Below are 72,089 nucleotides of genomic sequence, written 5' to 3'. Positions count from 1 at the left end.
TTGGAACTAGTCTGTTGTTCCATGTCCAGTTCTAACTGTTGCTTCCTGACCTGCATACAGATTTCTCAAGAGTCAGGTCAGGTGGTCTGGTATTCCCATCTCTTTAAGAATTTTCCACAGTTTGTGGTGATACACACAGTCAAAGGCTTTGGCATAGTCAATAAAGCAGAAATGGATGTTTTTATGGAACTCTCTTGCTTTTTCAGTGATCCAATGGATGTTGGCAATTTGATCTCTGATTCCTCTGCATTTTCTAAATCCAGCTTGAACATCTGGAAGTTCACGGTTCACATACTGTTGAAGCCTGACTTGGAGAATTTTGAGCATTACTTTACCAGTGTGTGAGATGAGTGCAATTGTGCGGTAGTTTGAGCATTCTTTGGCATTGCCTTTCTTTGGGATTGGAATGAAAACTAACCTTTTCCAGTCCTGTGGCTACTGCTGAGTTTTCCAAATTTACATGGTGGTACAGACTCTAAAATTAGTAGATCTTTGATTTGTCTTGTCCTCTTGAGAAAGAGAAAGGAAAGATGATAGAGAGAGACGTGCAGGAGTATTGGGAACCATTGGTACTTAAGGTGTTCCCATCTTCTCCAGCCTTCAGAATTTACCAATGCCTGCATCTGGGGATGGGGGGAGATGCTGGGAAGGGAGCTGTGGGCACTGTCCCTCAGGGAAGCTATGAAAAAGAATTTTCTCCATCTCTTTTTTTTTATTGGGTTGTAATTGCTTTACAATATTGTGTTAGTTTCTGCTGTACAGCAAAGTGAATCAGCCACATGTATACGTGTATCCCCTCCCTCTTGGACCTCCTTTCCATCCTCCCACCATCCTACCCATCTGAAAAAAAAAGTTATCAATGCCCAAATAACAACCATCTAAGTCTCCATTCCATTCCATTGCCATCAAAGAGGTCAGTATTTCCTTAGGTTTTCCTCTTCAAGTAATTTTTGGGAACCCTTAAGGAAATGATCCCCAAGCCCTCCCATTCCAGGCAGACAGTCAGATGGTCTCTGGCTCTGAGGCAGGGCTCCACTTCTGCTGGTCACTCCTTGCCCTCTTGTTGCTTCTCCAGACTGTTGTCTTTCTGCTTTTTCCCATGGACAAATTAAATGTTTCTTTACAAGACAGCTTAAATCTAGTTTTAGAAAAAAATATCTAATGCTACCGATCAATAATTCTGTCGTGTACGACTCTGTGAGACCTTATGGACCGTAGCCTGCCAGGCTCCTCTGTCCACGGGATTCTCCAGGCAAGAATACTAGAGTGGGTTGTCATGCCTTTCTTCTCCAGGGAATCTTCCTGACCCAGGGATTGAACCTGAGTCTCTTATGTCCTTGCATTGGCAGGTGGTTCTTTACCACCAGTGCCACCTGGGAAGCCCAATAATTCTTAGAGTTATGCTCAATTTATATGCCCAAACAGAATATTTAATATCTCAACATCTCAGCCTAAAGCATGGGCTTCCCTAGTGGCTCAGACAGTAAAAAAATCTGCCTGCAATGTAGGAGATGCAGGTTCAATCCCTGGGTCAGGAAGATCCCCTGGAGAAGGAAATGGCAACCCACTCCAGTATTCTTGCCTGGGAAAGACAGAAGAGCCTGCTGAGCTGCAGTCCATGGGGTCGCAAAGAGTCGGACACAACTTATTACCTAAACAACAGCAACAGATGACCAGTGAGTGAGGAGGTGCCCCAGGGAGGAAAGTGAGCCCTACCTATTACTGTCAAGTTCAGCCTGCATTCCTCTCTGAACTATCCCATGTATCTATCATGTCGCTTTCAGCCAAGAGTAGCTTGTCCGTCTGAGGCTCAGTTGCTTGTTAAAGCAGTGGGCTGCCTGATTAAAGCACAGATAATATGCAGAGTAAACTAAAACTTGAGCAAATGAGATGGTTTTTGTCCATGGCTGCACCCCCTGCTCCCCCCTTTTATTTTTTTTTTTGGCTGCTATTTGTTTAGTACCTTTGTGTTCCAGATGCTGCATCGGGGTCTTCACAAGGATCACCTGTCTGGTTTGATGCTAGTGAGGTAGACACCATTTCTCTTCCCTTTGGAGCGTTAGTTGTGGATCTGCTCTCTCAATGCCTCCTCGTTTATCATCGAAGAGCAAGAGGCTTTGACAAACATGAAGACAAAGTGACTATTACTTTCTTTTCTTAAAAACAGACAATTATCTTTTTATTTGGCTGGGTTGGGTCTTGGTTGTGACCTGTGGGATCTTTTGTTGCAGCACATGAGCTTAGTTGCTCCACAGCACATGGGATCTTAGTTCCCTGACCAGGGATCAAACCCATGTCCCCTGCATTGGAAGGCAGATTCTTAACCACAGAACTACCAGGGAAGTCCACAAGTGACTGTTTTCATTAAGGCTTGGGAAAGGCTTAGCCAACCAACTCCCTATCACTCTGTTCCAAGACTCTGCTTTATTTTCTACTAAGCATATTATTTACTGGTTTATCTCTTTGTTTATTGTTGCTTTTCCACCACTGGAATGTCACCTCTATTGGACTGAGGGTTTTTTAATATCTTTTTTGTTAGTACAGCTGCTGGAACACAATCGGTAGTCAATACATACTTACTCTTGAATGGAAAAGGAAACAGGAGCTCACATCAGTGTGGGAGCATGAAGTTCAGCCTGTATGAGACCTTTTTGTTAGAAAGGGGGTTAACATGGGACAGGTAAGAGGTGAGTTGCAAAGTCTCAGGGAGCAGGTAGAGATCTCGACTGGAAATCCATAGAATGTGGAGTTGGCAATGAGGACAATGGAAAAAGAACAAAGAACCTAAAAGGAAAAGATGAGAAGGCATCATTCACAGTCACCCCATTTATCAATATGTATTGGGTGTTAGCTGTCTCAGTACATAATAGAAGAGATGGTGGTTGGATATGATGTGATAAAAATGTAGGGAAGAGAGCAAAGGGGTGGGGGCATCAGAAACTGGAGAGATTTAGAGCAGGAAAGAGGCCTGCAGAGGCTCCCTGTGAAATACTTGCAAGGCCTGGCCTTCCCTTGGCAGTGTCTGTGTGGGGCTGTGGTGTGTGGCAGGGAGAGGAGTACAAGGAGTCTCACGCTGGAGGGATCTGCAGAGAACTTGACTTTGTGGCCTGGTTTTCAGAGTCAGAGGGCAAAGCTAATGTTTTCTACTGATTCAGGTCGTGAGATGTCATCCAGAAACGGAAGGAGAGCAGCTTTCGTCAAGAAAAAGCCAGAATAAACTAACAATTACGGTAAAAGCAGTTCCCTGAGGGTGAAAGTGGCAAGGTTTAGAAAGCTGGAGAGGTGAAAGCCACAAGCTCCATCATCTTGTAGGGGGTGTGGATGGTGGGATGGGCACTGGGTATTCAGCCCGGAGCTGAACTCTCTGTCCTGTGAATTTGTTTTCCTCCTCAAAGATGACTTTGTCAGATGGACTTTCAAAGGGTTTGAGGCTCCCAAAGGTCCCAGGAGGCATGACTGCCTTTCCTTCTTTGTCTCAAAGCCCCTCTTGCACTGTCGTCAGGCCGAGTTTCCTGTCTGTGGGGACAGGGCAGGGGCAAAGGCTGGAATCAGAAACATTTCTGACTCCCACACAGCCCTCCCTTGCTCCTCTGTCCATGTCTGAACTCGAGGGGGCCACAGTCCAGGCTGGCATCCTTGGCCTTTCCTGACACCCTCTGTGCTGCTCTAACACATGATATCACTGTTATGTAAGTGACTTAAAGTAAGCCAGGAACCTGCGGCCGAGGAAGAAGTAAATTTTGTCTTGATGTCTTTTTTTTAGGGGGGCAAAAACTTGTTGCTCCCATCCCTGAAGGGGCAGAAATCAAGTCGACTTGGTGTGGAAGAGGAGAGGGCCGTCTGCTTGACCACATTAGAATCTGCCCCCACCCCCCGCCCCACCATGTGGCACTGTTTTGGAAGTGCTGAGGGTTGCAGAAAGACCTCCATGGGAAGATGGGATGTGGGGCACCCTGGGCTCTCCCGGGAGAAGCCCCAGCTCCCACGTGGGCTCCCACAGACGTCAGCCAGGGCCAGGTCCCTTTGGTGACCCGGGCTGTAGATTTGACCAGACCCCTGGATCACACAGAGCACAGAGACCCGTCTGAGTTAGGGGTGAGTCTCAACGGAGGGAGTGCGTTTTGTCCAGTGGAAGTTACAGGTCTTATTAAGCAGATTGCGGAACTGGTATCACTTGTGGGATCATCTTTCTACCAGCTGCCCAGGCTGAAGAATCTGGGGTTACTTACAGCAGGGAATGGTGGTGGGACACAGTCCCAGAGTTCTAGCCCAATCAGTAGGCTCCTGGAGAGTGGTGAGACCTCGTTAGCAGAACTGGGAGAAGGTGGGAGTTCAAAAAAATTGTCTTTATCGAGATATAATTTCATACCATACAATTCACCTAAACTGTATGATTTATTGATTTTTAGAATATTCATAAGAGTTGTACAACCATGGAGGAGATGGGACTTTGAATGTCCACTGACGTTATCTCCAACATCCTTTGCCAAGAGTTGTGAATATTCACATCTGTCTATCCACTGAGATATTTGTCTCAGGATGGAAATAGTGTAGGGGGCTGGTGTTTGTGTATATATATGTGTGTGTGTGTGTGTGTGTGTGTGTGTGTGTGTGTGTGTGTGTGCATGTTTGTAAGTAATGAACAAATACAAGTATTTAAAAATACTTGTTTTCTTTTTTGCATGTGATACAATGTTTGTGATACGTAATACTTGGTAAGACCAGAAAAAAAATTAAAACTATTGGATAGTTGAATATATAACTTTAAGAACTTTGAGATGGAGATTAAGAGGGTGTCAGAACACCAACATAGACAATGAGATGTTTTTTGAGCACATTACAGATTTTGTCACTGTTTCACACACATCATTTCATCTGATTCTGTGACCACCCTGTGGGTAGACATGGGTACAATACTGTGGTCTCATCTTACAGACAAGTAAACCCTGGAGGGTGAAGGGATTGTCCACATGAGAATTGTGTGAGGAATTGAACCCAGGTCTTTAGACTCAAAATCTGTTGCTTCTGCACCAAGAGTAGCAAGCTTTTGCACATCATCTGTCATTTATACCTTTTATATAAAATATTTTATATCATATATATATATTGCATATCTTAGATCTCACCAAACATTTTATCAAAAAGTCTTGGTGTTATTCTGATGGAAATAGAAAGTCCACTTTTCTGGAGAATGGCATTCCTATGTTCATATATGATTTCCAAGAAAGTTTATGGATATACAGTTTTTCAAGAATGTTACTGAAAATACACTGAAGATGATATCTTAGTTGTTATCTTTTTGTAAGGATTTTTTTTATGTGGACTATTTTTAAAGCCTTTATTGAATGTTACAATATTGCTTCTGTTTATGTTTTGGTTTTATGGCCATGAGGAATGTGGGACCTTACTCTTCAGCTAGGATGGAACACACATCCCCCAGCATTGGAAGGTGAAGTCTTAAGCTCTGGAGTACCAGAGAAGTCCCTTCGTCATTCGGAAAGCGGAGAGTCCGCTTGGACCTTGGTGTCACTGAGGATGCACCACATCCTTGGGGGGTTCAAATGACTCAGTGATGTTGAGGTGGATGCGTGGTAGGAAGGTGGTGAGGGAAAGCGTAGAGTATGGCCAGCACAGAATGCAGTGCCAGGTCCCCATGAGGGAGGACTTGTTACCCGGGCATGGGCGTGTTGTCAGCAGACAGCCCGCAGCACTCAGCCCCTTAGGGAGCTGCCTTGCCTGGCGTCATGCCCTTCTGGGGTGGCCCGATTCCAATGACTGATCAAGGCAGAGTGTAAAAGCAGAGCTATTTTGGCCAGTTCAGGACCCCTCTGAAGGGCTGTTTGCTCCAGGATTCCCTGTAGAGCCGGCCGAGGCTGAGGGACTTGCGTTGCCATCTGACCCCTCGCTGTGCCCTCTTCTGCTTCCTTCCTCTCCTTCCAGAGGCCAGGGTCCCAGACACGTTCCCTGTTTAACATCCTGAACTCTACATTCTTCTCAGAGTCCACATCTTGGCAAGCTCAAACCGCAACTGTTGGCTTTCAGTGGAGCAGGGGTTGGTAAACTTGGTAAAGGGCCAGATAATGAATATTTTAGTCTTTGCAGTCCAGCTCTGCTTTGTAGCGTGAAAGCAACCATAGATAATGTGTGGATGAATGAGCATGGCTGTGTTCCAATAAAACTTTATTTACACAAACAGGCCCTTGGCTGGATTGGTCCCGTGTGTTTGTAGTTTGCCAGAGAATTAGTGATTACCAAGAATTACTGATTAATTTGAAAGAGGAGAGTGAAAATGTTGGCTTAAAGCTCAACATTCAGAAAACTAAGATCATGGCATCTGGTCCCATCACTTCATGGGAAATAGATGGGGAAACAGTGGAAACAGTGCCAGACTTTATTTTTTGGGGCTCCAAAATCATTGCAGATGGTGATTGCAGCCATGAAATTAAAAGACACTTACTCCTTGGAAGGAAGGTTATGACCAACCTAGATAGCATATTTAAAAACAGAGACATTACTTTGCCACAAAGGTCCATCTAGTCAAGGCTATGGTTTTTCCAGTAGTCATGTATGGATGTGAGAGTTGGACGGTGAAGAAAGCTGAACGCCGAAGAATTGATGCTCTTGAACTGTGGTGTTGGAGAAGACACTTGAGAGTCCCTTGGACTGCAAGGAGATCCAACTAGTCCATCCTAAAGGAGATCAGTCCTGGGTGCTCATTGGAAGGACTGATGTTGAAGCTGAAACTCCAATACTTTGGCCACCTAATGCGAAGAGTTGACTCATTGGAAAAGACCCTAATGCTGGGAAGGATTGGGGACAGGAGGAGAAGGGGATGACAGAGGATGAGATGGCTGGATGGCATCACCGGCTCGATGGACATGGGTTTGGGTAGGCTGTAGGAGTTGGTGATGGACAGGGAGGCCTGGCGTGCTGCGATTCATGGGGTCACAAAGAGTCGGACACGACTGAGCGACTGAACTGAACTGGGTGATTCTGGAGAATTCCTGATGAATTTCTTCCTACCCTGTGTTTCATAAGTCATATGAGGGCTTGTTCAGTCATATCTGACTCTTTGCGAACCCATGGACTGTAGCCGATCAGGCTTCTTTGTTCATGGCGTTGCTCCAGGCAAGAATACTGGAATGGGTATTCCCTTCTTCAGGGGATCTTCCCAACTCAGGGATTGAATCCGTGTCTTCTGCATTGCAGGCAAATTCTTTACCACTGAGCCACCTGGGAAGGCCAAGTCATACAGCTGTTCATTACTGTTCATGTTGAGTGCTGAACACTGGGTAAAAGCCCCTCCTGACAGCCCACAAATACAGTTTCAACCTAACGCAGACTTATGATCTAATTCAAGAAGGGACTTGTAGAAGCTGTCCTCTGCCCTGGGCAGAGTTTACCCTGGTTCATTGGCAGCTCTGGCATCCCCTTCCTGGAAGCCATGGAGATGGAGTGAGAGGATTTCCCCCGGGAAGGATTGAGGAAGGGAGGGGCCGGGCCTCTGCTGGGACCTCTGCATGTGTTATTTCACTTAGTCCTGACCACCAGTGTCGTCCCTGCTTCGCATGGGAAGAGACGGTCTCAGAGAAGGTGAGGAATGTGGTTTGCAGTGCTTGTCAACAGGAGCATCAATTTCAAACGCTGTGCAGGCTCCAAAGCCATGCCCTTGCCACTCCCCCTGCCGACCTGTCACCTTGGCCTGGGATGGCAGCTGGTTTCTCTTTAAACCCTGATCGCTTCTGCCCAAGGGGGTTTGGCACAAGAAGTTGGATCCTGGACTGGCGCTTGTGGCTCTGTTCCTAGGGCTCATTGGAGGCTGAGTTTCTGCATCCTCGCCACTGGCCAGCTCGGGGCCGTGGCATCTGATGAGAGGAGGCTTCGGCTCCTGGGGGCTGATGGGGGTGGGTGCCAGCTGTGATGGTCACTTTCTGCCCCTCAGGTGTGAGTATGCATGGGCGCCCGCAAATGACCCTCCATCTTTCTTCTGTCAGGCAGCTGTCATCACCCCTTTTGTTCCCAGCCTGCTTCAGGAGGCTGGCCAACTCCTTGGGAAGGTGAGAGGGGAGGTTGGGAGCCTGAGGGCTGGAGGACTCATGTTACCGTTGTGCTCTCTTATCTGGGCTGATGGAAACAGCACTGCTCTGGACCCTGGAGACCTGGCGGTAGCACAGGCTCCATTGAACCTCAGCAGGTGGCCCTGGGTGAGCCCTAGAGGAGCTACTCATCTCCCACATGAGAAGGGTCAGGTTCAGGTGGTCTGTGCACTGCATGATGCGGCTGTGAGGATGCTGTGAGTGACAGGAGATAGAAAGCAGCTGGAGAAGGGGAGGGCCAAGTCCAGCGGTTCTCACCTGCTGGCGCACATCAGCACCACCTGTTCAGGAAGGCCTGTTGGAGCAAGAGTGTCTAACTCAGTAGATCTGGGGTGGGGCCTTGGAGTGCACCTTTCCCACAGGTGTCTCACTCATCCTGCAGGGCCCTTTTCAAGCTTGTTTTCTGTTGTGTGTGGGCTTAGTCGCTCAGTCGTGTCCAAATCTTTGTGACCCCGTGGACTGTAGCCCGCCAGGCTCCTCTGTCCATGGGGCTTCTCCTGGCAACAAGACTGAAGTAGGTTGTCATGCTCTCCTCCAGGGAATCTTCCCAATCCAGGGACTGAACCCAGGTCTCTCGCATTGCAGGCGGATCCTTTACCAGCTGAGCCACTTCCTTAAGTACTGTGGTTCCAGATGATCTCTGTCCTGAACTTTTGAGCTGAGATGTCCTGCAGTTTGCACTCCTGTGTGATGTCACCATGGGAAGCACAGCGGCGGCTGCCTGCCTGCTCTGCTGGACAGGATGCTGGAGCCTCATGTTGGCTGTGGGCAGAGAGGCGTGGATGGGGAGGTGGTGGCATGCACACAGGTGTCTGTCATCCCCGACTTACTCTGCTGTACTTTCTGTATACGGGGGTTGTTACAGGTAAGTGATGCACTTCCTGCTGACAGCTGCAGTGTCTTTTACCACTGCATCTCCTCTGATACTTAGCCTTGAGCACATTGCTCTGTGCACGGGACTGAGTTTGATTCATTTTGACTTCTTGGGACAATCACAGTGGTGCCAGGCAATGTCAGCAGCAGTAAATATTCTTTTTTAAAAAATATTTATTTGGCCGTGCCAGGTCTTAGTTGTGGCATGCAGGATCTAGTTCCCTGACCAGGGATTGAACCCAGCCCCCTGCACTGGGAATGCTGAGTTTTAACCACTGGACCACCAGGGAAGTCCCCACAAATATTCTTCCCCATAAATATTCTTTGCTTAGTCAAATAATGATTTTCAAATACTTGAAGAATATTTCCTCCTGGAGTTTGCTCAAAATCATATCCAATGAGTTGGTGATGCCATCCAACCATCTCATCCTCTGTCATCCCCTTCTGCCCTCAATCTTTCCCAGAATCAGGATCTTTTCCAATGAGTTGGCTCTTTGCATCAAGTGGACAAAATATTGGAGCTTCAGCTTTAGCATCAGTCCTTGAATATTCAGCGTTGATTTCCTTTAGGTTCCTAGAGGTTCTCTATTATGGACGAAATTGCCCCCCACCCCAACTCATATGTTGAAGCATGAACCCCCAATATGATGATATTTGGGGATGGGGGCCTTTGGGAAATAAAGTCTAGATGAGGTGATGAGGGTGAGTGGGGCCCTGGTGATGAGATTACTGCCCTTAAAAGAAGAGTCCATAGAGCTCCCCCTTTCTTTCTGCCTGGTGAGGACATGATGAGAAGGTGGCCATCTGCAAGGCTGGAGGAGAGCCCTCACTGGGAACCAACTTGCCCAGCACTTTCATCTTGGACATCCCAGCCTCTAAAACTGTAAAAAGTAAATTCCTATCACTGTGGCCACTTCATCTGTGGTATCTTGTCATGGAACCCTGAGCTGACTAAGACACTTTCCTTGGCCACCCTGGCAGCTAGGGTGGAGTCAGTTTCACCCTGGACTGAAAGTGGAGAGGGAATTTCCTTAGAGGAAATTCTGGGTAAAGTTGCTAGAAGGGTGATTGGAAGCAGACAGCAAAGCAAAAGTCCATGGTAAGACCTTCCTTTGGACAGAAAGAATGGTTTCCTGGCTCAGAGGGTTCAGGGGACCAGGGCAGCCTTTCTGGGCATGGGATTGGATCACTCCTTCTGTGGATAAAAGGGGAAGAGAGGAGGAGAAAGGATGGAAAGCTAGGGGCCAGCAGTGTCCAAGTAGCTTCATGATCTGGGGCCTTGCCTTCCCCTTGGGACACTTGGCAAGATGTTTCTGACACAAAAGACTGCTGAGAATTTTGTTCCCCAAGTCCCGGGTTTCAACATTTAGTTGCTTGAGTGAGAAGCTTTTGCCTAAGAGTGGGAGCTCTAAGAAGGAGTATCTTTGCTGGGGAGTACCTGCTGGGATTTGGTGTGAGTTCTGGACTGGCCACCTGTCACATTACTCCTTAAGACCCATCGCCCACCCTTAGGCCAAATAACAGCCCATTGCACTTGGTGGATGAGGAGTTATGAAGTGTCCAGGAAAATGAACTGCAGACGGGAGGGTCACAGACAAGTATCTCCATTAGAAAATTCTGAAAGAAAAGGAACTGGGGTGAGCAGTGGGCAAGTATGGATGTGACATTTTGTTTTACCTTTTAAGGAGGTGAAAAGGAGAGAAACTTTGAGTAGAACCAGATGTGGTTTATTTGTTCCAGACCAATGGCCGGTTCCTTGGGGTCAGCCAGGGCCATGGGTACGGGAGGGAATGCCAGGCTTCCTGGCCAGCAGCAATGCCAAAATTCAAAATTCCCTGTCCTCAGAGGTTGACACGATGCTGACCTGGTGTCAGCCGTGCACTCTGGGGTTTATATGCAGGGACGTGGTGCTGGGAAGAGCCAGCCATGAGCATGTAGAATATGCAATAAGGTGAGATTCTCCCATGTATGCTGGGCACTGAGCCCCATGTGGGCACACATATCCTCGCTGGATGCCCTCAACTGCTCTCCATGGTGGTCACCTTTCCTCATTTACAGAAAAGGATGCTGACGCTGACCCCATGGTTGGACAGCTAGTAGGTGGCATTGCCACTCTCTAGCCCAGAACTTTCTGACATCCATGGCCCCATTGATTTCCTTCACGTGTGAGCTGCAGGTTCAGCAGGCACCGGTCAGTCCTGTTCACACGTGAAACTCTCCTCTTAGCTGTTCTCCAGGGCTGAGGTGTGTCTTGTTGGCAATCACACCCTCAGTGGCTGGTGGTGAGAATTGATAAAATGCAGATAACATTTATTTTTCTTAAAAACCCTCTGCATGCTGAGCTGTGTGCCTGCATGCTCAGCCAGGTCTGACTCTTCGTGACCTTTGGACTGTATAGCCAGCCAGGCTCCTCTGTCCATGAAATTCTCCAGGCAAGAATTACTGGAGTGGGTTGCCATGCCCTTCTCCAGAGGATCTTTCTGACCCAGGGATTGAACCCACATCTCTTGCCTCTCCTGCATTGGCAGGAGGATTCTTTACTACTATGCCACCTGGGAAGCTCCTACAATCCTCTGAGTAGGCATTTAAAAAATCCTGCTGCAGAAATGAGAGAGTTGAACCTCAGGGTCCAGAGATACTTCCTAAGCTTGCATAAATTGTTATTCAGACTCAGGTCTGTGTGGACTCAGAGCTGGTGATCTATTTGGGATACCTTCCTCCCGACCTGCCCTGGGGGTACTCTGCTCATGTCCCCACTGAGTGGAGAGGGGCTGTATGAGGATGGGGACAGGTAGGATTTGCATGCAGGGTCGAGAGAGGAGCCAAGAGGTAGACCAGTAAGCTGGATGCAGGTGATACCCCCCTTTTCAATTAGAATATCTGCTTTACTCACTGCAATTTCTTTCTTAACATTTTATCTTTTTCCCCAAATGGAAGGTTTCCTCCAGTCACAAACAGATTTTATAAATAGAAAATGTTCTTCAGAGGGTTCTTTGTTTTTTTTTAAATTAATATCTAACTTATTAATGTTACATAGCTACAATATGGGCTTCCCTGGTAGCTCAGTTGGTACAGAATCCACCTGCAATGCAGGAGACCCCAGTTCGATTCCTGGGTTGGGATGATCCCCTGGAGAAGGAATAGGCTACTCACTCCAGTATTCCTGGGCTTCCCTGTGGCTCAGCTGGTGAAGAATCTGCCTGCAATGCGGGGAGACCTGAGTTCAATCCCTGGGTCAGGAAGATCCCCTGGAGGAGGGCATGGCAACCCACTCCAGTATTCTTGCCTGGAGAATCCTCATGGACAGAGGAACCTGGTGGGCTACAGTCCATGGGGTCTCAAAGAGTTGGACACGGCAATGACTAAGCACAGCACAGCTACTACATCATTTATAAAGTCATATACTTAGTTTTATATTAAAGTTAAATTTACAAATCTTATATATTTATAAAGTTATCAAATACTGTCAATTACTCTTAAGGAGGCATTAGATTAATAATTGGGCCCAGTTGTAGACATAAATGCCTCTAAGCTTTTAAAGCTGCATGTATACATTGGATATTTTAAATTCATTTTGAAGTCCTTCAGTATCTTAACAAAATAAACTTTCTAAAATTCTAAGTAATTCTTATAAATTTATAAAACAAACTTACACATATGGGGATCCGTAAGTACTCTAACTGTTCCAAAACTGTATATAAACTTAGAAAAGTTAAATATATGTCTAAATCAATTAACCATACACTGAAAACTGGAACTTTCAGTGTAGATACACTTTATAATTGTTCAAGCAAATTCTCTTGAATATTGCAAATACTTATTCTACCAAATAGGCATAGATATTTTCTTAATGCATAAATATGAATGTTCTAAGCTTGCCTCTCTTAAATATTTCTATTCTTAATTCTTAATCTTCCCAGAGTTAAAAGATGCTTGTGTGTGTGTGTGTGTGTGTGTGTGTGTGAGTGTCTGTGTGTATTAGTTGCTCAGCTGTGTCTGACTCTTTGCAACCCCGTGGACTGTAACCCACCAGGCTTCTCTGTCCGTAGAGTTCTCCAGACAAGAATACTGGAGTGGTTAGCCATTCCCTCTCCAGGGAATCTTCTCAGGAATCGAACCCAGGTCTCCCACATTTCAAGCAGATTCTTTACCATCTGAGCCACCAGGGAAACTCTCAAATATGCTTACCTACTAAGGAAATAATAATGCCACTCCAAAGAATTATATGGGAGGCCCAGATTTGATCCCTGGGTCGGGAAGATGTCCTGAAAAAGGGAATGGCTACCTACTCCAGTATTCTTGCCTGGAGAATTCTATGGACAGAGGAGCCTGGTGGGCTACAGTCCATGAGGTCACAAGGAGTCAGACATGACTGAGTGACTAACCCACTCTTTGGAGATTTTAGCTTGAATTTTAGCCTGGATTCTTGCCAGCCCCACCTGTAGCCCACACCAGGAACTTTATAATACTACAAGATATTGGTCCTATAAATAGACTAGTACAGACTAGTATGGCCATATGACTACTTACCACTGGCACCTACCCTGTTTTTTGGGACCTGCCATGTCCAGGATATTAAGAGTTTGCATTCATTTTACTCCACTGAAGTCTCATCTATTTGTGGAAACCTGCAACCAACTCAGACTGCTATACGACTTGATTTCGTTTTCCTTTGTCTAGGATATATTAATTTCTTTCCCATTTAGGGCCAATGACCTTTGACGTTGATGGAATTCTATCTTCTTTGGCATATTCTTCCTGACCAGTGGGACCACACAACTCACATAGTTATTAAATGGTATCCGATTACATCTTGCAAGTCTCCCAGTTTCTAGGGCCAAATGCCCAACAACTTCACAATGGTTTGTATTGTTTAAAAAGATGTTTAAAAACATAACACTGGTGGAATCTTCAAGGTTTAGGAGAAAGAACAAATATTTTGAAAGCACCTGCTATGAGCCAAGTACTTTATGTATATTATTTCATTTTTGTCCTCCAACACCCCTTTCAAGTGTTTATTTTTAATCCCCATATTCAAATGAAGAAGCTTAGGTTCATGGTAGGTTAAGTTCCTCAAGACCATATGGCAGATAAACGGTGAAGCTGAGACTAGCTTTTAGGACTATTTGCAGAATTCATGATCCTTCCTCAATGCTGTTCCCATGGCTTTGAAGGTCTGATTACCAGGCTCTCTGAATGATGGTGCTAGTGGTAAAGAACCTGCCTGACAATGCAGGAGACACAAGAGCTTTGGGTTAGATCCCTGGGTCGGGAAGATCCCCTGGAGGAGGAAATGGCAACCCACTCCCCTGTTCTTGCCTGGGAAATCCCATGGACAGAGGAGCCTGGTGGGCTACAATTCATGGGGCCACAGAGAATTGGACACGATTGAGCGACTGCTGCTGCTGCTAAGTCGTGTCAGTTGTATCCAACTCTGTGCGACCCCATAGACGGCAGCCCACCAGGCTCCTCTGTCCCTGGGATTCTCCAGGCAAGAATACTGGAGTGGGTTGCCATTTCCTTCTCCAATGCATGAAGGTGAAAAGTGAAAGTGAAGTCGCTCAGTCGTGTCTGACTCTTCGCGACCCCATGGACTGTAGCCTATCAGGCTCCTCCGTCCATGGGATTTTCCAGGCAAGAGCATGAATGAACAATGGGCCTAAAGTCCAGACTTCTTCACTCTGACCACTTTCTAATTCAGCCTGGTCTTTCCAGACAACCACAAGGTTCCAACGCGATATCTGTCCCCCTTCCCTCATGATCCTTAAACTGCCCACAAAGCAGGTTAAGATTTCCAGAGATTTTCGTGACAGCAGCCCAGGGAGGGCAAGTCCTAAGACGTCAGTTACAGCCACAGCCAGGGGTTCATGTCCTGGGTCCTGAGGGGACAGCCAAGTTCAAGCCTGACCTTGGCTGAAGTCCTAGCAGTCCTCCCACTCCACCCTAGATATTTTGGCCTTTCTTCCCTCTCTGGAAGGCATCCACATGGTTCTAGACTTGAGTGCTCTTCTCTGCCTTCTTTTCTGTTTGCCCAGGTGAGTTCTGCCCACTCTGCCAAGCCTGAGTGCAGCTCGAGACTCACACCTTCCTGGGAAAGAGTGTGGGAACGGGGCGGAGGCCCGAGGCAGGGCTTCAGGGGCTGAGCCGGCATCCTCTGCGGCCACAGGCCAGCTGGGCCACTTCTCCTCATTTGCCTTGAGTGGTTGCTCAGGGAGGAGGAAAGAGAGCGCTTGACTCAGGAAGGAGGAAGCACTCAGAGACACTCCTCACCCCCTCTGCTGAGGGCTGGGCGCCATGGGTGGGTGGGCTTTGGCAGAGCTCCAAGGGTTTGAGTGACACCTCCTGTGGAGCCCAGTGGATGGGAGCCACAGCACAGCCACCTCAGGACTGGGTGTCCTGATTCCTGTCTTGGCTTTGCCCTTGACCAGCTGTCTGATTTTGGGCCGAATTATGATTTAAAGGTGGTCTCTGCCCATTACTTAGAATTCTTATTGTATTCCATTAAAAATACTCTTTTTGGTTTCTTTTATACGTAGGCTTAAAAAAAAATCATAGATCACACTTGCACATACATAGAAAAGGAAAATATGAGTGCAATAAACAGACTGAAGTGTTCCATAAAACATCCTCACTTCGCTGAATTGCTTTTTGGCTTAGACAATTAAAACCCCATTTTCCCACACAACTGTCCTGAGTGTGAGGTTGGGATGTCATGGGGACCCTGGCCGATGGTTGAAGGGTGATGGTGTGGGGGTGAGGGAGGCACCCAAAAATGCCCAGATCCTGCCTCACTAACCTTCTAAGAGTCCTAAGGTGCTACACACCCAGGGGGCAGTACTTGAACAGGAATTTGAGAGTCACTTGGCTGTTAGCCCTGATAACTCATCAAACCAAGAGCTCTGATCAAAGGTCTTTGGAGCCCAGGTCTTGGCAGGTATAATGAAAGCCTCTGCTCTGGCTTTTTTTGAGTTCCCAGGTGGCTCTAGTGCTAAAGAACCCACCTGCCAGTGCAAGAGACATAAGAGATGCAGTTTCAATCCCTGGGTTGGGAAGATCCTCTGGAGGAGAACATGGCAACTCACTCCAGTATTCTTGCCTGGAGAATCCCATGGACAGAGGAAACTGGTAGGCTATAGTCCGCAGCTAGCAAATAGTTGGACGTGACTAAAGCAACTTGGCACGCATGCTTAGGCTTTAAACCCCAGTTTAGGACTAGCCCAGGAAGTGGTGATTAAGTGGGGAGACTGGGGTCATCTGTAAGGTTTTACTGTTCATTTTTTACCAGGAGATTCTTCCTGAAATCCATCTGGTTTTCTGGTTTCTTCATCAAAGGGTAGCTTGGAGCACCACAGATCACCCTGGGCCCTGGGACCAGGTTCGAGCTCTGGACTGGCATGGGTCCTAGTTGCTGGGCCAGGGACAACAGCTTGAATCTCAGTCATGAAGCTGGGCCATGCAGCCAAATGGAGATGCCTGAAGGGGTGTCAGTGATCCTGTAGAGTGGATGGTTTTCCAGAGGAGGACTTTTCCATTTCAGTTCAGTTACTCAGTCATGTCCAACTCTTTGTGACCCCATGAGGACTGCAGCATGCCAGGCTTCCCTGTCCAGAGGACTGCTATTCAGCAGTTAACAGCCACATTCCTCCTGCAGACAAAAGAGCACCCAGGGATGAGTCACTGCCCCTCCCAGACACGCCTTCTCTTATCACTGCACAGGGTGCTGAACAGATAGAAGGTATTTAATACTGAGGGTTGGGACCCCTGTTCTCCTCCCTCCTAGATAACCAGTTCTCTTTCCTTTTCACTAGGGACTAAGCAGGGAAGGGGGAAGAGGTTGGTATTAATGATGGGAACTGATCTTTCCCCTCAAATCAAGAAAAGATCAAACTTCATATCCCTAAATGGCCTTGAGGAACCTTGGCTCAAGTTTCTTGCTAAATTCCCAGGAATAGCTAAGAAGCTAAAGACAAGCATGGAGTGATCCTAGCCAGCTGTGCTTTCCAAGCAAGAGGAATGGATTGGGACACCCTGTGAAGCCAAGAAGATATGAGTATGGAGGTGTTTCAAAGTGGTTACAACCGTGGGTTTGGGGCCACAGGGAGTTGGTTTTGAATTCTGACCCTGCTATTCTGTGAAGATTGGGCACGGGTGTGCTCAGACGTGTCTGACTCTTTGTGACCCCATGGACTGTAGCTCGCCAGGCTCCTGTGTCCATGGGATTCTCCAGGCAAGAGTCCTGGAGAGGGTTGGCATTTCCAACTTCAGGGGATCTTCCTGACCCAGGGATTGAAGCCGCATCTCCTGCACTGGCAGGTAGATCCTTTACTGTCTGGGTCACCTGAGAAGCCCAGTGAGATTGCACTCTTAGCTCTCTCTAACCCTCAGTTCCCATCTCTAGAAGTGGATGACAACAGTGGCCACCTATGTGTGCAGTAAAGTGCTAAGTCCAGTGTCTGGTACCTCCTGACAATCAACAAATGATAGCTGTTATTATTACTTAGGGAGGAAAGGAACAATGACTCAGCACAGAACTAGCTATTTAGCATAGAAATTCCTCTTATAGTCTATTACCACCATCTCCACCACCACAGCACATTTTACTAACGTCTATAAAATCTTGACACGGTGCAGTGTTTGCCTCAAATGATATAATGAAGAAGCCAGGAAGTGAGTGTGGTGAGATGCGGTGCATGTGTTAAGATGTGGTCCCAAGTTAGGGATGAGGATAAGTTTACTACTTCTTTGGTCATTAGAATTATCATGACAGTCCTACCAGCAGGTGAGGGGTATCATTGCCATGGTCCAGTTTCCTTCTGTTTTCTGAATAAAGATGTGGTCTTTGGTTTTTAAAGCTCCTCATGTCTTTGCATCTGTAATTGAAAACAATAATTATAGAAATGTTTCTAGAAATACCAGCAGGAACTGAATGCTAGTTTCTGTTTAAGAGCCCATCTGTAAAGGTGGATACTCTGGGACTTTATTAAACTCTCGTCAATAGGATGCTGGCATTAAAGTTGTGGGTGGCTGCAAGCAGCTATGTTGTTCTTGTTTAGTTGCTTAGTCATGTCCAAGTCTTTGAGACCCCAGGGACTGTAGCCTGCCAGGCTCCTCTGTCCATGGGATTTTCCAGGCAAGAATACTGGAATGGGTTGCCATTTCCTTCTCCAGGGGATCTTCCTGACCCAAGGGTTGAACCCACATCTCCTGCATTGGCAGGCGGATTCTTTACCGCTGAGCCACCAGGGAAGCCCACAAGCAGCTATAATGGTAAGGAAAACAGTAAGAAGCCCTTCGGTGCCAAATAGTTGGTCTTTGCTAGGTAAACAGAGTCCGCTCCAAAGAAATAGTTCAATCAGCTAAGTGTGTGAAATTCACATTGTGGCCATTCATCACAGTTGAATTGCAACTTATTGCAGAAGTGGTTCAGGCTAAGTGAGAAACTGAGGTGCCTTATTTGAAAGCTCCTCCTTCTATTGCTCAGCCCAAGAGCAGGACCAAAGGGATTTGAAAATAAGGAAAAGTGAGACTCCAAGAAGCCTTGGACCTTCTTTATCAGAAAGCCACAAAGTGTTGGCTCTGGGAGGAATCTCAGCAATGAGCTTGTATCCTGATCCAAAGCATTCATTTTACAGATGGATTCATCTTACTCAGGTCTACACAGGTAGAGTGCTGAAGGTCGCTGGAGACTAGAGTCCAGATTTCCTGCTTTCTGGTCCTGGTTCCTCTCCTTCCAGAAACCATTGTCACCTGTTTGTGGATTGCCTGCTGGATACAAGGGTGTGGAGGGCCTAAGACACTTCCCCTTATAACATGGTACCATGTAGTCAGATAAAAAAGGTATGTTCACATGAAATAATAATAGTACTATCTGGGGCTTGTGTGTTAGGCACCGTCAGTGTGATGGGAGTTGAGGCAGATGAGGAGAGACGGCCTCAATTTTGGTGGGCCAGGGAAGTTTTCAGAGAAGCTGGGATTTCAGGAGGGCCTTGAAGAACGCACGCAATTTGGATGGGAGGAGAGGAAGGCCATTCTAAGTAGGACATAGGCATGTTCAGAAGAGCAAAGTTAGGACAGTAAAAGGAATGGTTGTGAGTCAGAGAATTTGGCTGAAGTGGTCATTTGCCTGGGATCACAGATGTTATAATTGGAAGATACTCCAGATATCCTGAGGTTCAGTATCCTCATTTTACTGCTGAGACTGTTAGGTCCAGAAAGTTGAAGTGGCTTGGCCAAGGTTACATGACTGTGAAGAGCAGATTGGGGCTTAGAACCCTAGACTGTGACCTTTATCTAGTACGTTTCCCATTGTACTCTGCTCACCTAGAGCAGTGATAACAGAGAGACAGAAAGACCACAGAGGATCTTGCAGGAGATGCAATACATTTGTGCATTAAGCCCTGAAACCTTCAACTGTTTTTGAACTGGGCAGTAACACCTGGTCAGAGTGATGGGCTAAGGGTGGCATGCAGGACAGATGGGAGGGACTGAAAGGAAAGGCAGATAGAGAAATCTGTTAAAGAGACTCAGACCTAGACCAGCTATGAGATAACTGAGGTGGTAGCAGAAGAGAAAATGAAAGAGGAGAGGATGACTGAGAGAGATTAAGCCATCAGCTATGGGAGAGTCAGGGACCAGGGGAAGATGTGATCAAAGCCTACCTGGCAAGTTCAGGATTGACCAGTTGTCCATAGAAGAAATCCCCTTACACTCTCCCTTTAGTTCTTCACTCATTTATTCATTTTTTTTTTCAACCAATACTTCTGAGCCTGTGGAAGGCGTTCCGTGTTCACCCAGCCAGTGACCCAATGAACGTGTTGCTTCTGTTGTTTTCTTCGAATTTGCTCCCTTGTACTCTTCGTGGTCAGAGTTGTTGGCGAGAACCCAGGCAAAATCAGGAGAACGACATGGTTATTGAAAAGAGGAGAATCTGATTGTCTGGAAGGGTGTTGAAATGCCAGCTAGATTTCGAATAGGAGGAGGAGCAATGTGTCCTGGGAAGGGGGCAGGCAGGCCCTGTGCATGCAGAAGCTTTTGGTCTTAGGGAGGATAAACGATGCCATTGTGGTGGCAACAAAGGCACCCTTGTGCGCTTAGTAGCTGCCTGTACCAGTGATGAGCGGCCTTAGTCCTGGGGCCAGGCTGGGATGGCTCTGGGCACTGGCTGCTGCTCCTCACCCCTGGAGAGTGGAAGAGCCTTGTGTCCATGATAAGAATGGGGGCAGGTGCTGGGGGCTCCTTATGTCAGAGGGAGACCTGGAGATCACAGGTGGAGAAGACGGAGGGCTGCTGAAGGCAGTCTGTGCTTTCCTTCCCACTCGGTCTCTCAGCAACTGCTACCCCAACTTGATCTCTGGGCACCTTCAATAACTATGGTGTGTCCCTCTCTGCATAGTCATTGTGATTTTTTTTTGGTTTTTTTGTTTTTTTTTTATTGTGATTGTTTTTATCCCCAAGATTTAAACTTCCTAACTGAACTCTTGAACAAATATGGCAAATAGGTCAAAACACGTGGACTAACCAGCAGATTGGTTGGAGCCGTATTGGGAAGCATTCTCTCCTGCACCTGGGCCAAGTATAACAGTTCTAGGCAGACTGTGAAATGATTTGACTTATTTTTATTTCTGTCTCCTAATAATACCAAGTGAAAACATGGTGAAAGCAGGCCCACAAAGCAGGCTGGGGGAAACACAGTCAAAACCTCCAAGTCCATTCTCTACGTCTATGATCCTATTCCTGCCCCACAAGTAAGTCCATCTGTACCACTTTTCTAGATTTCATATATATGCATGGACAATATACGGTATTTGTTTTTCTCTTTCTGACTTGCTTCACTCTGTATGACAGTCTCTAGGTTCATCTACATTTCGCTCCTTTTTATTGCTGAGGAAACCAACACAATATTGTAAAGCGATTATATTCCAATTGAAAAAAAAAGAACACAAATAACAAATGTTGGTGAGATGTGGAGAAAAGCGAACCCTTAGGGAAAAAACCCACAAAACTCTTCAAGCCAAATAGCTTCCCATTCAGCTTCTGAAATGCATGATTGTTGTAAGCATCCTCTGGTGTCTCTCATACCCTCTGAGGTCAGGGTGAAAGTGAAAGTCACTCAGTTGTGTCCGACTCATTGTGACCCCATGGTCTTATACAGCCCATGGAATTCTCCAGGCCAGAATACTGGAGTGGGTAGCCTTTCTCTTCTCCAGGGGATCTTCCCAACCCAGGGATCGAACTCAGGTCTTCCATATTGCAGGTGGATTCTTTACCAGCTGAGCCACAAGAGAAGCCCAAGAACACTGAAGTGGGTAGCCTATCCCTTCTCCTGGGGATCTTCCCGACACCAGGAACTGAACCCAGGTGTCCCGTATTGCAGGCAGATTCTTTACTAGCTGAGCACCAGGGAAGCCCAAGGTCAGGGTGATTTGGGTTTACAGAGATTGTTCTGGAAACCTTGTCCTGCTGCTACCTAGTGTGTGAGTTTGGTAAATTACACTGAATTTCTCTAGACTTTGTTCTTCATCTGTAACATCTATATGGATCCTCCTTTGCGTAATGTTAGCAGGACATTTTATTATGTCTCTGGCTAAAAGGAGGTGTGGCTTAGGGCTAGATCTGGGTGAGACCAGCTCAGAGTTTAAGACCTGGTGTTTAACTCATACTGGTATCTCAGAGTTATTTCCCATGTGGGATTCTCGGATCAGAGAAGATGGACCTCAGAGAAACATGACCATTAGGAAAGAGGTGACGGTGGTGGAGGCTGCTGAGCCCGAGTTCATCCTGAAGGCTCCCTGGACACCATGGACTGATGCCCATTTAGACTGGATTACTGGAAGCCCAAGGGGCCGAGCACTGTGTGCTTAGGGGAGTCATGTCCCGGCAGGAAAGACTCAGTGACTTGTGCAAGCTGCAAGCTGAGCCAGGAATGCAACCCAGGCGTCCTGACTCCACACCCCTCCCAGTGATAAGGCCCCTTCCCGCTCCCTGCATCCGGGGCTGGACAGCCCCGGAGCCAAGGGAGTGACCTCAGGGCGTCCGGTGAGCTCATTCTGCAGCCCTGGTGTGGATGTGGACGGCGCTGTCCCAGATCCGAGGGAAGGGCTTCACAGCCTGGGTTTTTCAGAGGCCAGTGCTGGGAACAGGCCCTTCCCCGGAGACTAGAAGGAGGTGGTGTGCTTTGAGAAGGCTCCACGGACCTGCACGCGAGAGCCGGTGAAGCATTGAAGGGAGGGGAGAGAATGATTTATGAGCTAAACCTAAATGAGCAGAACTGGCTGGCTTGACCTCAGCACCAATGGAGGGGTGTGGGAGAACATTCTGTAAATACTTTAGAGGCATCGGTGCCAGAGAATAGCAGCTGAACCTGGATGCCAGGGAGGGGAGGGAGCGCAGGGCTAGGTCTGTCAGGGAAACCTCTCCCAGAGACATTGGGAGGCAGGCCTCCTCTGTTTGGGCATTTCCTCGTGGCACCAGGTTTGAGGGTTGGCAGGTCCCAGGCTACAGACCACAGGGGTCAGAGAAATAGGCCCAGATCACTTTTCCTGTAGGGAAATCAGGCAGAAATCATAAGGCAAGACAGGCAGTGAGGATAGGGTGAAAGGGAGAGCCCTGCCTTTCCTCTCTATGTCCTGTTCTAATCAGTTTTCCGAGGATCTGTGTTATCTGTGTGAGTCCTGCCTCTTCCCCCTCCGGCAGGGCCCCTCCCTGTACCATCTTTTTAGCCAAAGCCTCCCAGCCTTCATGGGCAAGTTCAGCCTTCACCCCCTCCAGGAAGCCCGTCCCAGCCTCAAAGACTGTCACAAACACCCTCCACGCCTTAAAGGGCCACACCGGGCTAGGACCTGCACACCTCCTATTGCTATGACCAGGGGTTTTCTTTCTCTTTCAGCTGGGTTCATGGGAAGCCTTACAGGGCGGGGTGGCAGCTGTGGGTGCAGATGGGGCACTGGGACAGCTGTGGTGGGCGGCATGAAACTTGAGTCACTCATTCCTTCTGGTCCTGCTCAAGCTCAGTTCCTGAGACACCCTTTCTGGTTTAGGTAGACTGTCACTGGGAACATCAGTGTTGTGACCTGGTGGGTCTGACAGAACACAGCTTACAGTGGGTAGCCTGACTGTACCATCACTTGGTGTCCTGTGGGCAAGCATCTCTACCAGGACCTGGTAAGAGTTAATGATTGTGCTTGGACGATTTGTAAATCCCTGCTGTATAGCTCCTGAGGTGACATAAGACTCATCCAGTGGATGATAAATGAGACATGACTTAGGCCTTTTATGATGGGACATGTCTATGTGCTGTGCTGAAGAAGGTTCTAGAAAAGTAGTCTCCAAAATGGGGTGCTGGAAGAAAATAGGAGAAATTCTAGTGTTATTTTAACTTTCATTATATGAAAGGAATTAGGATGTTCCCACATTTATATTCAGATTAACATCTGTACCCTTATTTCATATCTGTGTTCGAAGGTGTCATGCCACATGTTTCGCAAGATATCCTGAGGGAAGGATAAGAATTTCACAACTAGAAGTTCATCAATCTGCTTTCAGAACATTGTAATACATTGCAGTTTATGTTCTGGATCAGTGAAGTGATGAATCATATTTGATTTAAGGGGCTTCCCTGGTGACTCAGATGGTAAAGAATCTGCCTGCAATGCAGGAGACCCGGGTTCAATCCCTGGGTCAGGAGTGTCCCCTGGAGGAGGGCATGACAACTCACTCCAGTGTTCTTGCCTGGAGAATCCCATGGACAGAGGAGTCTGGTGGGCTATAGTCCATGGGTAGTCCATGCAAAGATTCGGTCACGACTGAGCGATTAACGCTACTACTACTACTACCTGATATTAGTTAAATAAACGTTCACAACATGAAACAAAACAATCCCTTCTGTGGACAGCATAGGCTTGCTTCAGAATCCCAAGACTCGCTTTGTGATGTTTCCCCTAAGCGCATTGTAGTAGATATTACACCGCATCTTTTCCTGGGACTGCTACTCCCAACACCAGCATGTCTGCCAGATAAAATGGCCCAAGTGGTGGGGCTGTTAGCACCATGACCTGGATCTCCTGCAAAGAATGTCCCTCTGGACACCTTCAAGAATGGCAGCCTCCTATGTCATCCAATATAAGAAGAAAATCAGTATTTGTCAGTGTGAAATGTATTGCATTAAGAACCCAGAATGGGACTCCCCTGTGGTCCAGTGGTTAGGACTCCACCTTCCAACGCAGGGGGTGTGGGTTCAATGCCTGGTCGGGAAGCTAAAATCCCACGTGCCTCATAGTCAAAAAGCCAAAACTTAAAGACAGAAGCAATATCGTAACAAATTCAGTAAAGACTTTAAAAATGGTCCACAAAATAAATCTAAAAAGAAAAAAAAAAGAACTCGGGGCACCCTACCAGGTATTGAGCATCTTTCTTTGTGGGGGTATGCAGGATGCAGCAATGGGTCTTTTATTTGGATGGATAACCTGATGCCTCTTCCTATTGGACCCTGAACACTTAATTGAAGTGACTGGTCCCTGAATCCTCATAGGTTTTAAAACCGCTCTTGGAGTCAGCATGAGGTTGCTGAAGTGCTGGGTCAGGGTGATACCCTGCAGTCTGTCTAGGCAGTCAGATCTCTTTGGATTATGTTGTGACAGATAATGGGTGAGTTCAGACAGTCCTGTGGGAAATCTGTAAAGGAATATTGTTTTCTGCCGCACACAAGTGCAAACTGCTTCTGATTCTCTCTCTCTCTTTTTAATTGGAATGGAAAAGAATACATTTGCACAGTCAGTGGTCACATACCCCGAGGCCTTATTAATCTGCTCTGGCAATAAAGTCATTTTGGACACAGCAGCTGCAATGGCGGTTCCTGCGCATTTAGGCCTGTGGTAGTTCAGTTACTCTCCATGGTTTTTTGTTTTCTGCAGGGATCAGACTAGTGATTTAAATGAAATGTTATAGGCATCAGAGAGCCAGCATCTTGTAGGTCATTAGGGGTGACACTCATCCTGCCATTTCCCAGGGACATGATATTCTGGCTGGGGATAGGGGCAGCCATTCAAAGGTTCCCAATTAGCTTCTCCGACTCTGATAGGTCTTGTCCCAGAAGCCAGGGACCCAGTGCGGGGGTTACTATAACAGCCAAGTATCCAAGGCCAGTGACATCCTCGAGGGCGGTGGACGGCAAGTCTGTGGACACAGGAGGCCCCCCCATGAGCTGCACTTCAGCCAGGACTACATTTGTAATCTGGCTCCAGAGGCTTTATCCTAACAGGGGAGTCGTTCTGATGCTTTGGGTCTCTGGATGCGGATGTCAACAAGGACCCTCTGCTCCAACTGTCCCGGAGGATTCTGGGTATTCCCTTTCCCTGATATTCTGTCCCCTGAGCAAACGGTCATAGGACCCTTTGGGGAACCGCAGGGTAGATATTTGCCACGGGGCTGCAGGTCTGGCCTCTCAGAAATCAAGTCGTCTCTCTGTCAGTGCTTCCAGGCAGCTCTGGAGCGAGCGATCCGGCAGAGAATCATGTTTCTTTTTTGAGGTGGCCATCTGCCTTCACCTCTCGCCCCAGCAGTGATGACGTTGGGGATTGTAGACAGACAGCAGCACCCAGTGCCTCGGCTTCTTGGGAGCTCTGTCTTTCCTGTGGATGTTAAGAAACCAGGCTTTGTGACTTCCTTTCCCAACATCAGATTTAACTGGAAATCCTATATTTAATGTGCTAAATCCAGCAATCCCAGCCCCCTCTAATCTTAGCGATAGGTGGCCGGGGAAGAACCGTCTTTGGGTTCTGTAGGAATGAACGTAATGTCTTAACCGGCTTTCTGGCCTCACACTCGGGGTTGTCGGTCCCAGCACGCCCACTGCCCGAGCCCCATGCTGCCTTCCTGTCCTTGCTGCCAGAGCAGCTGGAGCATTTCCGCTTGCTGAGTGGCCCTTGCTTTTCCCTGCCCTTTAGGACCCATCCCAGCAGCTGTTTGCCTCCTTCCCTGGGGCCCTTGCTAGGGTGTTAAGCCCATTAATCAAACAGAGAGCCCCGAAGTCACTTAGTGTTTTCTGACCCATCCTTACATCCTGGCCACTTTGTTTTTGTTTGTTTTGGTTTTGGTCTGCTCCTATGCCCTGAAATGAACATACCAAGGATCCAATATCCCTTTTTTCCCCTTTTAAAAAAATTGAGGTATAGTTGATTTATAATATTATATTAGTTTCAAGTGTGTAGCAGAGCGCTTCAAAATTTTTGTAGTCATGTGAACGCGCCTGCCAGTGCAGGAGATGTAAGAGGACTGGGTTGGATCCCTGGGTTGGGAAGATCCCCTGGAGGAGTGCATGGCCACCCACTCCGGTATTCTTGCCTGGAGAATCCCATGGAGAGTGGAGCCTGGCGGGCTACAGTCCATGGGGTCACAAAGAGTTGGACACGACTAAAGTGACTAAGCACGCAAGCACCCTGGCTACTTTGATCTAGTGCCTTTAAACTCAAGCCCAGGGGTAATCCCCTGGGGTCTGCTGGCACACCCGGTTAATCCTTGCATTTATTCCATGGGACAGTTTCTTCCCTTCCATATATTGTTAGATAGGTTAGCATATCTAAAATGGGGAACCGTTAGAGTCACAGAGCTGAACTAATCTCTAGTTACTGTCCCAGTACCCAGGAGAGGATGAAGTGTACTTCTAAGGGGACACTTGCTGCCTTGCGGGGGCAGGGCCCTGGAGCATCACTCAGTGAAGGGCCGGCTCTCTGTAGGGAAGGGTGGGTCATGTCTGAAAGGTCCAAGGCTCTAGAAGGACAGGAAACCTGGGGGGTCAGTATCTTCCCTCAGGGAGTCCCTATATTCACAGGGTCCCACATTTGCTCGCCAGGCCTCTCCCTTTGGCAAAAGAAACCCCCTGGCTGAGTATTTAAATGTTTCTGGAGCTCTGTGACTCCAACAGTCAGACACTGAGTCTGTCATATACGTGGGTCTGTTTGCCCACTCCAGGGGACAAGGGCCTCCCTGGGGGCTCCTGTGAAGGCCCTCTAGCTCATGCATGAAGCTGTTAAGTATTAGTGGCCGTGGTCTCCATCTCTTTTCAGGGCAGCCCTGTAACTTAGCAGTCATGAGCCAACTCTGCTGTCTTTGTAGGTATATTCTTCCCATATTTTATTTTACTTTCTTTTTCATTTTCAAATTAACTTTCATTGGAGTACAGTGGCTTTACAATATTGTGTTAGTCTCTACTGTACGGCAAAATGAATCAGCTATATGTTTACACATATCCCCTCTTTTTGGGATTTCCTTTCCATTTAGGTCACCACGGAGCACTGAGTAAAGTTCCCTGTGCTGTACAGCAAGTTCTCATTGGTAATCTACTTCATTCATCGTAGTGTATATATAATCAGTCCCAGTATCTCAATCCATTCCACCTCCTACTTCCCTCCTCGGTGTCTATACACTTGTTCTCTATGTCTATGTCCCTATTTCTGCTTTGTAAATAAGCTCATCTAAACAATTTTTTAAAATTCCACATATATGTGTTAATATGTTTGGTTTTCTTTTTCTGACATTTCTCTGTATGACAGTCTCTAGATTCATCCATGTCTCTGCAAATGACACAATCCTTAGGCATTATCCTTCCCCTATTTTAAAAATGCCACAGCATTTCTCTCTACTGGGGCACTTCCTAGGGCACCATGGGTGATATCTTTAGCAACATGAGCCAGAGACCATCTGTACCTCCTCCACCCACAGGGATGGTGGTGGGGGTATTCAGTCCCCAACCCTTATCTTTCTCTTCTTGGATCACTCCTGGGGCTACTTGTGTTGGGTGTGTCTTCAGAGAAGCAGATGCCAAGAAGGATGAAAGAAGATGTGGAGGGGCTGGAGGGCTGGGGGAGCTGGGGGGTCAGCCAGCCTGTGATATCGGTCTGTGCCGGGGTGCAGGCGAAAGAAACAAGGGAAGGTGGTGGAAGCATTTTGGTCAGCACTCAAATTCTAGAAGGGTTCTGCAAGACTGCAGGGGAGTGTTCAAGCCGAAGCGGCTTGTCAGAGGTGTCCTGGGTCTTCTAGTTTTTGACAGGCTGAGAGTCCCTGCCATTCACTGGGAACTGCTGGTGAGATGGGAGGCCTCGGAGTCAATAGGGGTGGAGTTCAGAGGCTGGTAGCTGGGGCGGCCGGTCAGTCAGGCTCCTGATGTTGGGGACGTGAGAGGTGCATTTCCGTGCTTCCCACAGGGACCATGTCCTTTCTTTTGCTGCATGACTTGTGGAATCTTAGCTCCCTGACCAGGTATCAAACCTAGGGCTCCAGAAGTGAGAGCGCCAAGTTCTAATCACTGGACCACCGAGGAATTTCCAACCATGTCCTTAAGATATCTAGACTCTGAGGCTGAGTTAGCACCACCTTCATTATTCTAGAGGTTCTTTTTTTTTTTTTTTAATGTGGGCCATTGAAATTTTTTTTTAATTGAATTTGTTACAATATTGTTCCTCTTTTATTTATTTATTTATTTTTGCCATGAAACGTGGAATCTTGGCTTCCCAAGCAGGGATCAAACCTGTACCCTTTGCATTGAAAGGGGATGTCTTCACCACTGGACCACCAGGGAAATCCCTATTCCAGAGGATCTAACAGAGGGTGTTATACCCTTGGCTTGGTGTATATCCTGCGTCCTCCATGCTATTAATATATTGGCAGCTTCCTATATTTGGTCTGTGCTATAATTTAATTTGTTGTAGGCTATGCTATATTTTAATTTGAGAATTTTTACTGGGTAGAGAGACTGGAGATAAATTGCTTTATTTATATTCTTTCTAAAATCTAAGTGCAAATTGATCGGTTATTTCAAAGTTTCTTTTTATTTTTTTAATAATATCCTACAAGTAATGCTCTGGAAAGGACTTCCCAGGTGGCGCTAGTGGTAAAGAATCTGCCTGCCAATGCAGGACACACGAGTTCCATCCCTGAGTTGGGAAGATCCTCTGGAGGAGGAAATGGCAACCCACTCCAGTATTCTTGCCTGGGAAATCCCATGGACAGAGCAGCCTGGTGGGCTACAGTCCATGGGGTCATAAAGAGTCAGACATGACTGAAGCGACTTAGCACGCAAATTTTGTTTGAATCCTGGATCTATTTCCATCAAAACAGAGACATCTGTGATTTCCAAGGGGCTCTCAAGATCCCAGTGAAACCAACAGAAACTGCTGACTAAGAAGGATATAACTATGGACCACTATCCCAGGTGTACCCGGGGTTGGGAGGTTAGCCTCACATTGTGTCACCATGAGAAAGTATAGCTTGCTAAAGTTTGGTTGCCAGGTACCACCCTGCACCCTGGTCTGTGTCAAGGAAACAGCCCGGCCGTGGAGAGGAAATGAACTCCTCCCTGCCAGATGCTCCTTTTCCTCTCATCCCAACAGTAAATGCTGCTTCAGGGGGCTCTGCATTATAGAGAGGACCAGGGGGTCATGAGAGGGAGGGTGCTGAAGGATTTATTGTCCAGTGAACAAAGGCCAAGGGACTCCTTTTTGGAAGTTTCCTTTGGGGTCTCAGGCCATCTGTACAGAGCAATCCAAGCAGAAACCTGATGGCCACACAGATCTGGCAGTTTGCTTTTTGTTGTCTTCCTCTTTCTTTCAGAATCTCTGCCCCATTCTGGCTGCCCACTGCCCATCTCAGCATCTCTGGCTGGCCTTTGTCTTGGCTTTCTAGCTCCATCTCCAAGGGATTTTCCTCATTTCAGGGTTGGAACCTCCTCACCTTCAAATTGTGCTATCGGTTTCTCAAGAAAAATGAGATAATGGATCTGAAAGTGCAGTAACAGGAAAAAGGAGAAGAATGGAGAAAGAAACACAAAGCATCACCCCTCTCAAGCTCCATGCTCACTGGGCATTTAATAGAAATAGAGAGAGCTGGCTTGGCCAGAAAAAGGAGAGGTGTTTTGGAGAAAGACGACAGGGAGGGAAATTTCTAATGGAGAAGTGGCCCTTCCTTTAGGGACATTTTAACTGGGGACCACAGGGAATCTGAGCCTAAGATCTCTGAGAGCTGACAGAGCTCATGGTAGCAGGCTGTGGGGCTTGCAACTTCCTGACATGGAAACTCAGGTAGTGAGCATCTCAAAGGTTAAAAGTTCACCTAGATCAACCCTCACCTGCTCCCCACTTCTCTCTCCATCTCATGCTCAGTTCTCCCAGACAACTCAGCTTCCTTCTGCCCTCGGTTCGACACATCCAACATGCTGAGATAGAGCTTTCTCTCCTTGGGCAAGTCTACAGTGCTTTACCATCGCCACCCTCTCTGATCCACTATGCTCTGGAACTGGAGTTAAAGCCCTGGGAGCAGGGTGTGGAGGTAAAGGATGTGGCTGAGGGTCTGGGAAAAAAGGAGGAGGGGATTTATGCATCTCCGTGCGCAGGGAGAGTAGGAGGCTGGGGAGGGTGGGAAGGTACCGGAAAGAGATGCTCAGAGGCTGCTCTGAGTCCCAGCATCCCAGCTGCCCTCTTAGTAAATGTCAACCCCTCAGCAAGAGGCTGACGTTTCCCACGTGAGGGTTTACAAGGCCTCGCCTTGGCTCTAGAACACAGTTATTCCCAAAGCTGAGAAAGTCAGAAAATGATGGAGTAGCAGGGAGACAAAGAGGGGGGCAGTGGGAGAAAGAGAAAGAAAGATAAAAACACAAAGACAGGAAGTGATACTGAGAGAGTGTGGACAGACAGAGAGGAACAGGGAGGAACCTGTGAGGAGTCAGAGGGTGGAGGGCAGAGGAAGAGAAGCACCGTTGTGCCCCTACATCATGGGCTCTCAGTTTTCTCTTGCTTCTTCTTCTGGGTGATCTGACTCCTCCAGGAGCAGACTCCCAAGCTGGGGAGCCCCACAGTCAGGGCAGTGGGAGGTGGGGGCTGTGACTGGAGGGCTGTGGACACTTCTGGTCTGTCTGACGTGGTCCCTGAGCATCCCAGGAAGACCGGTCCTGGCTGTACTGCTCTGGGCAGTACTGCCAAGCACTGTTACCTCCTGGCCTCCCCCTGCCATCAGAGAGGCTGCTGGGAGCTGAAAGGACGTCTCTGGATAATCCCAGACTCACCCCTGCCCAGCACCGCCAGCCTCAGCCAGAAGCTGAGAAACTTGGGTCAGTAGGATCCAAATTGAACCTTGCAAGTTTTTATTTTGTGCCAGAGTGTAAATTTTGCTGTAGGAGGCAGAACTGAGAAGAAGGAGCAGACATGGTACTGTGTGGTGTCATGGGAGGGAGGCCGTGATGCTGGAGAAGGTGGAATCATGAACAGCTTCTCAGAAGAGGTGGCAAGTGGAGTGCCATTTCGGATCTCCATGGAGCATCACAGTTTCTAAGACTTTTGCAAGCATTGCTTTGATGCACAATGTCATGGTAGCAAATGTTGGTCGAGGGGGGAAATAAGCCGCAGCCCACTACTGAGAGCATAAATGGAGCATAAGTGTATATAACATCCTGGGAAGCAACCTGACACTCTCAGCTTTCAAAATTCTAGGAATTTATGCTGCAAACACACTGACACATGTGGGCAGATGGACGTGAACAAGAGATCCACTATCACCATGTTAATTATAGCAAAAGACTGAAGACATCCCAGGCGTTCATCCCTGATACCGGATTGTGAATTACAAGACATGCAAGTTTTGGAATTCTGGGAAGCCATCAAAAATAATATATGTGGAATCTAAAAAAATGGTACATATGATCTTATTTGCAAAGCAGAAATATAGACACAAACATAGAGAACAAATGTTTGGACACCAAGGTGGGATGGAGGGGATGGAGGAATCAGGAGATTGGGACTGACATATATACAGTATGTATGAAGCAGACAATTAATGAGAACCTACTGACAGCACAGGCAGCTCTACTCAATGCTCTGTGGTGACCTGAATGGGAAAGAAATCCAAAAGGGAGGAGATATATGTACACGTGTTGCTGATTCACTTTGCTGTACAGCAGAAACTGACACAACATTGTAAAGCAACTATACACAGATAAAATGGATTAAAAAAGAATAAGGTAGCTCCCTATGTGTTGTTATGAAAACAATCTCCAAAATGTTTGTTAAGTAATGTTAAGTAAGACATAAAGCGTGGCAAAGAATGGAGTGTACAATATATTTTCATTTGTGTAACGATTGAGCAGGTGTGTTTATGAAGGAAGAGGAAATTTCCAGAAGGGTACACAAAAACTGTTAACTATAGTTATTTCTGTGGAAGTAGGGTGAAGGCCTGGACTGGGAGATGAACTGTGAAAGCATTTTCAGTAATTGTGAAATGGATCCTATAGCTAGAAGGGTACACTGAACGTATGAGCCATCCAAAAAGTCATTACAAAACACAGTGGACTGAATGCATTTTCTGTGATACATTCTTGTACTCAGAATTTAATACCATTTGCATATAGTGACGTGTTACTTTTCCTATTGGAACAATCTCTGTGAGGCCGACGACAGCATCTTTTCCCATCCCATCTTCTCAGGACCGGCAGGGGCAGTGTTCTCAGAGGGAAGGCTTGACCCGTGTGCAGGGGTGTGGGGAGGAGGGCAGCGATGCTGAAGGCATCTAAGAGGCCGGAGGAGATGGGGCAGGAGCGGGGAGCCAAGGGCTGAGCTGGGGTTGCCAGGCCGAGTCTGGAGTTCGTTAGCTTTTTAGGACTTATACAGGGTTTTGGGAAGTGACAACACCCACGTCTTACAAGGAGGAAGTGAAGTCAAGTTGACATGTATACTCTGCTATATTTAGAATGGATAACAAGGACCTACTGTAGAGCACAGGGAACAGGGAACTCTGCTCAATATTCTGTAGTAACCTAAATGGAAAAAGAACTTGAAAAGAAATAGATGCAAATATATATATATATATATATGTATAACTGAATCCTTTTGCTGTACACCTGAAACTATCACAACATTGTTAATCAACTATATCCTAATATAAAATAAAATTAAAAAAATCAAACACTCGAAAGGTCAAGAAGTTGCAGACTAGCCCAGCTGAGGGCTGGGGAAGGGGCTGGTTTCCCCATCTGGACTCTAGGAGCAGCGAGGGCAGCACGTGGCGACCCTGCTGGGGGTGTCCTGTCCCCTTTCCACAGCCGAGGAGACTGGCTGTAAGGCGGAGCGGGTGACTTGCTCGAGGCCACACGGCTGGTACTTGGAGAGGGATGGGACTGCACGTTGCCTGGTTACAAGGTCTGTGCTTCACTCTGCGAGCCCCTCTTGCTCTCCCTTCGTCTGACACCTGCTCACGGTCAGGTGGACCTGCCTGCCTCTTGCTCTGGGAGCTGGTGGCACTGTTACTAAGATGGCCATGGAGAGGCTGCCAAAGAGCATGTACACGACTTGGGAGGCCCCAGGCCCCTCCACCTGCCTTCCGTCAGCCATGAGGGCTTCCCTGTGTGTGAGGAGACTGCAGGGCAGAGGAGTAGTGTTGAGAGGGGATGCTCTTTGAGTGTGCACAGCCTCTAGGGTGTGCGGGCCTGGGAGTCAGAGCCCTGTGCCTCTGTTTGCGTCTCTCTAACCCTGTGGGCCCCGGAGTGGCATCGGGCAGACCCCTCCCCCGTGGCCCAGCTTTGCCAGGGATCTGCGTGCAGCTCTGAGCAGTGGAAGGCATTGACGGCCACGCTCCCCTCCTGTCCGCACGAACCCCACCACTGTGGTTTCTCAGTCTTTATTTACATCCCACCGACGAGCACCATATCCTGGTCTTGGACCCAGAGCACACAGCGAGATTTGGTAGAATCCTACAAAAAAGAAGAAGAAGGAAAGAAAGAAAGGAAAGGAATACATGAAGGAAGGAGGGAAGGAAGGAAGAAAGGAAAAGAGGAAGGAAGGAAGAGAGAGAGAGACGACAGATGCTGTTGGGTGGCCTGGACTCTGGACCGTGACCCCGGTCCTTCCCAGGGTCACCCACCCCCTTCCCACCCCCGATTTGTACAAAGGCCAGTGGGATCCTAGCCACCCCCCTGCGTCTTTGCAGAATTGGTGAGGAGCAGGGCTGTTTTCATGGTCTCCATCTGGCTGTGTGCTGGCGGGGATGGCAGTGGGGTTTGGTCCCAGGGCTTTATTTGTTTTGGTGAAGCTGCAGGCTGTGACAGAGGCCTGCAGGGCTGCCTTCCTTTTCTGGGAGTTTGATGGGAAGCACCGATGTAATAATCCTGATTTATGGCTCCAGCCAACCCTCAAGCCCTGCTCCAGTCCCCGACAGAAGTAATTCTCCCTTGGACAGAAATGAGTGGGAAAAGTGCCAGTTTGCGTCTGTACTGTACATTCTTCTCCTCGACAGGATGGGGCTCAAGGAATAGCTCACCTTCATAATTTTGGCCACAGTTGGGGGTTTGTGAAGCTGTCTAAATACAGTTTATCAGCAGGAATAAATGCCCTCAGACTTTAAAAGTGGGAAGCAGAACTTGGCTCCGTGGGGCTGATGATTTACGGAGGACCGAGGAGCTGGGAATGGCTGAGGTGGAGGGGGACAAGGTCTGTGGGGCTCCGCTCACAGCCTAGAGAAGCAGCGATGTGTCCAGTGATGGGAGGCCAGGCTCCGAGATGCATTTGCTCCCAGGAAGAATACGGCGTCTGGCATCCATCACATGGTGGGGATAGAGCAGCCCCGTAGGGTCGCAGCTGCCTTTGGCTTACTGGGGAGGTGTGGATGTGCCTTGGGGTGCCTTTGGGATACAGGGCCGAGTCTGCAAGAGCCATGGCCTTGAGGTTGTGTGTCCTGTCCCTCGGCTGCCCACAGGCCCTGTGGTGCCTAGGTCCGCTTGTCCTTCATCCTCCTGCAGCTCCTAAAACCTATTCTCTCCAAAAAGTCCCTTTCAGACTGATGTCCCTGAGTGGGCCGTCCTCTGTCTCCACCAGAGTCACTCCAGGAGTTTATGGGGCCAATTAAGTCGATGGCTTTCCTACTGGTACATTTTTTAAAGTTTTAAAAATTTTATTCTTGTCTGTGCTGGGTCTTGGTTGCTGCGTGTGGGCTTTCCCAAGTTGCAGCGAGCAGTGGCTCCGCTGTGTTGTACCACGAGAACTTCTTTCTCACTGCAGCGTCTTCTCTTGTGCACCACAGGCTTTAGGGTGAGCAGGTTCTGTGGTTGTAGTGTGTGGGGTCAATAGTTGTGACGAGCAGGCTTAGTCGCTCTGAAGCATGTGGGATCTTCCCAGACCATGGATCGAACCTGTGCTCCCCCTGCATTGGTAAGCAGATTCTTATGTGTAGTACCACCAGGGAGGTCCCCAACTTGTACATTTTGCCTTGTGTTCTGTGTCTTGACGTCACCTCCATCTTCCTGCAGGTAGAATCTTAAAGAATAAGCAGTGTGCTTAGGACCATAGGATCTGGAGGCAGGCTGCCTGGGCTGGTGTCTCAGCTCTGCTACTTAACAGATGTGTGATTTGGGTGAGTTTTCCCCCTTGCCTCAGTTTTCTCATCTGTAATATGGGGACAGTAATCGTGCAGTTAAAGTCATTATCAGAGGAATTTGATAGAACCATAACTTAGCTCAGTATCTAGCACATGGTTATCGTTCATTACACAACCTCATCAGAAAGATTGGTGATGGTAATGGGGAGGATAGTGAGGATGGTGAGGATGTTGGCGAGGATGGTGAGGATGGTGGGGAGGATAATGGTGGTGATGGGGAGGATGATGGTGAGGATGATGAGGATGGTGGGGAGGATAATGGTGGTGATGGGGAAGACAATAGTGAGAATGGTAAGGATGATGGCGAGGATGGTGAGGATGTGGGGAAGATGGTGTAGATGGTGAGGATGATGATGAGACAAGCATGGCTTTACAGAAAAAATACTGCAAACTAAAATACTGTAAACAAATGACTGCTTTAAACTGCAAACCTTTCTGCATCTTCTGTAACTAAGCTATCTTTTGCTTTTTTCTTCTGTGGTTTTTTGGTAATCGGCACCGAAGCCTCCTCTCAGCTTCTCCCTAGGTCCAGCGCAGTGAAAAGAGTGTGAACTCTAGAGTCACACAGGCCTCAGACAGAACTGTGGTCATGGATAGATCACTTAGTCCCTCTGAGCCTCAGTTTTCTCACCTATGAAACGAGAGCAGCGATGGTGACTTCACATGGGTTGAGATGACTCATACAGCTGATGACAGCTGAGCACAGTGAGGGCCCACATGCTGGTTTCCTTGTCCCTCTCTTGCTCCATACGGTCCAGGCTCCATCTACCTAAATCTTCTTTCTCTCTCAGGATTTGTTTGAGACCTGCCTGCTCCATAAATTCTCCTTCAGATAAGTGGACAAATTCCCCGTCCTTAATACTTCCACAGCCTCAGGTCACCAAGTTGGAGATGCCAGGTCACTTTGACCCATGGGGCTGGAATACCATTGCTTTGGGTTTTGTAATCCTGAGGCTGATTCCCTTGGACTCAGAGAATTTGCCCAGAAAATGTAGATGGGACTTGCTTCCTAGATAGAAGGAAGACTCTTTGAAGGTGATTTCCCATCTCATCTGCATTTGTGGATCTTGCTCCTTGCACAAAGCCTGGCGAATAGAGGATCCAAGTCCATGATTACTGAGTGAAGGAAGGAACGTGGGATGGCCAGAGGGGCGGGGAGACCTTCTACAGTTCAGACGGTCCCTCGTTGCAGCTGGGGTACGCTCTGACTAGCACCAGCCCTGTAGTTGGAGGGGCTCAGGCCTCCAGAGTGTAGCTCTGTGAGCAAGGGGGATGAAACCCAAAGCTTTCTGATTAGCCTGTTCTGTTTGGATTGGCAGCAGGTTTCCATTTGGAAATGGAGCTTCGGAAGTGAATATCAGAGTCATTCCATACGAGAGGAAGGCTTGTTGGCTCAGCCTCCAGCTTTGATGTAGAGCATATGGGCCTGGGGGTGCAACCTCAGACACGCGGGGAAGTGCACAGAGGGGCTGCTTGCATTCTGGACTTCCCAGGTGCTTCTCGGGTCGTTGCCATTGGCCAGGCGTTCTAACTCATCCAGTATGGCTGCAGTCTGGAATAGCAGGTTCTAACCTGGGCTCTGTTGCTAGCCAGCAGTGTGATCTTAGGCCAGTCACTTTACCTCTCTGGGCTTTAGTTTAGATCCCTAGGACATTTTCTGTTAGTCTGTAGCTTTTGTTACATCCTGACCAGGAAGCATTGACATTTCTGATGTATGCAGAAGAGTTGGGGGGAGCAGGCAGAGAGACTAAGAAAAGCAGATGTAAAAATGCACCCTGAAACAGAACACAAGGCTCCTTTCCCTGGTCCTTGGCACTGTCACTACTTCCTCCTCTGCTTCTTTCTGTCCCCTACCCACCCCCGAAGATGAGCCTCATGGGAGAAGAGCCCAGGTGTGCAGGACTCCCTGGACATCCCTTAACCTGTGAGCCTTGGTTTTCTCATCTGTGCAGGAAGACTGTTCCCACTTCCTTTCTCTGGGGCAGTGAGGATGGAGAAAAGTCAAATGTGTGCTGAGCCTCTGAAAATGTCAAACCCAGATGAACCTGGGGAGTTGCGATTATGGCATAGAGCTGGCCCTGCTGGGATAAGCAGGGCAAACATCACTCTATCAGGTGGCCCTTTCTTCCTTGAACACTCTTCAGTGCAATGATGCTTCTACTGCTGTTGGTCAATGGCCTGCCTTTTTGGCTTTCTCTGCCCCTTTGAAACAGAAACACTGCTGTCTGAGTCTTATTCCTTTGCACGCTTTTCTCCCACCAGAGCAGAAAGAGCAGGTTCCGTATGATCTGGCTCACCCTGCTTATCAGGTGCGACAGCATCTCCAGGTCTTAGAAGGAGAAGACTTTGCTCGCAACCCCTGGAGCAGACACCAGGGACTGGGGTCAGGATGACCCCGTCTTTCATGACCTGGGCAGAGTGGGAGGTTCAGAGGAAAGGGCGTTAGTCCCACTTCTTGGTTTCATCATATGTTAGTTGAGACAACACAATCCAAGCCAGCTCTGTACTGAAAGGGGAGCTTGGACTTGAAAGTGAGCATCTTGCCTGAAGCCATCAGTCGGGTTAGTTTCAAAGGTGAAAGAACCAGGACTCATCTCTGGACCAGTTCTAGCACTCTTCCTAGAATACCACATGGATTCTTTCCTTCCTTCACTCACTTGCCATCCCTCCCCATCCTTCCCTTCACCTTTGGCCTTCTGCTTACTTTTCCAGAGCCAATTTGCTGTAGCTCTCAGAGTGGAAAAGTTTCTGAGTGTCTGGGGTCAGGCAGGCTGCTGGGCAGGGTTGATTGTCCTCTAAGCAGCTGGGATGTGTTCTCAGGAGGTCACATCACCAGGGAGCACCCAGGGCACCATTCACTACACTGGCTTCTTCCAAGAAATCCTAGAGATACAGCAGGCGGAGACCCCAACCACAAGGCTGAGCGGTCCCAGACCCCCGCTGTGAACTGGATTCCATTGTGGCAGCTGCCCCCTGCCCCGTGCCCCACCCCCGCCACTGACACAGACTGAACGCCCACAGCACCAAGCGGGCCAAGACCTTCCTCCCCGCACCCACCCGTCCCCACCCCTGCCCTCTCACCTCTCTTAGGGGCGTTCCATCCACTGGCGGCATCTCCAGAGTCGCCCAGATAGCACTGGCCCACATCCCAGCACCCCTGTCAGCCCAGTTCCATGCTGCTTTAGGAGGGGCACACACCCCGGGCAGGTTTCACCTTCTGGCAAGAGCTGACTCTGTTTATTCAGATGAGAACAATTTTCTCCCCCTTGCACTTTCAGCAAGTTCGACTTCAAGCTTCTCCCCGCCCACCACCCCACCTTGCTATGCTGCCAGAAACAACACAAGGCAGAAGGAGAAGGTGCAGGGCGGGGGGACCATCTGCTCTAATTGAGCTGTCAGCTGAGCCCCACCTTCCTGGATCTGGGGTGTCTCAGGGCCCCAATGGGCCAGTGTACAGCTAATGGAGAAGGGAGCTATTTCATTTCCTAATCACTCTTAGAGATAACTGCTCAGGGCATGTGGGAGAGGCCTCCCCAGGAGATGCTGACCAGCAACCCCATCCTTGCTCTTCCTCCAGGGCTGGGCCGGAGCCAGTTCAGCAGGGAACAGTCACTAGGGGCCGGGGCCGGGGAGCCTCAGGCTGGCCTCAGTGCCCTGCCTGTGATGGGTGATGAGTCACAACGGAGAGGTCAGAATGCCAAGTCCAGGCTCAGCCTGACTCGAGTCCGCAGCCTCCCCTGGGCACGTTTACCTCTTCACTCCCAGCCAGTGACTCTCCTGAGAGGGGCTATGGGCTTGGAGTCCCTCCCCACGGAGGAGAAGTCAGGAGAGTCACTTTCTCTGACCTTCTAGAGTTTCATGTAAGAAGACAAGCGTGTACTGGGTGATGCTCTGATTGGACCGGGCCATCTGAGGTGCTGAGGCCGCCTGGATGCAGGGCCGGGAAGCTGGGCTCGTTCCATCCTGTGGATGGAACGTGATGTGACGGCTGGGATCCGGTCAGGTATGGGAGGCCGAAGGGCAGGGTGGTGAGCAGGTTCCTTCATGTGTGGAGGCAGCACGAGCCGGCCTGTCATCTGAGAGCAGTTTCTTCTCCCCAGCTTGGCGTTCAAGCCTCTCAGCTCTCTCCCGCCTTGCCTTCCCGACTTTGAGCCTTTCTCCTTGTCCTGCCCTAGCCCTCCCCCAGATTCATCACTCCACGAACGTTACCGGGACTTCAGGATGACTTTGCTGTCCCTGTTCCTTCTGCCTCTACTGTCCCTTCCTCTTGTCCCAATCACATCTGTAAACGAGACCTCGATCATACATTTCTCCCCTGATTCTTGTGTATCTCTCTGAGGCCTGTCGCCTTCCCTATGGAGCATTCTTATCCCTCTCTCATAGCACCAGGAATAGATCTTCCAATTGTCATGAAGGGTGCTGACTCTCTCACTGGATTGAGCTTCCTGAAAGAAAGATTTCCTATTTCCTCACGGCCCTGTCTGCACACAGACTGGCTCATCAGCAGGTGTGAGACAATGGCCTGTAGGGATGAACCATTCTACAGCATTTATTACCATAAATGTGCATATAGCACATAGCACATTTACATAGAGTTCCTGCTCTCCATGCCTCTTCGTCTTTTTTTCTTTATTTTCTAACTTGAGGATAATTGCTTTACAATGTTGTGTTGGCTTCTGCCATACAACATTACAAATCAGCCATAATTATACATATATCACCTCCTTCTTGAACCTCCCTCCTCTCCCCTCATCCCTCCCCTCTTAGCCTTCAGCAGAGAGATTGGGGAAGGGGAGCGGGAAGGCAGCAAATAAAGAAATGAAAAGGCTCCAGGGCTCCAAGTTAGGGTGAGAAATGTGGAATGTCAGGCCTGGAAGAGGTGTTAAAAATGTAGTCTCATCTCTTTGTTTATTGTAGTATACTTAATTTACAATGTTATGTTATTTCTGCCGTACAGCAAAGTGATTCAGTTATACATACATATACATTCTTTTTTATGTTCTTTTCCATTTTGCTTTATGACAGTATTTTTTTTTTTAATCTATGAGATGAATTTATTACGGGCTGATATGATTGCTTGATAACCTTTATGGGCCTTTCTTGAATGCTTTTTCTGCATGTTGCTATGGTAGTTATTAAATGCTAATAAAATAGTAGTATTATTAATGTTAATAAAATAACATTGACATTATTAAAAATGTTATGGAATAAATGTTAATAAAAAGAAGAAAAGGGTTATTACTCTTGACAGTGTGAATATTGGCATAATCTCTCTTTTTTGCTCTGACAGGATATTGAATGTAGCTCCCCATGCTCTGCAAGTAGGACCTTGCTGTTTATACATTCTCCATAGACTAGCTTGCATCTGCCAACCCCAAGCTCCTAGATCTCTTATTTTCTAGATGAAGAGAGAGGTTCCTAGAGGTGACTTGCTGACCATCATATAAGCAGTTAACTGCACAATGAGATCGGCACACTGTGGTCTCTTTGTCTGGTGGTTGCTGGAGAAGACTGTCCACCAGTGCTCCCGGGGTTCTCAGTGTTTGCCTGGATGCCCCCGCGTGTCTTGTCAGTCTCACTCACTGCGTTCTTGTCTGAAAATCCTCGGAAGCCTGCTCTAGACCACTCTATGCCCAGTCTTGGGTGGGGGAACCAACTTCAATTCAAAACACCACTTGCTCTGGAACCCCAGGTCCTCGGCACCTTCCATCAGGACTGCTGGCTTCCTAGCTCTGCCTAACTCTGGGGTGTGACCTCACAATGGATTTTAGATTGTAGTGGATGGCGGAAGAAAGAGAAAATTGAAATTAAAACTAAATGAGAGCAGCATACAGAAACACGGGGAGAGGAGATCTGAGAGCTGGGAGCCTGGGCTCTAAAAGGGGAAAGAAGTTCTTCCCGTGAGAAAATCGTGTGCCGACTTCAAGGAGCCTCTTGTAGGGGCAGGAACTCCCATGTCCCCAGACTCTCTCCACTAAGAAAAGGAGAAGGTTCTGGACTTCAGCTTTCTCCAGATGTTGGGCTGATGGAGTTGGGCTCAGGCTCAGAGCTGGTGAACGAGGTATCCCAGGACAACTGGCAAGTCCTCGGAACTTCTTTTGCAACTAGATTTAGGAACCAGTTAGGGTGAAGGGGAGGACGCAAATACCCCCTTCTCCCCAACTCAGCGACCTTTCATGAGCTGCATTCTCAAGCTCTGCGAAGAAGTGATTTCTGTCTTCTCCTTGTTCAGGCCTCTTTGGAGAAAACAAGACAAACAGGATCAGAGGAGGGCAGCCCAGCCAGTTGGGTGTCCTAGCTGGGGAAGTGCCCACAGAGCCAGGGCACCAGTCTGACAGGGACCCTCGTCCAGGTGGGCCTGGGCCAGCCCAGATTTTCTCTCATCTGCTATAAGGTGATGGGTGTAAACAGGCAGCCTGGGGGATCCCTGGGTGCTGTCCCAGACTCTGCTTTCTCACTTTCCATGAAAATGTTTGTCGTACATACTTTGAAGAGACTTTGAACATACCTTGAAGAGACTGTGAAATCCAAAGAGAGTCTTTTATCTGCCAATCAAGGACTTACTCGAAGGGTCCCAGCCTTAGGGGTCAGAGCTGGCCGGAGGTCCAAGAGCAATCTTCCTTGAATCTCAGATGTGAGATGTGCCTTCCACGTAGGGGCCAAGGTTTGGATTTGCCATGTCCCCACATGGCTTTCAGCTGCAGGGCAGGGACTCCTGTTGCCAGGAGGAACTTGCTTCCACAATCTGGCTGGCTTGGTGGGTTGGCCCTGTCCAAGCAACCATGGGCTGTGGGCCACAGGAATGGTCGGATGTTGTGGTGTGGGCCTGTTTTCAGAAGCATCGTTGGTGAGAAGAATTTTCAAAGTTTCTCCATCGCACACGTCCACCTTGGATTTTGTCTCGCTCTGCCCACAGTTTCTCAGGGTCACTAGCATTTATTCCCCATCTCTTTGCTCAGAAAAGAAACTCTTAGGTCTATTAGCTATCCGAAGTGGGACAGGATTTCCAAGATACCTGGAGCTCAGGTCAGGAGAAGGGACAGAGAAGGAGGTCTTAAGCCTCGTGTTACTTTGTCTTCAGACAGACATTGAAGAAACTATCAGGTCCCGATTTTCCAATTACTGTGACAGACAAACTCTCTTCTTAATCTTTTTTTTTTTTGAACTGTTTATTTGCTTTTGGCTCTGGATCCTTTGCCTGAATTTCTTTCAGTTGGCTGTGGAAACCAAAGCACAGGGAAGTTAGTGATATTATTTCCAAAGCCTGCCATAGACTTGTTTTTGATCTTAGGGATAGCTGAGAGAGTCTATTTCTTAAACCCTCCTTTGTTACCCGAGGGGAATAAGATTGGCTACTTTTTCTAAGATCTCTGCATATGAGGCAGAGAAGCAAGTGGGCTAGATTCTGCAGGGCTTCAAAAGGCCAAACTGAGAACAAGAAGACTCAGCTGGGTCCAGAGCTGGCGAGGGCGATGAGCTGTTAGGCGTCATTGGAACCAGGCTAACTGGAGTTCCTGGAAATTTTCCTGAGGGCATCGTGTCCCCAAATTCCATTTTTTGCCTCATCAGAGAGGGTCTGGCTTGGCAGAACAATTTTCCAGGAGTGAAATTCCCTCTTTCTTTTTACCCCTCTCTCCCTTCTACTTAAAGTCTTGTCTCTACTCCACAGATTTCTCCAGGTTTTCCATTTTAGATGGAAGGGCCTATTAAGAATAAGAAAACAAAACGTCTGCTGGTTGTCATGTGTGCTTCCAGAAACAGTGCTCAACTACTATTTAAGACCCCAAAGTCAGAATTTCCAAAGAAGCATCTGAAATGGGCTCTAGGAGAGGGGTGGCCACTCGACTCCACACAGGGACCACGCGTACCTTGGGAGGTTGGGCCATGTCTTCCTCTGGGTTCCTCTGGCTAGCCTGCAATGCGTCAGCCCCCAGAGGATGCAGAGAAAGATCTGTCCCTTAACTGACTAGAGATGAGCCACCCCCACTGACTGCAAGAGACTCAGTGATCTGGTGTGGCCAAGAGGTCAAGAGCAAGTGCTGTGCAGCCAGGCCCCCCTCTACAGTGTGACCTCGCTGTGTGACCTTGGGCAAGTTTTTAATGTCTCCAGGCCTTGAAATCTTCATGAATGAGTGGGGATGATAGGATCTGCCTTAGAAGGTTGCTGCAATGATTCAGTAACATTGAGGAGATGCTTAGCAGAGTCCTGGCCCAGAGTGAGCACTCGCTATATGGTCGCCGTCAGCGGATGTAAATTTGCCTACACAAATTTACACAAGGCTCCTTTCTTGGCACGTACAATCTCTAATGTGACGGGGGAGGGTTGGCTTTCTCATCTGTGTCAGCCCCTAAGTGGTGAACTTCTTATTTCTTTCAGTGCATTTCCAATGTCTAAACCCGCAATGCCTGGGTCCTAGGAGATGCTCCCTGTTTCATGAATAAATTAACAAACGGACTCATTCATTAGGTGCGGACGGACACAACTCATAGAGTGAATGTCTAACTGCTTCTTTGGAGAGGAGAGGAGAGGATAATGCTACCTGCCAAGACCCCCAGCACTGACTTGCTTAGAGCCTCAGCAGCTGCAGACAGTGCTAAAGCCAAGAACTCACCGGGAATGGTGGTGTTGGGAAGTCTTGCAGTTTCTATTCTGCCCTTAACCCAGGAAGGCCCTTTCCCTGCAATGAAGACACTCCCAGGGCTTCACTCCGTACCAATCTTGGAGGTCACCATTCACATCAAAGTCCCTGTGGATGGTGCCATGGGAGCCGTGCCCTGCCTGGCCGAGTGGCCATGTGTGGCCACCCAGGACTCTCCCACCATTGAGAACAACCTAGATTCCTTGACACTAGGACTCACCTTCCAAAGGATGATTCACTTTCAATGACCTGAAAGAAATGAGAGAGGTGGAAAGAATAAGGGCAATTGTAATATCTCCTCTGGAGATAGGACTACAGGACCGTAGGGGTGGGGTGGGGGAGAGATGATGAAGGCTCTGTCCTGGGATGGGCTTTCGGTGTCTCAGGACCTGACCGAGGGCATCTCTTCCCAGCCCCATGGTGAGAGTATTTACATCATGGAAACCAGCACATGACAGCCAGTTGTTACCTATGCAGAGCACACCCCGATTTCAGCTGAAGGCCAAGGACATCCACAAAATCAGGCGAGAGGATGGTGAGCAGGAGGGTAGAAGAAAATGGGGGAGTGTTGTCAGGAGCCTAGGCAAGCATAAGCTCTTCCTGGGACTCACCTTGCTTTGACAGATGGGGGTTGCCTTGAGTCCAAGGCAATTGTACTTTTCCAGGAAGCAAAGGAAGTGGAGAAAAAGGTGGGAGTGATATTGACCAGAGTTCTCAAACAAGGAATTCAGGCTAGGCTGGAGGAGGGAGTGTGAAAAAGTAACTGGTTCCCTTGTCAGCTGGCTTCCAGAAGAGGGGGAGAACATATTACTTACATGGAGTGAGGGTAGGGGTGGTCCAGGGTGGGGCTGAAGGGGTTAGGCGGTTTGCCCACCCCTTTGTGGTGTTGAGAGCAGGGGGCATGTCCAGTACCCTGCTTTTGCTCCGGATACCCAGTTTTTTTTGCTCCAGTCGCTTCAGAAGTGGCAGTTGGGGTTTTTATTTTGTCTTTGTACCTTTCAGGTCAGAATTTGCCCCCACTGCACATGCGGGTTTATTCCTAGTCACCTGTAGCCTCTCTGTATTTCGTTGCTGGAGGAGAGGTGTGTCCAGGTGCAGGAATCACAGCAGAGGGGCCCAGGTCCCAGCCTGTCTCAGGGGCAGTTTGTGCTGCGCCCCCCCACCCCTGCCGCCCTGGGGTCCGCACGAATGTCCCACCCTCTGTGCCCGTCCTGCCTGGTGCCACAGCCACACGCTTCTCCCTACAGGTGTGGGGAGCACCTCCCAACAGGTGAGACCCACATAATCGTTTCAATTTCACTTGGCTGTGTCTGTGGATGCACCAAAAAGGAAAAGCCCTAATATGGATGGAGGGTTTGGGTAGCCTCTGGACTGTTTGCTTTATGTATATTTAAGTCTAAGAGCCCTGAGAATCCAGCACTATGGTTCTATCCCCATGATAGCAAAGAGGCCCTGAGACACAGGGATACCCACCCCCACCACCCTACTCTGGAAGTGACATCCATGATGCCAGCACAGTCCCCGTTTTTAACTGCTGGGCCAGACACTTGGTTGGGATTAAACACATACTGGGGAGAGAGGCAGACCCAGTGTAACCTGTGCTGTCTCTGATTGGCCTGGCTGTGAGGCTTCATTTTATTTGGGGAGCTCTGACACCACTGGCACAGTCAGGCCCATGGTAACGCCCCACCCTGCTCTTGGGGGTTTTAAAAAACGCCCACTGGTTCTGTGCTCTGGCCCCCAGATCTCTTTCTGCTTCTCGTCTTCTATTTGTTCATCCAGCTGCTCTCTGAAGCCAGCTTATTCCCGTATATGTGTAGGCATGTGTGTGTGTGTGTATGTGTGTGTGTGTAATAACAATAAGAAACCCAGCTCCTAAGCCACATGTTTCATTCTGCTGCTTGTTAACTTTAACAAGGCAGCTGGAGGTTTGGGCTGAGAGCTTGCTTTTCTATTAACCAGAGCTTTCCCTCCCTCTGGATTTCCTGTTTGTAGTTTTGGAGGTAAAGCATCATGGAGGAGACAAGCCTGAGTTGTTCCAGACTGCCGCGTGGGCGGCTCCCAAGACCTGGGCAAAGGGAGCTTCACGCCGGGCCAACCTGGGTCCCTTAAAATAAGATCCCTTTACATGGGTTGTGAGCCGGGGCTGTGCTCGGCATGGGGGACACAGCAAGATGGCGCTGATTGGGCCTCCGAGGAGCACAGCCTAGGGTGGGGGTTAGACCCACCCCTCCCAGGAGTTGTTATAGCACCAGGTTGGGGCTCTGGAGGTGGTACAGGCTGTGGCCGGAACGCGGAGGAAAGAGCAGATTCTGGATCTGCAGTCTGCATGGGGGAAGTCACATTTGATCTGGCCTTTGAGGGGCAAGCAGATGGTTTTTTTTTTTTTAATTTTTAATCAAAGGATAATTTCTTTAGTGTTGTGTTGGTTTCTACTGTACAACAATGTTGATCAGCTATACATGTACACATATCCCCTCCCTCTTGAGCTTCCCTTCCCTTCATCTCACCCATATAGGTTACCAGAGAGCACTGAGCTGAGCTCCCTGTGCTATACAGCAGCTTCCCATTAGCTACTTATTTTACACACGGTGGTGCATACATTGTTAGTGCTACTCTCCCAATTCATCCCCCCCTCTCCTTCCCTCGCTGTGTCCACCAGTCAGTTCTCTACGTATGGTCAGGTGCTTTTATTTGTTGCTTTAGTTTTTTTTTTTTTTTTTCAAGCAGAGAACAGCCCACTGAGCCAAGGGTCAGAGATGAGCAGTCACCGACTCCCCCGGGAAGAGAAAACTACAGTGCATGTGAGGGTAGAGGCAAGATGACAAAGGCCTCTGGGAGCCAGGCCGTGGGGACCGCATAAGTTCATGTGAGGGGTTTGGATTCTTTTTAGGCCAATGATGGTCACTATGGACTATTGTGTGTTGCAGGGACATGAACAGAACTGTTATAGAAAGACACCTGGTGAGAGGTTCCTTGGGTCTGGAGGAGGGGGTCACACAGGAGGCTGTTGGGATGCACACGAGAAGGATTAGGTGCAGAGGATGGAGAGGAGGGATAGAGGGCAGGAGACGACTCAGGGGGAGGCCAGGAGATGCTGATAGTCACTCTGAGGTTTTGAACCCCAGGTGATGCTGACATTAACAGACAACAGAGATGAGGGGCCAAGGAGGACTTATCATTATGACCAGTTGGCTGGGCAGTGATTTAGGAAAGTGACCCACTTAGGGCATGGAGGTCTAATTCCCACATATCATCCGTCTATCAACCTATCCCTTTCCCGATTCCACCCATTCACTCATCCACCCATCTACCCACCCACTTATCCACCTACCTATCTATCCCTTTCTTCCTGCCTCCCTTCCTCCCTTCATCCATCCCTCCAAATATCCATCCACCTACCCACCTATCCTATCATCCATCCATCCACCCTCCCATCATCTATCCCTCCCTCCCTCCCTCCATCCACCCATCTATCCATCCCTCCATCCCCAGTAAGCATCCCCCCTGAGCCAGGCACAGTGTTCCCATCATTATTAAGGCAAAGCGATTAGGGTTACTCCCTCTTCCATACATAACTCTGTCTGAGGTTTTGCTGACTTTCTTCCCCTTCTCTGCTTTGCCTTTGATGTTCACGGTAATCAATCTTCCAGGGCTTAAATGTTTTGGTGGACAGAAAACTTTGGCCCATCTTACTTGCCTCCCTCCTCATCCTTAGATGGACACCTCTGCTCATGTTCCAGATAAGGAGTGAAGATAGAATAGTATCATCTCTACCTTAAAATAAACATTTCCTGAATTTCACAGGAAGAAAGCATTCATCCTTGCTGGTGATACTGTCCTTTCCCAGATGCCAGACCTGTCAAGAAATATGACAAGGCCATCTAATGAAAACAAGGCATATTGTTTTCCATCACGTGAAGGAAATTAAAGGAAGGCCATTAACTCAATGGTTTTAAGATTGTGAGATTCTTCCTTTAGGTTTTATACTCCACATGCTTATGTTTTTCTTAAATTTCACTGTGGTGGGTTAAGTGGCATCTCTGCTATGAGCAGAACTTTGGAAAGGATGTGGGGAGAAACAGAAATGGTGATGCTGGAGAGTGCAGCCAGACTGGAGGTGGACCATCCGCCGCTTCCTCTTGTCCTTCTTCCTCTTGTACCTTCTCTCACCCCCTTTACAGCATCCCTGGGCTGAGCCACAGGCCCGAGATTACTCCTATCAGCATGTCTCCTGTTCATTCTCAAGCATCTCTGGGCTTCTGTGTCTGTGTGTGTGAAGGCCAGCTTTCACATCATTCAAAGAAGGAAATGATGAGGTTCATATCTCTGAAGGCTTCGCCATCCTCTTATGACCAGCGAATATCTTCGGACAGATTGCTCGTCACAGACTTCCACCCAGAAAAGTGACTCTGTCTGAAATGGAACCCGTGGTGTGTCCAGCACTGTGTGACCTGCCACTGTCCACACGGTTTCCATTTTTAACTACACCCCAGTGTTTCTTTGAAATGATTATTTATCCTCCCCCAGTTTGCCTGGCTCATCTGCTCTTTTTTTATTTTTAAAAAATGTTTCTTTGACTGCACCAGATCTTAGTTGCCACATGTGAACCCTTAGTTACTGCGTGTGGGATCTTAGTTCCCTGATCAGGGGTTGAACTCGCATGCCTTGCATTGGGAGCTCAGAGTCTTAGCCACAGGCCCACCAGGGAAGTTGCCCTGTTTGCTCTTTTATTTGCCCCCTCCTGTTGGCGTTTTTCTTCCGCACTTTTCCTTGCAGCCTAACATTTCTAGTCTTAACTGAGTTCCCAGGATGTCTTCCTTTAGGTGAAGGTTCTTTATGGTTGCTTTTTCCTCCACTTCCTTTTCTGTAGTTTTTCTCTTGTAGGTAATCTTGGCTTTATGCAGAAAAGCAATCAGTAAATACGTACCTAGGGTGTGTGTGTGCAGGATACTGGTGGGTGTCTTGGAGGAAAGAAGAGGAAATGTGATTTCTCTCCACAAGGAGCTAGCAGCGTATTTGGGCAGAGGACCTGGGCAATAGGAGAGCACCCCCCACAAACCCCCAAACAAAGACCGAAAAACCAATGGCCCTATGGTTTGGTGTATTTATGAGGCGACATCTCCTAACAGCTGAGCCCCCCATGGGGGCTCTTCTCGTGGGAAGGATCCTTCTCTACAGGCCCACTGAGCTCTGAGCACACTCGCTTATTCATTTGGAGGAAACTCTGTGAGTGGCTCCTGTTTATCGGGCACTGTGTGATGCTGGAAAGTGGTACCAAAGCTGATCAAACCATGCAGCTGACCTGTTACCAGATTTCAGAAGGAGAAGGAAGAGGTCCACTTAGATTGGGGTGGATGACACGGCAGATATTAAGGATGTGAACAGTACGTTCATGGGCAGAGGGGTCCCACAGAGATTTTGCAGGTGAGAGAAGCAGAGCTAACAGGAGCCTGGGCACTGGGTTGTGTTAACGCAGATCCCGGGGCGGCAGGAATGAGTGGGAGTCTGGCCGACATTTAAGGTTTCTGTTTGTGTCCCAATGTCTTGGCAGACCAGGTTGGGGAGGACGGCTTTTGTGCTGGGGAAGGATCCTGGCTTCTCACCTCTCTTTGCTCTGTCCCCCAGCTTCCCACCTGCTTGTAGGCAGTCTCGGTTCCTCCCTGGCTCCTTCCATGCTGTTTCCCTGAAGGATGGGGGTGGGTTTCTGTAGGCATATCAGATTGCAAGTCCTAATGTCGTGTTTGGATGCGGTACTTCGCTGTGCTTTTAATAAAAACGACTGGCTTACCTCCGTACAAGCCTGCCTGCTCTCGAGGGCCCAGGCCTCTGGGTTAACCGAAGACCCTCAGCGACTCTCCGTATTTACAGCTCTTGCTCGGGCTCACTTCTCACACAGAGAAACCCAGGCCCCGCTCTCTCTCAGCGCACCCTCGTAAAGCCATGCAGTGTCAGGCCTCCATGGGGGTTTAGGAGCTCCAGCCTCCTCCTTGCACAGATGACGCCGCCGAGACCCACAGAGGGTGGTTGTTTATCTGAGTGCACTGCCAGCTTGCTTAGTCATTGGTTATCTGTCTGTTCATGTATTTAGTGAAACATTGAAGAAATGCTTATAAAGGCTACATTCTGAGGCCAATGTGATTAAAACTACGAGGAGCAGACTTAAGGGACCCACATTCTAGTGGGACAGACTTGGGAAGAGAAAATCACAGCCCATGATCAGTGCTGTAATATTGAAATGAACAAAGCTGGGAGCAAGGGGTTGGCTTTGTCTTGCGGAACCAGGGAGAGCATCACGGAAGAGGTGGCTTTAGAACTGGACCTCGAGAGATGCAGAGGGGTCACCGGGCAGAGATGAAGTGAGGGCACCCCAGGCAGGGGGAGAACAAAGGCAGCCAGATCATGGAAGGGGATGGAGAGGCCTGGTCGTGGCCTGAGGGGCGAGTGACACAGCCACAGAGCAAGTTAAGGGTGAGACTGGGAAGGGCCAGGGCGTGGTCCCCATAAGGTAACTGTGAGCTGGTGGAGGTCTTTCTTTAAGAAATGATCTGATTTGATTTTTTTTTTTTTCTTTAGTACAATGACATCTTTGCTGGTGTGTCTGATGAGGTGGACTGTGAGAGGTTGATGGTAGAGAAACTGATAAGAGAATTGATACTTAAAGTCAGTCCTGACGTGGTCCTGACAGAGCTGATTTGGCCAATATGTCTAAGTAGACAGGACAGGGGCTGGTCACCAGATGCATCTGGGTGATGAGAGAGAAGGAAAAGAGGAGGGTGGCAGAGGTTTCTAGCTTGATGGGCTGGTCATTCATGATGGAGTCAGGGTTGCAGAAGGATGGGTGGATGTGAATGGGGTGTTAAGGGGGAGATGTGGTGACTATGTTGGTTACGGTTCTCCCAGGAGGAGAGGGGCAGTGGGGGGTCTTGACATTTAGATCTGGGTGTCATCACCTCACAAGTAGGTGTGTCAAGGCTGTCACTCAAGGTGAGACTGACTGATTCCTACTTCCAGACTCTGATCCAGGCTCCAGGCTGCTCATCCTCCCTTTGTCCAAATCCCAGTTCTTGTCTGAATCTGACTGGCGTGAAGGGAATTGACTAAACACCTCTCTCACTTCAGTCAGGACCCGGGAATCTCTGTCGTGTTTCTTTTTTTTTCTTCCGAGTCATTTCCCAGGACTCATGGCACCTCAGGACTCCAGGGGAGGGCCTGTCAGATGGAGTTTATTTATTTAACGAAAAGCACTTAATAATTTGGTTCTGTTTTCCCTGGTCCTTTTGTTTTTCTTTCTACCTCTCTCTCTCCTTCCCTGGGCTTTGCAGAGTGGGGAATGGGTCAGCAGTTTGGCCAAAACATTCTTGAATAGTTAATTCTTCAGCTGTTTTACAAGCCTGCCTGGTTTATGTAGCTAATCTTTGTCTCTGGTGCTTGTTCCTGGAGGAGTGTATGTGTGTGTGTGAGTGTGAGTGTGTGTGTGTGTGAGTGTGTGTGTGTATGGGTGTTGGGGCTGTGGGAAGGCCGGGAGGGCCATGGGGCGCAGCTCAGTCAAGGGAACTAAGAGCATGATAAAGTCTGAGGTGTCTGCCTGTGCTCAGCTCTTGCATTCTTGTCCACTGGCTCTGGGTTAATATGCTCACACCCCTTGAGCATTCTTGTTCAATCTGGGGAGCTTGGTGAAGTCATTTGTCTCAAGGTTTTTGTGAGATCTGGAGACCCTGCAAAGGTATAGAGAGATGTGACTCCAGGGTTTGGCTGTCTCTGGGAATCCCTGGGTCCAGATTGGGTCACGTTGTGTGCAGAGCCAACAGGGAATAGCCACTTGCTGAAGAAGGGAAGTCACTCCCAGGCTGCCCCTTCCTTCCTTAGACACTGACTACTAAGGAGTTTTCTGCTGACCCACATCTCTAGCTCTCTACTGCCCTTCTTTTGCCTTACACTACTGATCTATGTATAAGATAGGTAACCAGTGAGAACACACATACAGCACAGGGAGCTCTACTCAAGGCTCTGTGGTGTCCTGAATGGGGAGGAAGTCCAAAAAAAGAGGGGGTGTACGTATACATATGGCTGATTCACTTTGCTGTACAGCAGAAACTAACACAACGTTGTAAAGCAACTGGACTCCAATAAAAATTGATAATAAAGAGCTGTAACTGACTCTTCTATGCAGCATCCTCTGAATTCCTGAGTCCAGGGCCATCCCTCCCAGTCAGCCTGTCAAGCTAACTATTAATTGCAGCTTTGATAAAGGGTCCCCAATCAAGCAGTGAAGGGCAGGGGGCTCCAGCATAGGACAGGCTTGGGTGTCAGAAAAACACAGGTGGTGATGGTGGCGTCACCACCATCGCAGGCCTGTTTCTCTCTGGCAGAAAAAGCGATGACTCGATGCTTCTGACGTTTCCCAGGCATCTCGGATTTCATCTTAGGAATGTATGTACATTCCTGATGGGTGGGCAGTAGGAAAAGAATGGTTTTTGATGCATCTTCTGTGCTAGATCTTGTGTGAATGCTCATATACATCATCTCACTGTATGTGAGAAATGCTTGAGAAGTAGACATTATGATTATTATTATCATTATTTAGTGAAAGTGAAAAGGTTAGTCACTTCAATTGTGTCCGTCTCTGCCACCCCATAGACTATGGAGCCTGCCAGGCTCCTCTGATGATGGAGTTCTCCAGGCAAGAATACTGGAGTGGGTTGCCATTCCCCTTTCCAGGAGATCTTCCTGACCCAGTGATTGAACCCATGTCTTCTGCATTGTGGGCAGATTCTTTACCATCTGAGCCACCGGGGAAGGCCATCATTATTTACACTGTAAACATGAAGAAACTGAGGGCCAGAGGGTTAGGCAATGTGGCCGAGGTGGTTCTGCTGAGTTGTGCAGAGCCAAGCTGGGTTCCTACCCCACACTGTAGAACTGCGAGATTTTTACTGCATTTTCTCATACACTCATACATCAGATTCCTTGCCATGAAAATGCATGGCCAGGCTACATACGATCATCCCCTCTTGACAAATGAGGAAGCTGTGGCTAAGAAAGGTTAATTAGGAAGAGAAGCAGCCTTAGATCCTGATCTGACTCTTAGTCCAGACTTTTCCTGACAACTCTAAGCTGCCTTCTTTTTCCTGTCACTGCTATACTCAGTCTTGTTCCTTGCTCTTGTATTTTGAAGGCTGGAAAATGCCCCTGGTTGAATCTCCAAATTTAAAGTGTAACTTAAAGAGCCCCAGGGAAAACAAATCAACTGCAGTGCTTTCTGTCAAGCCTACAAAATCCACCCCACAATTAATGGGACAGTTATTGTTCATAAAATGCTGACCTGATTAAAAACATATTTATTGAGGATTAGCAAGTCTGCAATAGCTACAGATCTCCTCATAGTCATTAAAATCTTAAAATATGTTTCTAGTAACAATGCAATTATTTATGTGATAATTGCCTGAATAAAATGAATATTTGGTGAGTATAGAGTTCAATCTGCAACACACAGATAGTCTGGGGTTGTGGGGCTAAAGCAATGGGAACAAAGGTCTCCTTAAAAGAACAGTGTGAGGATGATTTATGTTGATCAAATGGTGTTTTCCCGCTGAATAAAATCCACTGGTGGTGTGCTCCCTCAGGGAAATGGCTTCCTTAGATCAAATGAAAATTGTGGGTAGTAACATGGATAACTCTGTAACCTAACATATTTTCAGAAGTGCATCCAAGTACACTAAGGAACACCTGTATTTCATATCATATCATTCAAATCCAGTCAGAGTAGAAAAAATTACTAATCTTGAAAATAAGACTCTAAAAAATAAACTTTTGTTTGCGGTGACTTTTTTGATTGTTGTTGAGGTATAGTTGCTTTACAATGTTGTGTTGGTTTCAGGTGTACAACTTTTTAAAATTTTTTGAAATTTATTTTATTTGTTTTTGGCTATACCGGGGCCTCGTTGCTGCCCATGGACTTTCTCTAGTTGCAGCAGGTGGGGACTGCTGTCTAGTTGCAGTGCACAGACTTCTGCTTGTGAGGGCTTCTCTTGTTGCAGAGCACATGCTCTAGGGCACTTAGGCTTCAGTAGTTGTGGTGCACGGGCTCGTTTGCCCCACGGCATGTGGGATCCTCACAGACCAGGGATCAAACCTGTCCCCTGCATTGGCAGAAGGATTCTTAACCACTGGACCACTGGGGAAGTCTTCTGGTGTACAATTTTAGTGATTCAGGATTTTTACAGATTGTATTCCATTTTAGGTTATTGTAAAATATTGGCTCTATTACCTGTGGTTTGCTATTTAGTCACTAAGTCATGTCCAGCTCTTTGCAACCCCGTGGACTGTAGCTCACCAGGCTCCTCTGTCCGTGGAATTCTCCAAGCAAGAATACTGGAGTGAGAGAGAAAAAATCAAGCTCCACCCACCAGAACACTGACACAAGCTTCCCCAACCAGGAAACCTTGACAAGCCACCCGTCTAACTCCACCCACAGTGAGGAACCTCCACAATAAAGAGGAACCACAAACTGCCAGAAAACAGAAAGGCCACCCCAAACACAGCAATATAAACAAGATGAAAAGGCAGAGAAATACCCAGCAGGTAAAGTAACAGGATAAATGTCCTCCAAATCAAACAAAAGAGGAACAGATAGGGAATCTATCTGAAAAAGAATTCCGAATAATGGTAGTGAAAATGATCCAAAATCTGGAAAACAAATTGGAGTTACAGATAAATAACCTGGAGATAAGGATGGAGAATATGCAAGAAAGGTTTAACAAGGACTTAGAAGAAATAAAAAAGAGTCATTATATAATGAATAATGCAATAAATGAGATCAAAAACAGTCTGGAGGGAACCAACAGTAGAATAACGGAGGCAGAAGATAGGATAAGTGAGGTAGAAGATAGAATGATAGAAATAAATGAAACAGAGAGGCAAAAAGGAAAAAGAATTAAAAGAAATGAGGACAACCTCAGAGACCTCTGGGACAATGTTAAACGCACCAACATGTGAATCATAGGAGTCCCAGAAGAAAAAGACAAAAAGAAAGACCATGAGAAAATACTCGAGGAGATAATAGTTGAAAACTTCCCTGAAGTGGGGAAGGAAATAATCACCCAAGTCCAAGAAACCCAGAGAGTCCCAAACAGGATGAACCCAAGACAAAATACCCTAAGACACATAATAATCAAATTAACAAAGATCAAACACAAAAAACAAATATTAAAAGCAGCAAGGGAAAAACAACAAATAACACACAAGGGGATTCCCATAAGGATAACAGCTGATCTTTCAGTGGAAACTCTCCAGGCCAGAAGGGAATGGCAGGACACAGTTAAAGTGATGAAAGAAAATAATCTACAGCCCAGATTACTGTATCCTGCAAGAATCTCATTCAAATACGAAGGAGAAATCAAAACCTTTTCAGACAAGCAAAAGCTCAGAGAATTCAGCACCACCAAACCAGCTCTCCAACAATGCTAAAGGATCTTCTCTAGATAGGAAACACAGAAAGGGTGTATAATCTCGAACCCAAAACAATAAAGTAAATGGCAACGGGACCATACTTATCAATAATTACCTTAAATGTAAATGGGTTGAATGCCCCAACCAAAAGACAAAGACTGGCTGAATGGATACAAAAACAAGACCCCTATATATGTTGTCTACAAGAGACCCACCTCGAAACAAGGGACACATACAGACTGAAAGTGAAGGGCTGGAAAAAGATATTTCATGCAAATAGAGACCAAAAGAAAGCAGGAGTAGCAATACTCATATCAGATATAATAGACTTTAAAACAAAGGAGGTGGAAAGAGACAAAGATGGACACTACATAATGATCAAAGGATCAATCCAAGAAGAAGATATAAAAATTATAAATATATATGCACCCAACATAGGAGCACTGCAATATGTAAGGCAAATGCTAACAAGTATGAAAGGGGAAATTAACAATAACACAATAATAGTGGGAGACTTTAATACCCCACTCACACCTATGGACAGATCAACTAAACAGAAAATTAACAAGGAAACACAAACTTTAAATGATACAATATATCAGTTAGACCTAATTGATATCTATAGGTCATTTCACCACAAAATAATCAATTTCACCTTTTTCTCAAGTGCACATGGAACCTTCTCCAGAATAGATCACATCCTGGGCCATAAATCTAGTCTTGGTAAATTCAAAAAAATTGAAATCATTCCAAGCATCTTTTCTGACCACAATGCAGTAAGATTAGATGTCAATTACAGGAGAAAAACAATTAAAAACTCCAACATATGGAGGCTGAACAACACACTGCTGAATGACCAACAAATCACAGAAGAAATCAAAAAAGAAATCAAAATATGCATAGAAACAAAGGAAAATGAGAAGACAACAACTCAAAACCTATGGGACATGGTAAAAGCAGTGCTAAGGGGAAGATTCATAGCAATACAGGCTCACCTCAAGAAACAAGTCAAATAAATAACCTAACTCTACACCTAAAGCAACTAGAAAAGGAAGAAATGAAGAACCCAAGGGTTAGTAGAAGGAAAGAAATCTTAAAAATTAGGGCAGAAATAAATGCAAAAGAAACGAAAGAGACCATAGCAAAAATCAACAAAGCCAAAAGCTGGTTCTTTGAGAAGATAAATAAAATTGACAAGCCATTAGCCAGACTCATCAAGAAACAAAGGGAGAAGAATCAAATCAACAAAATTAGAAATGAAAACGGAGAGATCACAACAGACAACACAGGAATTCAAAGGATCATTTGAGACTATTATCAGCAACTATATGCAAATAAATTGGACAACTTGGAAGAAATGGATAAATTCTTAGAAAAGTACGACTTCCCAAAACTGAACCAGGAAGAAATAGAAAATCTCAACAGACTCAACAGACCCATCACAAGCACAGAAATTGAAACTGTAATCAGAAATCTTCCAGCAAACAAAAGCCCAGGACCAGATGGCTTCACAGCTGAATTCTACCAACAATTTAGAGAAGAGCTAGCACCTATCTTACTCAAACTTTTCCAGAAAATTGCAGAGGAAGGTAAACTTCCAAACTCATTCTATGAGGCCACCATCACCCTAATACCAAAACCTGACAAAGATGTTACAAAAAAAGAAAACTACAGGCCAGTATCACTGATGAACATAGATACAAACTGCTGCTGCTAAGTCGCTTCAGTCGTGTCCGACTCTGTGCGACCCCATAGATGGCAACCCACAAGCTCCGCCATCCCTGGGATTCTCCAGGCAAGAATACTGGAGTGGGTTGCCATTTCCTTCTCCAGTGCACGAAAGGGAAAAGTGAAAGTGAAGTTGCTCAGTCGTGTCCGACTCCCAGCGACCCCATGGACTGCAGCCTACCAGGCTCCTCCGTCCATGGGATTTTCCAGGCAAGAGCACTGGAGTGGGGTGCCATTGCCTTCTCCGATAGATACAAAAATCCTTAACAAAATCCTAGCAAACAGAAACCAACAACATATTAAAAATATCATACATCATGACCAAGTGGGCTTTATCCCAGGGCTGCAAGGATTCTTCAATATCTGCAAATCAATCAATGTAATACACCACATAAACAAATTGAAAAATAAAAGCCATATGATTATTTCAATAGATGCAGAGAACGCCTTTGACAAAATTCAACATCCATTTATGATAAAAACCCTCCAAAAAGCAGGAATAGAAGGAACATACCTCAACATAATAAAAGCTATACATGACAAACCCACAGCAAACATTGTCCTAAATGGTGAAAAACTGAAAGCATTTCCCATAAAATCAGGAACAAGACAAGGGTGCCCACTCTCACCACTACTATTCAACATAGTTTTGGAAGATTTGGCCACAGCAATCAGCACAGAAAAAGAAATAAAAGCAATCCAGATTGGAAAAGAAGAAGTAAAACTCTCACTGTTTGCAGAAGACATGATCCTCTACATAGAAAACCCTAAGGACTCCACCAGAAAATTACTAGAACTAATCAATGAATATAGTAAAGTTGCAGAATATAAAATTAACACACAGAAATCACTTGCATTCCTATACACTAACAATGAGAAAACAGAAAGAGAAATTAAGGAAACAATTCCATTCACCATCGAAATGAAAAGAATAAAATACTTAGGACTATATCTACCTAAAGAAACAAAAGACCTATATATAGAAAACTCTAAAACACTGGTGAAAGAAATCAAAGAGGACACAAATAGATGGAGAAATATACCATGTTCACGGATCGGAAGAATCAATACAGTGAAAATGAATATATTACCCAAAGCAATCAATAGATTCAATGCAATCCCTATCAAGCTTCCAACGGTATTCTTCAGAGAACTAGAGCAAATAATTTCACAATTTGTATGGAATTACAAAAAACCTCGAATAGCCAAAGCAATCTTGAGAAAGAAGAATGGAACTGGAGAGGAATCAACCTGCCTGACTTCAGGCTCTACTACAAAGCCACAGTCATCAAGACAGTATGGTACTGGCACAAGGACAGAAATATAGATCAATGGAACAAAATAGAAAGCCCAGAGATAAATCCACGCACCTATGGACACCTTATCTTTGACAAAGGAGGCAAGAATATACAATGGAGAAAAGACAATCTCTTTAACAAGTGGTGCTGGGAAAACTGGTCAACCACTTGTAAAAGAATGAAACTAGAACACTTTCTAACACCATACACAAAAATAAACTCAAAATGGATTAAAGATCTAAATGTAAGACCAGAAACTGTAAAACTCCTAGAGGAAAATATAGGCAAAACACTCTCCAACATAAACCACAGCAGGATCCTCTATGACCCACCTCCCAGAATATTGGAAATAAAAGCAAAAATAAACAAATGAGACCTAATTAAAATTAAAAGCTTTTGCACGACAAAGGACACTATGAGCAAGGTGAAAAGACAGCCTTCGGAATGGGAGAAAATAATAGCAAACGAAGCAACGGACAAACAATTAATCTCAAAAATATACAAGCAACTCCTGCAGCTCAATTCCAGAAAAATAAATGACCCAATCAAAAAGTGGGCCAAGGAACTAAACAGACATTTCTCCAAAGAAGACATACAGATGGCTAACAAACACATGAAAAGATGCTCAACATCACTCATTATTAGAGAAATGCAAATCAAAACCACAATGAGGTACCATTTCACGCCAGTCAGAATGGCTGCTATCCAAAAGACTACAAGCAATAAATGCTGGAGAGGGTGTGGAGAAAAGGGAACCCTCTTACACTGTTGGTGGGAATGCAAACTAGTACAGGCAGTATGGAGAACAGTGTGGAGATTCCTCAAAAAACTGAAAATAGAACTGCCATATGACCCAGCAATCCCACTGCTGGGCATACACACTGAGGAAACCAGAATTGAAAGAGACACGTGTACCCCAATGTTCATTGCAGCACTGTTTATAATAGCCAGGACATGGAAGCAGCCTAGATGCCCATCAGCAGATGAATGGATAAGAAAGCTGTGGTACATATACACAATGGAATATTACTCAGCCATTAAAAAGAATACATTTGAATCAGTTCTAATGAGGTGGATGAAACTGGAGCCTATTATACAGAGTGAAGTAAGCCAGAAAGAAAAACACCAATACAGTATACTAACACATATATATGGTATTTAGTCAATCGGTAAAGATAACCCTGTATGCAAGACATCAAAAGAGACACAGATAAATAGAACAGTATTATGGACTCTATGGGAGAGGGTGAGGGCAGGATGATATGGGAGAATGGCATTGAAGCATGGAAATTATCATATGTGAAAGGAATTGCCAGTCCAGGTTCAACGCATGATACAGGGGTGCTTGGAGCTGGTACACTGGGATGACCCTGAGGGATGTGATGGGAGGGAGGTGGAAGGGGGGTTCTGGAAGGGGAAAACATGTACACCCATGGTGGATTCATGTCAATGTATGGCAAAACAAATACAATATTGTAAAGTTAAAAAATAGAAAATAAACTAATTAAAAAAAAAAGGATACTGGAGTGGGTTGCCATTCCTTCTCCAGGGAATCTTCCCGATCCAGGGATTGAACCTGTACCTCCTGCACTGGCAGGTGGATTCTTTACCACTGAGCCACCAGGGAAGCCCTGTGTTGTACAGTATATCCTTGTAGCTTTTGTTTTTCTCAAAGCCTGACTTTATTTTCCCCAGATAAGTAAGATCATATAGTCATCATTTTAATGAAAATGGACTTAATAAATTATAAAAAAAAAAAAAGAGCATGACAGAAATAAGCTGGGCCCCCCAACCTCCTACTCTCTGTGTCCCAGACCTTCCTGGACCTCGTGGGCTGTTCAAATGGTGTACATGACAAGTATTCTCACTGCATTTCCAGATACACCTGGAGTATGTCCTGGGCGAGAGTCGAGGCTGAAGATGCAGCAGATTGGCCTGCACGTCCAGCCTAGGTGATTTGCCATCCGTTGCCCTGCCCAGCTAATTCTTGAGTTGCTGTTGAAATGATGTGAATAACGGGAATTACTTAGTAGTATCATTTTAACAACCACCATAGAACTGTTGGAATTCCAGTGACAGAGTTTTGTTGTCACTGTGATCTTAGGGGGTGGTATTTATCATTCACTGGGATGGAGTTGATGGCATATTAAGCTGTTGGACAGATGATGTTTCCTATAGCAGATGTGGCCACGTGGTCTTAATCATGCACCCCCCATATGTCAGGCTTTACGTTATTTATTTCTTCATTCACCCATTAGACACGTGTTTATGGAGTGCTCATTAATCGTGAGGCACTGAGCAGTCATAAGTGAATATATTTATATATGGGACAGAATAAACCACCCCCCACTCTGACGTAGTTTTAAGGTACAGGGAAAAGCTCTGGACTAAACTGTCCCATTACTTTAAAATTATTTATAAATTTATTTATTTTTGGCTGGGCTAGGTCTTCGTTGCCATGTGGGCTTTTCTCTAGTTGTGGTGAGCAGACGCTACTCTCTAGTTTTGCTGCATAGGCTTCTCATTGCAATGGCTTCTCTTGTTGCAGTGCACGGGCTCTTGAGTGCATGGGTTTCAGTAGCTGTGGCTCCCAGACTCTAGAGCAGAGGCTCAATGGTTATGGTGCACAGGATTAGTTGCTCCGTGGCATGTGGGATCTTCCCAGATCAAGGATCGAACTTGTGTCTCCTGCATCGGCAGGCAGATTCTTTACCTCTGTGCCATGAGGGAGGCCATCCCCCATTGCTTTTTATTTCATTTATTCAACAAATATTTATTGAAATCTTAAATACTAGGAATGAGTCTAGATTCCAGGTCTATGGCAGGGAACAAAACAAATTCTTGTTCTTGTTGGGCATACATTCTTGATGCCTAAAATTAGTTTATAAAGGATAAAATGTTCTATGGCACAATAAGGAAGAAGCCTCGAAGAGGTCATCATATTAGAAAGAGAAAGGTAAAATATTTCTGTTTGCAGATGATGTGATCTTGTATATAGATAATCCTAAAATATGCACAAAAAGTTACTAGAGCTCATCAGTGAATTCAGCAGAGCAGCAGGATACAAGATTGAAATGCAGAAATAGATTATATTTTTATGCACTAGCAATGCATGATTAAAAATAAAGTTGGGGAAACAGTTCCATTTACAGAGTCATCAAAGAATAGTAAAATAGTTAGGGATAAGTTTAACAAGAGAAGTGTAAGACTTGTACATTGAAAATTATGAAACATTGTTAGTGGTTTAGTTGCTAAGTCATATCTGACTCTTTGTGACCCCATAGACTGTAACTCACCAGGCTCCTCTGTCCATGGGATTTTCCAGGCATGAATACTGAAGTGGGTTGCCATTTCCTTCTCCAGGGGATCTTCCCCACCCAGGAAGATCCCCCACCCACAGGGATCAAACCTGGGTTTCCTGCATTGCGGGTGGATTCTTTACCAACTGAGCCACCAGAGAAACCTTGAAACATTATTGAGAGTAATTAAACAATAACTAGTGGAAAGACACCTTGCATCTGTGGATTGGAAGACTTAATATTGCTAAGATGGCAATAGTCCCCAAAGTGGCCTGCAGATTAATGCAATCCATATAGTAATCTCAGATGCCTTTTTTGTTTGCAGAAATTGACAAGTTGTTCCTAAAAGTAATGTGTAAATATAGGAGACCCAGAAGAGCCCAGACAATCTTGCAAGAGAAGGAAAGTTGGAATATTCATATTTATCAGTTTCAAAACTTATGATAACGTTTCAATGATGAACATTGTATAGTACTGACACAAGGAGAGAATACAGATCAAAGAAATAGAATTGAGATCCAGAAATAGACCACTATGTTTGTAGTCAGTTGATTTTCAGCAAGAGTGCCAAGACAACTGAATGGGGAATGAATAGTCTTTTCAACAGAAGGTGCTGAGGCAATTGGATATCCACATGCAAAAGAATGAATTTGGGTCTCTACCCTACATCATATACAAAAATTAACTACAACTGGATCATAGACCTAAATGTAAGAGCTCAAACCATAAAGCTCTTAGGGAAAACATAGTCATGTTGGACAATGATTCCTTTTATGTGACATCAAGAGTACAAGCAACCAAAGGAAAAAAGTTATTTAGACTTTATCAAAATTATAAATTTTGTGCTTTAAGAATTACAGTCAAGAAAGTAAAAAAAACAACCCACAGAATTCTAGAATATATTTGCAAATCATATATTTGATAAGGATCTAATATCTGTAATAAGGACATCCCTGCTACGTGCGTGCTCCATCACTCAGTTGGGTCTGACTCTGTGTGACCCATGGACTATGCCCGCCAGGCGTATCCCATGTCCATGGGATTCTCCAGGCAAGAACAGTGGAATGGGTTTCCATTTCCTCCTTGAGGGGATCTTCCTGACCTGGGGATCGGACCCAGGTCTCCTGTATCTCCTGTATTGCAGGTGAATTCTTTACCACTGTGACACCTGGGAAGACCCATCCCTAGTGCTGGTACCTAATAAGATCTCAGTGAAGACTTGTTTAATAAATGATTGAAACTTCAGGGACTTGTTGGAGCCTCCTGGGTAATTTTGGGGTGAGTCGAGGCTTGAGAGAAGTTGCAGTTCTTAGGACAGAAAAGCTAGATTGACCTTTTGAAACGGGATCATCCTATCAGAGAGAACACTAAGCCCTGACCCCTCTGCCCTCCGTACAGCTCTGCGCTGGGCTTGGAATCACTTTCTGTGTTCCCAGCTGACATGGCCTGGAGCTAAGCCAGGCCTTTGGAGGGAATGGATGTCCCAGAACAGGAGATCCTGCAATTATTGGAGGACTTGACCTGACTTCATAATGGGGAAGGCTGTGGGTTCAGTCCCATCTCTAAACTGGGCAGGTGAGAGTCGACCAGAGGTTTTTGCGAGAGGTTGTCAGGCACGGCCATAGTCAGCTGATGACTGTACTTGGTCAACATTCACATATTATATGAATGGCTTCATATATCTGTGCTGTTAAAGAAAGGATGAAATGTACAAAACAGACATTTATGTGTAGAAGAGAAGCATGTGTTCATTTAACAAATACTTCCTTCCATACCTTAAAGAATATCTATAATAAACAAATTCATTTAGGATAAGGTAGGAAGGACAGGACCAATGTTTTTGTCCTGCTCTGTCACTGCACGTGGGACACATGGCCTTACCCCCTTTGTCCTGGTTCCCATGTCCTCATCTGCAGAAATTCAAACTTTCTTCCTAGTTCTTGTGTTTGCCCTTTTCTACTTACGTGATAGACGTGATAAGGGCAGGGAATGTGAAAGCTAAAGCCTTTAAAAAGAATTATTACCAAATAAAATCAACATGAAATGAAATTCTCCTATAAAATCAAGAGAGAATAATAATAATAGATATTACTGTGCTATAAACTAAGGCATGCCTGGGGTCAAAAAGTGAGATCCAAGAAAAGCCTTTAACTCCTGAGGGGGACACGTGAGCCAGCCCTTCTGCCATTAAGCTTCTGCTCTGTGCAGGGCTGGTCTGTGTGCCTTTTATTTCTCAAGTTCTAAAATAATGTGATAGTAGCTAACATACTTTGAGTACTTCCTGTATGGCAGGCATTGTGCTAAATAGTGTGCTGGTTTTATATCATTTAAGTTTCATGGCAATCTGTGACGACCTAGAGGGTTGGGATGGGGGAGGTGGGAGGGAGATCCAAAAGCCAAGGGATATATGTATACATGTAGCTGATTAACTTCACCATACAGCAGAAACTAACACAACATTGTAAAGCATATAGACTCCAATAAAAAATAATGCATTAAAAAGAAGAGAGAGAGAGATCTCAGACCCAGGCAGAGTCACTGCAGACCCGGCATTCTCTTAACTACTAGACAACACTGCTTCCTCTCTTGGGATTCTAAGATAGAAATCATGAATTGAACACCTGTGAGCGTCCCTCCCAAAGCGATAGAGTAAGATATAGGCTAAGAGCAGAGTTAGTGGTTTATCGTCATTGGAGGAAGGACCATTTCTTGAACTGTATCATGGTTTTGCAAGAGGATTCATTTTGGGGAGTAAGATGGTTTAGCAGAAGCTGGCTCAGTCATCAGCATGGGTCATGCAGAGCCCAGGAGCGGGATGTGGACTCCATCTGCCATGACCTTCTTAGTTGATGACAAGACACGGGGCAGCCTTCAGAGTCTTGGTTTTCTATAGTGGTCTGTTCCTTGGCTCTGATTTGGTTTCTGGACACGGAGAAAATAAACAGAGAAGGGAAGGGGAGTGTGGAGTCCTTTTAGAGATGGAGCTGAAGGATGTTTGGGGGAGGCCACTTATTGTTCAGTCTGTGATTCAGAGGCAGAACTGGCCCATGAGTGCCCATGACATGGGAGAGCAGGCCTGAGGGAAGCTAGGTTGATCCCATTCTCCGTGGCGAGGTTCCCATGCTTTGGTTTATGAGCAGTAAATTCCTCCATGAGGTTTGTCTTTTCATTTTATTGGAGAAAGTTTCCTCATAAAGTTCTCCTCCAGGCCATCAAAACCCCCTCTAACTCTTGAGAACTACATTCCATCTGCATGCCTTGTGGTTTGTCTTCTTCCCTCTCCTCTTAGTAATAATTCTACTTCAGCGTCCCTCTCCATCCGCTTCATCCCAACGAGTGATCCTAAGAAGCTTTGTTCTTCCAGAGCTGCCATTTTGAAAATCTTACCTTCTGGGCTAGAAACTGCATTAAGGGCAAGACAGGATACTTTTCCATGGATCCATGAGATGTGAGAACCATCTTTCGGGATCTGGATTCTTAGCACAGTGGCTGACACCCACTACTAGGCACTAAATCTACGTGAACTACATATGTGATAAGTTGCTTCAGTTGTGTCCGACTGATTTGCAACCCCATGGACTGTAGCCCACCAGGCTCTCTGCCCATGGAATTCTCCAAGCAAGAATACTGGAGTGGGTGGCTGTGCCTGCCTCCAGGGTATCTTCCCAACCCAAGGATCGAACTCACATCTCTTGTGTCTACCTGCTTGGCAGATCAGTTCTTTACCACATGAACTATTGTCATCATTAAAAATCAGATGGGTTTCCTAGAACCAAGTTAATCATTCTCAAACATTCTGAATCTCGAGGATCTGAGAGTATGTGGGATTTAATGAATCACTACCAAGGAGTTCTACAAAAACCCATTTTGTTATTCTTATTCCTGACTGATAGCTCAGCACACAAAGTGACTTCCTGAAAACCCCACAGAGCATTAGCAAAGGCCCTGGGAAAAGCACTGGGAGCCCCACCTCATCCCTTGCTATGTTAGGCAGTAAACCCTGCTTTCCCCGCCAGGAACAGCAACCCAACGATGCTCCCGCTGCCAGATACTGGCTTCCCTGCGGAGTCAGGCAGGGTTGGAAAGGCAGATGTCAGCCAAGTGGGGCTCAACTTGAGTCATATCCTGGGAAATGTGTGTCAGCAGCAGGTGAAAGATGTTAAATTTCGTACAGACCATGCTCCAGATGAAAGGTGAGGCACATAGGAGCCCCCAGCTTCACCTTCGTGCCCAAACCCTCTTTCTGTTATGTGGGGAAACTCACAGCGAGGTTGCAGGCAGAACGCAGAGCAGTCCTAGGGGACAGGAATCAGGATGCAGAGGGCAGTGAGAGTATTGGAGCCCAGCTTCCACCAGTCGTGGGACTCAGAGGGCCAAAGAGACAATAATTGCACAGCGATGTGAATGTGCTTAATACATTGAAATGTACACTGACAAATGACAAAGATGGTAAATTTTATGTTATGTGCATTTTACCACAATTAAAAAGAACAAATTGAAAGCATAGACAGTAAAGTATTAAAGAACATTACCAACAATAACAAAGGCAATCATTTGTCCATAGTTCTTAGGCACAAGCATCATGATAGGGAAGAAAACAGCTGACCTTGAGGACCAAGAGGGATGGCGTGTGTGTAAGCCCTGTGGACAGACCATTCCAGTGTGCACTTTTGATTATTACGCCTCTGTTTGTGCCTCTGACCACTCATCTTGCCCCATGTCGTTCCTGGGACCTAAGAGGAGGCTTTTCCTCACAAAAACAGGCTCCTCCCAGGCTGGAATCTTTCTCCAGGGGTTCTGCCTAGGAGCCAGCTGTCAGCACGTGACAACCCCCAGACACGTATCCTGCGTGGCTCCCAGCATTGCAAAACTCAGGAAAACATCCATGCCTTCCTGCTTCTCACAGAGACAGCCTGATATTTCCAGAGAAACATTGCTAAAAACTGACAGAAATCAATGAGGAAATAATGACCCAAAGTACAAATTGCATTAGAAGAAAAATAGTTTGGCTTTACTAAACACATACTATGTATGAGTCAGAAAACTAAGTGCTTGATGTGTCACTTTTAATTCTTATAGTACCCTGGATGGAAATTTGGTTCAGTTGTTCAGTTGTGTCCGACTCTTTGGGACCTCTTGGACTGCAGCACGCCAGGCTTCCCTGTCCATCACCAACTCCGGAGCTCACTCAAGCTCATGTCCATTGAGTCAGTGATGCCATCCAACCATCTCAGCCTCTGTTGTCCCCTTCTCCTCCCGCCTTCAATCTTTCCCACCATCAGGGTCTTTTCCAATGAGTCAGTTCTTCACAGCAGATGGCCAGAGTATTGGAGTTTCAGCTTCAGCATCAGTCCTTCCAATGAACAGCCAGGACTGATCTCCTTTAGGATTGACTGGTTTGATCTCCTTGCAGTCCAAGGAACTCTCAAGAGTTTTCTCCAACACCACAGTTCAAAAGCATCAATTCTTCAGCGCTCAGCTTTTTTTATAGTCCAACTCTTACATACATACTTGACTACTGGAAAAACCATAGCTTTGACTAAACGGATCTTTGTTGGCAAAGTAATGTCTCTGCTTTTAAATATGCTATCTAGGTTGGTCATAGCTTTTCTTCCAAGGAGCAAGCCTCTTTTAATTTCATGGCTGCAGTCACCATTGCAGTAATTTTGGAGCCCCCAAAATTAAAGTCTCTCACTGTTTCCATTGTTTCCCCATCTATTTGCCATGAAGCGATGGGATCGGATGCCATGATCTTTCTTTTTTGATTGTTTAGGTTTAAGCTAGCTTTTTCACTCTCTTCTTTCACTTTCTTTTTTTTTTTTTATTTTTTTATTTTTTTATTTTTATAAATTTATTTATTTTAGTTGGGGGCTAATTACTTTACAATATTGTAATAGTTTTTGCCATACATTGACATGAATCAGCCATGGGTTTACATGTGTTCCCCTTCCTGGACCCCCCACCCACCTCCCTCCCCATCCCATCCTTCTGGATCATCCCATTGCCCCGGCCCTGAGCCCTTGTCACATGCATCGAACATGGAATGGTGTTCTTCTTTCACTTTCATGCAGAGGCTCTTTAGTTCTTCACTTTCTGCCATAAGGGTGGTGTCATCTGCGTATCTAGGTTACTGATTTTCTCCTGGCAATCTTGATTCCAGCTGGTGCTACATCCAGCCCGGCATTTCACATGATGTACTCTGCATATAAGTTAAATAAGCAGGGTGACAGTATACAGCCTTGACGTACTCCTGTCCCTATTTAGAACCAGTGTGTTGTTCCATGTCTGGTTCTAACTGTTGCTTCTTGACCTGCATACAGATTTCTCAGGAGGCGGGTAAGGTGGCTGGTATTCCCATATCTTTAAGAATTTTCCACAGTTTGTTGTACTACACAGTCAAAGGTTTTGGCATAATCAATAAAACAGAAGTAGATGCTTTTCTGGTATTCTCTTGCTTTTTTGATGATCCAGAAGATGTTGGCAATTTGATCTCTGGTTCCTCTGCCTTTTCTAAATCCAGCTTGAACACCTGGAAGTTCATGGTTCAAGTACTGTTGAAGCCTTGCTTGGAGAATTTTGAGCATTACTTTGTTAGCATGTGAACTGAGTGCTATTGTGTGGTAGTTTGAACATTCTCTGGCATCTCCTTTCTTTGGGATTGGAATGAAAACTGACCTTTTCCAGTCCTGTGGCCACTGCTGAGTTTTTCAAATTTGCTGGCATATTGAGTGCATCACTTTCACAGCATCATCTTTTAGGATCTGAAATAGCTCAACTGGAATTCCATCACTTCCACTAGCTTTGTTTGTAGCAATGCTTCCTAAGGCCCACTTGACTTTGCGTCCCAGAAAGTCTGGGTCTAGGTGAGTGATCACACCATCATGGTTATCCGGGTCATGAAGATCTTTTTTGTACAGTTCTTCTGTGTATTCTTGTCATCTCTTCGTAATATCTTCTGCTTCTGTTAGGTCCATACCACTTCTGTCCTTTATTGTGCCCATCTTTGGGTGAAATGTTCCCTTGGTATCACTAATTTTCTTGAAGAGATCTCTAGTCTTTTCCATTCTATTATTTTCCTCTATTTCTTTGCACTGATCCCTGAGGAAGGCTTTCTTATCTCTCCTTACTATTCTTTGGAACTGTGCATTCAAATGGGTATATCTTTCCTTTTGCTTGTCTTCTTTTCTCAGCTATTTGTAAGGACTCCTCAGACAACTATTTTGTTTTTTTGCATTTCTTTATCTTGGGGATGGTCTTGATCCCCGTCTCCTGTACAGTGTCACAAACCTCCGTCCATAGTTCTTTAGGCACTCTGTCTATCAGATATAATCCCTTGAATCTATTTCTCACTTCCACTGTATAATTGTAAGGGATTTGAGTAAGGTCATACCTGAATGGTCTAATGGTTTTTCCTACTTTCTTCAATTTAAGTCTGAATTTGGCAATAAGGAGTTCATGATCTGAGCCACAGTCAGCTCCCAGTCTTGTTTATTCTGACTGTATAGAGCTTCTCCTTCTTTGGCTGCAAAGAATATAATCAACTTGATTTTGGTATTGACCATCTGGTGATGTCCATGTGTAGAGTCTTCTCTTGTGTTGTTGAAAGAGTGTCCTATGACCAGTGTGTTCTCTTGGCAAAACTCTGTTAGACTTTGCCTTGCTTAATTTTGTACTCCAAGGTCAAATTTGCCTGTTACTCCAAGTATCTCTTGACTTCCTACTTTTGCATTCCAGTCTCCTATGATGAAAAGGACATCTTTTTTGGGTGTTAGTTCTAGAAGGTCTTGTAGGTCTTCATAGAACCATTCAACTTCAGCTTCTTCAGCATTACTGGTTGGGGCACAGACTTGGATTACTGTGATATTGAGTGGTTTGCCTTGGAAATGAACAGAGATAATTCTGTCGTTTTTGAGACTGCACCCAAGTACTGCATTTTGGACTCTTTTATTGACGATGATGGCTACTCCATATTTTCTAAGGGATTCCTGCCCACAGTAGTAGATATAATGGTCATCTGAATTAAATTTGTCCATTCCAGCCCATTTTAGTTCACTGATTCCTAAAAATGTGGATGTTCACTCTTGCTATCTCCTGTTTGACCACTTCCAATTTACCTTGATTCATGAGCCTAACATTCCAGGTTCCTATGCAATATTGTTCTTTACAACATTGGACTTTAATTCCATCACCCGTCATATCCACAACTGGGTGTTGTTTTTCGCTTTGGCTTAGCCTCTCATTCTTTTTGGAGCTGTTTCTCCACTCTTCTCCAGTAGTGTATTGGGCACCTACCGACCTGGGGAGTTCATCTTTCAGTGTCACATCTTTTTGCCTTTTCATACTGTTCATGAGGTTCTCAAGGCAAGAATACTGAAGTGGTTTGCCATTCCCTTCTCCAGGGGACCATGTTTTGTCAGAACTCTCCACCATGACCTGTCTGTCTTGGGTGGCCCTACACAGCATGGCTCATAGTTTCATTGAGTTAGAGAAGAAATTACCAGTGTGCTTTTGTCAAGTCAAGAGTACTTCTGCTCAGACATCTCAGGTACAGAGTGAGGCTAAGCCAGGACTCAAAGCTTGGTCTGACTGGCTTCAAAGTCTTCACTTTTCCCTCCATGCTGCTCCTAGATTTCCTATCCAAAGGGTTCTGCAGAAAGGTCAGAGAACTTTGGTTGATGCTCATGCGCTCATGGTGGCCACACACTACCCTTGGGCTTCCCGGTTGGCTCAGTGGTAAAGAATCCACCTGCCAAAATAGAGATGCAGGTTTGACCCCTGGGTCAGGAAGATTCCCCAGGGAAGGAAATGACAACCCACTCTAGTATTGCCTGGAAAATTCCATGAGCAGAGGAGCCTGGTGGGCTACAAACCATGGGGTTACAGAAGAGTTTGACATAACTTAGCAGCTAAACAACAACAACAACTGCATCCCTGAGCTCCTGTCTTTCTGCTCTGAGCTCATGGGGACAGGGCTTTGCTTGCTTGCTCACCACTGCACACCCATGGCCAAGAATAGAGCTTGGCACAGAGTAGGTGCTCATAAATACTTGCTGAATGGAGGAATGGATGACTGACCACTTATTGCCATCACATTTTCCCAGCACTCAAGGTCTGATCTGTCCATCCATCTTGTCCTGCTATCCAATGACAGATATCAACTTTCATGTGTAACTCATTATTCAGACACCAGCGACCTCCTTAATCAGCTTCTAAGGGACCCCGTTTGCTCTCAATAAACTTAGTGATGTCTATCCAATGTGCAAGTCTTTTCATAGCCCATGGGACCTTCTTTAAGCACCTTCAGCACACTATGGCCTGTTTTGTTTACCCAAGGGAAGAGTGATGTTAATTCTCATCACAGTGATGATGCATAAATAATTTATGGAGCAGTTAATACACTATAGGCGTCAGGCTAAGAACTTTCCATGCATCTTCCAATTTAGTCCTCATGATACTTTTTGACATAATCATCCCCATTTCACAGATGAGAGAAGCTGAGACTGAGGGGGTCAGTGAAATGTCCAAGGTCATGCATGGTTCCATCTACCTGCAAAACTTTATTTATTTATTTATTTTTTATCCGCAAAACTTTAAACCACATTTGGTTTTACTTTGCAACCCTAAGTTTTTCTGCCTCTCATCTCACAAAGTGCACTTAGAATAAACTCCACCTATTATGGCAGACCCATGCCATCACAGTACCCTACAGCAGCCATACCATCTGCACCATGAAAATCATCCTTTTGCATGCAGACTTGGAACAGCCCATTGGTTGGTGACAGTGTCCCATCCCTCCTCCTTCTGGGATCCTCCACCAGTGCTGCATTTCCTAACCCACTTCCTTCCTTTCAGAGAACGCAGCCCTTCCAGAAAGCCCTCAAGCTGTATAAATATTGGCTGGACCCCATTCAAGATCAGTATTTTACACTTAATCTGCTTCTGGATGGAGCAATCAGGATCAAGAGAATTTACGAAGAGCGTCTCCCCGGAGCCTGACCTTTCTCTCATGTTCTGTCATTTATTTATAGTCTTATGTCTTCCATCAACTTCAGCCCCATCCTGGGGCCTCCAGTTGTGTGATGCTCTCGGATGGCCCCTCACTGCTGGAGTGGATGTTCTTGGCAATGAAAAGAAGAGGCGGCGGCAGAGGAACAATATGGGGCCTTGATGCCTCTGGCAGCTCAGTCAGGGCAGGGGGCTGTGCCCTCTCTGGAGATTATGGTCAACTGCTCCTCCACTGCTTGCCTTAGTTTGATTCTGGTTCTTGGTGGTCAGTTTCTTTGGGGTCTGTGGAACCCAAGC

General features: G+C 46.5%; 2 long non-coding RNA genes across 2 annotated transcripts; one reads left to right on the top strand and one right to left on the bottom strand.

The window, feature by feature from the left end:
* Nucleotides 1-24,697: 24,697 nt before the first annotated feature.
* LOC145524288 (uncharacterized) lies at nucleotides 24,698-26,817 on the top strand. Its single transcript, XR_014067382.1, has 2 exons — nucleotides 24,698-25,596; nucleotides 26,775-26,817. It is a non-coding gene; the product is annotated as an uncharacterized LOC145524288 (long non-coding RNA).
* Nucleotides 26,818-34,868: 8,051 nt separating this feature from the next.
* LOC145524287 (uncharacterized) lies at nucleotides 34,869-41,116 on the bottom strand. Its single transcript, XR_014067380.1, has 3 exons — nucleotides 38,454-41,116; nucleotides 35,804-37,781; nucleotides 34,869-35,380 (listed from the first exon to the last, which is right to left on the bottom strand). It is a non-coding gene; the product is annotated as an uncharacterized LOC145524287 (long non-coding RNA).
* Nucleotides 41,117-72,089: the final 30,973 nt, after the last annotated feature.

Source organism: Giraffa tippelskirchi, chromosome 10 (genome assembly GCF_054371585.1).
Source record: "Giraffa tippelskirchi isolate mGirTip1 chromosome 10, T2T-mGirTip1v1.2.pri, whole genome shotgun sequence".
NCBI classification, from domain to species: Eukaryota; Metazoa; Chordata; class Mammalia; order Artiodactyla; family Giraffidae; genus Giraffa; species Giraffa tippelskirchi.
Note: the sequence above shows the minus strand (reverse complement) of the source record. Positions and strands in the feature narration are given on the sequence as shown.